The sequence below is a fragment of the Carlito syrichta genome, unplaced genomic scaffold (assembly GCF_000164805.1).
Source record: "Carlito syrichta isolate Samal-C Ts95f unplaced genomic scaffold, Tarsius_syrichta-2.0.1 Scaffold307254, whole genome shotgun sequence".
Lineage (NCBI taxonomy): Eukaryota > Metazoa > Chordata > Mammalia > Primates > Tarsiidae > Carlito > Carlito syrichta.
In genome coordinates this window covers 253,986-326,074 of record NW_007251350.1, presented here as the reverse complement: position 1 = coordinate 326,074, position 72,089 = coordinate 253,986, and the positions used below count along the sequence as shown (strand labels likewise).

General features: G+C 41.9%; 2 protein-coding genes across 5 annotated transcripts; both read right to left on the bottom strand.

Annotated features, from left to right (window-relative positions):
• Positions 1-12,939: 12,939 nt before the first annotated feature.
• On the bottom strand, positions 12,940-36,998 carry SAMD9 (sterile alpha motif domain containing 9). Its single transcript, XM_008064267.2, has 2 exons — positions 36,898-36,998; positions 12,940-17,832 (listed from the first exon to the last, which is right to left on the bottom strand). Exon 2 carries the CDS (start codon positions 17,545-17,547, stop codon positions 13,060-13,062), a length of 4,488 nt encoding a protein of 1,495 aa, XP_008062458.2. The 5' UTR covers positions 17,548-17,832; positions 36,898-36,998; the 3' UTR covers positions 12,940-13,059.
• A 19,589-nt stretch (positions 36,999-56,587) lies between these two features.
• Positions 56,588-68,677, bottom strand: SAMD9L (sterile alpha motif domain containing 9 like). Of its 4 annotated transcripts, XM_021715657.1 has the most exons (4): positions 68,588-68,677; positions 63,205-63,325; positions 62,687-62,791; positions 56,588-61,666 (listed from the first exon to the last, which is right to left on the bottom strand). In XM_021715657.1, exon 4 carries the CDS (start codon positions 61,643-61,645, stop codon positions 56,888-56,890), a length of 4,758 nt encoding a protein of 1,585 aa, XP_021571332.1. In that variant the 5' UTR covers positions 61,646-61,666; positions 62,687-62,791; positions 63,205-63,325; positions 68,588-68,677; the 3' UTR covers positions 56,588-56,887. The 4 variants fall into 4 exon arrangements, with proteins under 4 accessions (XP_021571332.1, XP_008062456.1, XP_008062457.1 ...); XM_008064265.2 differs by lacking the exon at positions 62,687-62,791; XM_008064266.2 differs by lacking the exon at positions 63,205-63,325.
• Between the last annotated feature and the right edge of the window lie 3,412 nt (positions 68,678-72,089).

The following is a 72,089-nucleotide window of genomic DNA, read 5'->3' as shown; positions in this document are numbered from 1 at the left end:
AGCAATTTTCTCTAGTAGTATGTTTTGATTTCTTGCTTTTTATTTTGTGTGTGTGTATCTAAATAGGTTTTTGCTTTGTTACCATAAGGCCTGCAAATAACATCTTAAAACCAATTGTTTAAAATGAGTGGCAACACACAAACCCACAAAGAAACTCTACTCTTTAACTCCATCCCTTTCACTTTTTGATTTTATGTTGTCTCTATCTTTTTTATGTTGTGTGTTTCTTTCTTTTTTTTTTTTTTTTTGAGTTGGAGTCTCACTCTGTCGCCCAGACTGGAGTGCAGTGGCCACTCCCGGCCACCGCAGCCTCGCCTGCTGGTCTCCGGCGATCCTTCCGCCTCAGTCTTCCGAGTAGCCAGAATTACAGGCATGTGCTACCACGCCCGGCTGATTTTTTGATTTATTGTAGAAATGAGGTCTTGCTGCCCAGGCGGGTCTCAAACCCGCGGGCTCAGGCAATCCACTCACCTCAGCCTCCCAAAGGCACGGGATTACAGGCTGAGCCACCGAGCCCGGCTTGTTGTGTGTTTCTTAATAAATTGTTATAGTTATTATTTTTGATGAGTTTATTCTTTAGTGCTCCTACTAAAATATGAGTGGTTTACCTATTGAAATTGCAGTATTCTGTATTTGTCTGTGCACAATAACTTTATTAGATGCGACACTGTAGATTAGAAGTTTTTTTCTTTCAGCTCTTTGATTGGTTCATCCTCTTCCCTCCTGACCTGTAAGATTTCCACTGAGAAATATAGATATATCAGAGCTCTTTGCATGCTATTTGCTCCTTTCTTCTAGCTGTTTTTTTTTTGTGAGAGTTTGATTACAAGGGGGGACCTCCAAAAACCTGGAATTTATTTCTAAAAAATTGAATATTTATTCTTGCCTGTTTAAACTTCAGTTACCTTCAAAGTACTCACCATTTGATATGATATACGTGTCAAGATGCTTTTTCCACTGCTCAAAACAATTTTTGAACTCATCCATTTTGATGCCTTTTAGTGCTTCTGCCATCTTTTGTTTCATCTCTTCCACACTGGTAAAACTTTTTCCTTTGAAGACTTTTTTCATCCCGGAAAACAACAATAACAAAAACAGTTGCTCAGGGAAAGATCGGTGAATAGTGAGGGTGGGACATAGAGGTCATATGCCATTTTTGGTCAAAAACTGCTAAATACTCATCACAGTGTTGACAGGTTGTTTGTGTAAACCATCCATCACGAAATGGGCAAACACACTGAAATAATCTTAAACAAAAACAAAAACAAAAACTGAAACCCAACGCAGTCTCTCACAATGCTAGTTGGTCCACTGATGCTGATGGGTTCCTAGAACTGAGTCCAGTGCAGCCCTAGGACTTGTCCAAGGATGCAGTCACTGAGGCCTGACTGCCACTCACCTTTAGTTGGCAACCCAGGCACTTTAGTTGGCTGGTGGTGACGCCAGCCAGGACTCACGTTCCTCCCGCTAGGGTGGAAGATTCCTTCCTGGCCCTGGGCGACTCCAAGTGTTCCCTTGACGGGCACTGGCAGAATTCTGCCTTTCACTGTGTCCTTCACTGTGACAGGGTGGCACTGATTCCAACGCAAACTTTAACAATCACTTTACTCTGCCTCCCCCAAGCACAGAGACTATATTTCTGTACTGTGCTGCCTGGGCCAGGGCCCACTTTTCTTCTTATGCTGAAGCCAAGTACTGCAGTTGCTCACCTGTTTCTTTTGTTTCTTATGAAGGTGATTTCTGTGTGATGATTGTTCATCCCCTGCAGGTGGATGATTGCTGGAGGGTTCTATTCAGCCATCTTGCTCCACCTCCTCAAAATTATAAAGTTTTACAATTCTATAACTAAGTCTGTGATTCTTTTTGAATTATGTTTCATACATGATGCCAGATTTAGGATGAGATTCATTGTTTTGCTTGTGGATGAACAATTGCTTTGCACCATTTGTTGAAAAGCCTATCCTTCCCCCATTTAATTGATTTTGCATGAATGTCAAAAATCAGTTGGGCATGTTGTGTGGGCTTATTTATGAGTTCTCCATTCTGTCTCATTGTGTTTGTCCCTCTGTCAATACCACACAGCCTTGATGACTGTAGCTGTATAATAAGTGTTGAAATCAGGTAGACTGAATTTGCTTACTTTGTTTTAATTTTATTTTACTTCTTATAGGGACAGGGTATCTCTCTATTGCCCAGGTTGGAGTGCAGTGGTATAGTCATCGATCACTGCAACCTTGAACTACTGGGCTCAAGCAATTCTCCCACCTCAGCCTCTTGAGTAGCTAGGACAACAGTCATGCACCCCATGCCCAGTTGATTTTGGTATCACTTGTAGAGATGGGGTCTTGCTATGTTGCTCAGGTTGGTCCCAAGCTCCTGGCCTCATGTGATTCTCCTGCCTTGTCTTTCCAAAGTGCTAGAATTATAAGCATGACCCACCATGTCTAGCTAGGACATATCTGGTATATATATAACAGAGAACCTGTTATAGCTCTCTAATAGCAGGAGGGGGGGGGAGAGACAGAGAGAGAGACTAGAGGAGAGCACAGGACTGGATTCTGTTAAGGCTGAGAAAGTCATCTGACTATGATGCAAGTCTGACCCCAATGAAGAAGGGTAGAAACATCCTGATTTATTAGATCCAAGTTTCACTCTCAGGCTTTCCCACTAATAAAATATTTGTGCATTTAATCCTTCCTTGGCATAGACTTCTTGGAGGACCTGGACTAACAGAGTTTTTTCCTTTCTTTTTCTTTAAACCTAGTGAAAAGAGGAGATAAAGTGTTGATTTTAGAATACTTTTATGGCATCTCCAAGGGAATGAGAAGCATAATCTGTAAGTATAAAGCAATAACAACTAATAATAATAATAATAATAAAATCATGAGTGCAAGAAAAGGCAGTTGAGATACGTGGGACAGAGCTATCTCTTTCTCACTCTCCACCTTGGTCGGTTTGCATACCATGTTCATATATGTCTGAAAACCTGTCCTGTGGTAGAAGACATGGTTGAAAGTATAGCTTCTTTTTGCAGAGCTTGATTTTCTTCTGAAACATACACAAAACTTCCATAAATTGGAAATAGATAGGTATTAGGAATAATAGTTAAAAACAAAGATAAAATTAAATCAGTTCTCAAGTATGCGAACATTTAGTCATTCCATGTAAGGCCTGTTAATTACTTTATTAAAAAATAGGGAGAGGATTCGGTGAAAGGGTGAAGACGGGGACCAGGTTAAGACATCACTGTTATCACCCTGGACCAGTGAAAGGAATTTGCTTGTTAAGCTTGTGTGTCAATGTCACTTAAGTGTCAAACTTAAACTGGTATTGAAGACAACAAGGGTTTTAGGGATGTGGTGTTGAATGACTCGCTTGTCCCTCCAGATATCCTCCTCTTTTCTGTACCTGCTAGCCTGTGCAGACTACATCCGTGGGCACCCTTGCTCTCTAGCTCCAGCTGGATTGGAGCCAATGGGAGGCACAGGCAGGAGACCAGTGGGAGGAGGAAGAGAGAGCCACAATTCACTTCCTCTTTGAGTGTAATCGCTGGCCGGCTGTGCCCTGCTGCTGAAGATCACAGCTCCTGTAAGCAGTTTTCTCCAGAAAGCACCCCGCCCTGCACACTGGCCCCCTCTCTTGCCCCTTGAAGCTTAAACACAGCAGGTCCTCCTCGTGATACTGGCTACCCCAGGTCACTGCTTTATCCCTTGAGATTTCTCAACACCATATCTACACTTCTGCAGACAGTTCCTTTATTAGATGCTCCTCAAATGACTCCTTTGGAATGCACCATTTGTTTCCTGCCAGGAGATCCCCATGCAGGTCATCATCTTAAGTGAATCCCTAAATACAAGATTATGCATACTGCAACTCGGAAGTGATGACGATAGCATCTTACTAAAGAGTCAATTTCAAAAGAACAGTTTTCTCCTTCCACTAATGAAGGGGAATTTTGACTTAACTGGGTTAAATAATTTTCTTATTTTTAGAGAACTCTAACAGATTAATTTTAATTTAACATTACCTGGAATGTTCTCAGAGGCAATGTATGACTCTCAGTCTGTAATAGCTGCCATAACATTGGAAACTTGGTTATGATATGATAATGACGGTGTACATAATTGGCTATGATATGATAATGACGGTGTACATAAATAATTAACTTTTTTAAGAAGAGGAAAGTAACGCCATATTTATTGGCAACCAGCTGATCGACTTGGGTCACACTGGAAGAAGCAACAGAGTAAAAGATCAGGTAACTCCTGCAAGAAAAACTCAGAGGCCAAAAGAGGATGAAAACATGGCTAGTGTAATTCACAAATCTGTGTTTGAACATCACTGACCAGGAGGTGCTGGGGCTGATGATGCGGGCCTGGAGTGTGCTGGAGAGGCAGGTGGTGCAGATGGAGAGGTCCCTCATCACCTTGCATGTGTGGAAAAACGCCTTACACCTGAAGTCATTCTGAAAATCCAATGACTCATAGAGCTCTGCTAACACAAACAGTCCCATGAAGAGCATCATGACAGGCCCGTGGCTGAGGCCTGTGGCCTGGCAGGAGGCAGAGGAGAAAGAGGGGTTATCGACTGGGAGTGAAATGCCAGCTTGAAAAAAAAGGTGTTTTGAAACATGATAATCTAAGTCAACACTGATGTTCTCGATGGCATCGCGGAAACATATTTTGCATATCTGGGGAAAAAATAGACCTCACATGTTTTTATTTTTTTCAGTCTTCAAAATCATCACCACCACCACCATCGTTAATATTTTACTCAATTGCTTTTTAATAATAACCCTGAGCATGAAAAATTGTTGTTTTTTAATAACCCTGAGCATCTGGCACGGATTATTGAAAATACAACACTAGCATGATTTTCTACACCAAATAATGTATGTGTAACATACAACACAACCATGGTTGTGTCTGCTTAGGGTGCCTGTCGTCTACACTTCTGCTATACCTGGGTCTCACTCTTTGGAAAACTTTTTCTTACTGTTCCTCAGTCCCTCATTTAATATTTATCACCCAGAATAATAATGGACAACAAGGTCACTCAAAGGTATTTGTACAATCAAACAAGATAAAGTGTTTTGCTAGTGAGTAAAACTTTACAACAAACAATTGTAGGAAAAAAATGCAGTCCATGCCTTTTCAAATTGGGTCACTTTGACACTTTTTGGTAATTTAATGAAAGTTTTTATTTTGAAAGCAAAGTCAGAGAATGGGTCATGAAGTGGGGAAAGCTTTTTCTATAAATGCCTATTTGAGTAATTTTGCTCACAAATTTTTTTTACTGTGACTCATAATCAGAGGTAAACACATTTGTACATCATGTGCCAGTACATATGCAACAAACTTAGGATTTAAAAATATAGAAAACAACAGAGAACAATGCTATGCATATTTTAATTAGGGGTGGGCTTCTTGACAATAGAGAAGATGAAAAATCTATAAATATTTTCATACATATGAACTTTTTTTTAAAGCACATTTTAAGCTGAGCAGCAGGGAGACATTTGGAGCAAGGGGTTTTTTAAAATGAGGGATTATGACAATTGTATTATTTTTAGAGAAGTAAATTAGTCTGTTTAAAAGTGATCTTCTTTTTGGTATTATTTTCTGATAGTTTTTTTTTTTTCTTTTTCCCTAATCCACACTCTAAATAACCAAAAACAAAATTTGGTATACTACAGTTTTTATACCTCCTTTGTCTGAGCTATATTTGTCTTGAGAGTATTGACAAATATTTTATTTTTTATTACTGATTTGGGAAACTCCTGTATCACAATGACCTAATTAGTGATTTTCCATGGGACAATTAAAAAAAAACGGAAGCCTTTCCACCCTAGGCTGTATCTGAATTGAGAGATAGAATACCTTTTGAAAGGTATTTTTTCAATTTTGAAAGACCTTCAGGAGTTTTCTGTTCAGTTAAGAACTGCTGGCTTGTAAGAGAGTAAAGGAGAGTATTTTAATCTCACCTTCTGTTATGTTTCTCTTAAAATTTACAAAATTCTAATTTAATTTTAAAAATTTCTTATGTGTTAAAACTTAAACAGTCATGTGATAATATTAAGAGGAGGAGCCTCCAGGAGGTGATTATATCATGAACGCTCACAAAGAGGATTAGTGACCTTATAAAAAAGGTTCAAGGGAGCTGTTCATCCTTTGTGCCCTTCTATCTTTCTACCATGTGAGGACACAGCAAAGCCTTTAGCAGACACTGAATATGCTGGTGTCTTGATCTTGAGCTTACTAGGCTCCAGAACTGTGAAAAATACATTTCTGTTCTCCATAAATTTCCCAGTACAAGGTATTCTGTTATGGCAGCTGGATTAAACTAAGGAATTGGAACCAGAGGTGAGATGTACTGGAACAAATACCTAAAAATGTGGAAGTGGCTTTGGAACAGGGTAATGGGTAGAGGTTGGAAGAGTTTGAAGGAACAGGCTAGAAAAGGCCTATATTGTTGTAAATGGAGCATTAAGGATGATTCTGGTGAGAGCTCAGAATAAGAGGTGAACTGTAGAGAAAACCAGAATCTTCTTAAAGATTACTTAAGTGGTCATGGTCAGAATGTTCATAGAAATATGGAGAGTAAAGACAATACTAATGATATCTTACACAGAAATAAAGAATAAGGTATTGGAAACTGTAGGAAAGGCCATCTTTGTTATAAGGTGGCTAAGAACTTGGCTGAATTGTGTTCATGTCCTAGTGCTTTGTGGAAGGTGGAATTTAAGAGTAATGAACTAGGATATTTGGTGGAAGAAATCTCTAAACAAAGTGTTCAGGATGAAGCATGAATTTTCTTGACTGCTTATAGTAAAATACCAAAAAAGATTAATACATTAAAGTCAAAATTCAGAATCAAGAGGGAAACAGAACTTAAAATCTGAAAAAATATCAGCCTAGCTAGGTTGTAAATCATAAAAAGACTTGTTCGGGAGAGTGTGGCCAAGAGTGTGACCAAGAGAAAGTTTGAGAAAGAGATTAGTATGAATGAAAAGAAACCAGATGCTACTCATCAAAACAGTGGAAGAATGACTCCAGAGGCACTTTGGAGATCTTTGAGGCTGCCACTCCCATCACAGGGCCGGAGTACCAAGGCCCAAGGAAAAAGCTTCAAAGGAGGGGCCAAAGGCACCCATGAGGCCTTGGGGTTCATTGGCCAGAACCACCTCACATCTCTGCTCCCATTCTGGGGCAATTCTCCTCCTTCGTCATCCCAGCTGCAGCTCAAGCAGGCCCAGGTGTGGCTGGGGCCTCCCCTCCAGAAAGCTCAGCCGAAAGTCACGGTAGCCTCACATGGGGCTGGGTCTGCAGCTACAGAGTGCAAGAGCTGTGTGGGTGTGGTACCTCCACCGACATTTTAAAGAATGCCGCAGAAAACCTTGAGGTTCAGGCAGAGCCAGCCACAGGGATGGGCCGTTGCAGAGGACACCCACTAGGGACATTTCTGGTGGAGGAATGGGATGGGGCTGTAAGGCAAGTGTGGAGAAAATGAGGATAAGCCGAGAAAAGGCAAAGGGAATTTATTAGAGCGAAAGGAAAGGATGACTGGCCCTAAAGAAGAACCAACAGCCTGTTCTTTTGGCACGTCCTTCTTATATCCCCTAGCTGGTATCTGGTGGTCATGTAGCACACGTAGTCCTGAGGAGGTAGGTGTTGGTGGTCACATAGTTCCAAGACGTGGCCTTGAGGAAACAAGCTTGTGCTGGTGGTCTTGTAACCTTGAGGACGCAGGTGTTGGCAGCAAAAACAAGACGTCGCTTAAGCAAGCGGGGCAGGAAGCGGGAAGGGGTGAGTGGGGGTTGTAGCTCCCTTACAGGGGCCACCACAGGAAAGCCCCACCAGGACAATACTTTAGTGGAGCTGTGGAGACCTGAAGAGCTACCAGTGTGCAGGGTCAGCATGGGAGAGCCTCAGGTACCTGACTCTAACCCTAAGAGCTGCTACGTGGGCCGTGCCCAGAAAAGACATAGAGGCAGTGTTCCCTGGGGCCCTGGGATCCAACCTCCACTTTAAAGTGTTTGAAGCCAGGACGCGGAGTCAAAGAAGCCTCAATGTTTAACATTGTTTGCTTTGGATTTGAACTTGCTTGGGACTTATCATCTCTTTCTTCCTTCCTACTTTCCCTTTTGAATTAGGAACTTGTTTGATTTTTAAAGGCTCAGAGCTAGAAGGGAATTTGCTTCTGGAAGAATAGAACCTTAAATCTCACCCATAACTAATTTAGATTATACTTTAGACTTTTGAGTTGGTGCTGGAACAAGTTAACACTGCTGGAACCATTGGGATAGAATGAATGTATTTTGCAAATGAGAAGAACATGAATTTTTAAAGAGTGGAATGCTATTGTCTAAATGTGTCACCCTCAAATTCATACTAAAACCAGCCCAATTTCCCCATAGGACTGATAATTACTTTAAAAAAAAGAAAGAAAGAAATTGACGCTCCCAGTTGATGACTAAACTCTGACTTTTCTTTTCCTTGCCAAATTCCTAACTTTTAAAGTGAGTTACTCTCCAATCTGACTTTGGCAAATAAAGAAAGAAAATTTAAGTATCATATAACTCTATAAGCTAGTCTTTTGGGGACTCTGGCATCTTTAAAAACAATTCCCTGCTCTGTTTGAAGTCTGTCACCACTACCTGGAAAACTTCATCTATGCATCAAGAAAGCTGGTTCTCTTATCGTCCTCAGAATGCCCGTTTCCTTTACTGCTTTTAGATTTGCTTAGAAAACTATGTCGGCTAGTTGTAAGAAAATCTTTGAATCTACCTATGACCTGTGGTCTCCTGCTTGGGAATGTCTTGCCTTCCTGAACCTCAGTAGTGTAAATCTCACATGTTGATTTACGGTTTCTTTATAACTTCTGTCCTCCTAAACTGTATATAAACAAGCTACCATTCAACCAGGTGGCATGTTCTCAGGAGCTCCTGAGGACATTGCCATGGGCCTAAGATCACTCATATTTGGCCATAAAAAAGTCATCTTAAAATATTTTTACAGAGTTTGGCATCTTTTCATCAGCATGGCCTTGAAACTTACATTTACTTTGTCTGAGTTCCCTCCAAAGAGACCAACCCTCAGGCAAGTGGCTGAAACTCACCAGAACATTGCATCTAGACAATGAGATTCAAGACCTTTCATTTAACATGGTTGCTTCCTTATGCTTCCCTAATTTCTGTTTTGCATTCCTTCTTCCTTATAAAAACCTCCAATTTCAATCAGTGGGAGAGACAGGTTTGAGACTGATCTGTCCTCCTTGGCTGATATAACCTAACGAAAAGCCTTCTTCCCTGGCAATACTCATCTCTGTGATTGGCTTTCTGTATGGAGACCAACAAGACTCCACCAAACCCGGTATTCTGGTAACAATGTTGAAACTTAATTGTCAATGTGTTAGCATGAAGAGGCAAGGCCGTTAAGAAGTGATTGCATCATTGTCTAGATGCAATGTTCTGGTGAGTTTCAGCCACTTGCCTGAGGGTTGGTCTCTTTGGAGGGAATTCAGACAAGGTAAATGTAAGTTTCAAGGCCATGCTGATGAAAAGATGCCAAACTCTATAAAAATATTTTAAGTGACATTTTTATGGCCAAATATGAGTGATCTTAGGCCCATGGCAGAGCACTCATAAATAGAATTAATGACCTTATAAAAGAGATGTGAGGCAGATGTTCATCCCTTTTCCCCATGTGCCCTTCTGCCATGTGAGGACACAGCAAGAAAGTCCTCACCAGACACTGAATCTGCTGGTGTCTTGATCTTGAAGTTCCAGCCTCCAAAAATGTGAGAAATAAATTTTTGTTCTTAACAAATTATCCTGTCTAAAGTACTTTGTTGTAACAGCAGGGACAGACTAAAATACTTTCCAATTACAATGTTTCAAGACCAAATTTTATTGTCCTAAAGGAAATATAAAACTATATAGGTAAAGAGAATCATTACCCAAGTGTGCATGTTAAATTTATCTAGCATAATTTAGGATTTAGGTTTTGTTTGTCTGTTGCAAAAAAGGAAAACTCACACACATTTATTACTCTGCTATTCCTTGGAAAAGCGTTTCTGGATTATTATAACGTGAATATAGATTTTGTCTGTTAAAAATGTTAAAATGTAACTGGCCCTAAATGATAAAATTCAATACCAAAATTAGGTGATAAACCAAAGTGCATATTTTTAAAGTAGATGTCTGAGAATCTATTAGACAATTGACCTACAATAAGGATTTAAAAGGGATAACTGCATACAGCAGGGAGCAACAAACATTTTCTGTAAAAAGCCGGACAGCAAATACTTTAAGCCTTATGGGTCATTTGGTCTCTGCTACAACTACTCAGCTCTGTTGTTCTAGTGCAAAAGTAGCTGCAGACAACACTTCAACACATGAATGTGACTATGTTTCAATAAAACTTTATTTATAAGGACAAGCAGTAGGATTGATTTGTCCTACAGACTGTAGTTTGCCCACTGCTGGCACTGAGGAAATGAGGGCTTAGTCAGAGATTCTTTTGGAGAAAGTTCTCCCAAGCCCCCATGAGAACCTCATCTTAAGCCTAAGGAGGGGACCCTTCAAACAGTTCACTTGGAGAGCTTGACCTTGTCCCTCTGACTTTACAAGGCATGCTGTTCCCAAGACAGGAAGTTGGCTTTCCTCCCTACCGATGGATAGTAGAATAAACACCCAGGATGGGTCGTGGGAGAGAGAACATTTGCCTAAACTGGCTTAATTTGAGTTCAGAAGAATCACCCTAGAAGGCAAAACTCCAAAAGAGACAATTCTGTGCAGAGTGGATTGAGGCTGGGGCACAGTGGGAAGTGGCTCTGAGGACAATGTGTCTGGACATTCTGATTTTAAATGGGTGGGACTGTGCTTGAGCAGAGGATTCATTTAGTTTTCTAAATAAAGATCGAATGAAATAAGCCAGGTACAGAAAGACAAATACTGCACGATCTTACATGTGGAGTCTAAACAGGTTGAACTCAAATAGAAGCAGAGTAGAATGATGGATTCCAAGTTCAGGCATGTGGGTGGGGAGTTGTGGAAATTGGGGAGATGTTGATCAAAGGACACAAAGTTTCCTTTGAACAGGAGGAATAAATTCTGGAGCTCTCTTATACAACACAGTTAACTATAGTTAAGCATATTGTATTGTAGACTTGAACATTGCTAAGAGAATAAATTTTAATGATCTCACCACACACACACAAAATAAGTTTGAGAGGTGATATACTAATTAGCTCAGTTTAATCATTTCACAATATACATGCTAAAACCTTGAGTTGTATACCGTAAATATACACATTTTTACTTGTCAATTAAAAAACAATAAAGAGTAAGCTGGTAAGATATGATGAGCTGAAATTTCATGCAGAAGCAAGGGGAAAACTTCCTTCAGTGAAAAAACTGTAGTAAGATTTTGAAGACAAAAGCAAATTGGATTTTTTGTCTATTTTTGTTTTCCAAATGTCTTAAGACAGAAAAATCTCAAAAGTACAGTCCAAAGGCACAAGAACCAGTATAGTGAACTCCATGTGCCAAGCAGCCATTGTCAACTTAGGCCCAAGGTGTTTGGTTCTACCTCCTTTCACCACCGCATACTCCACATGCAACATCACTTTGAAACAAATTTCAGATTATATCATTATTTACAAATACTTTAGCATGTATCTCTAAAAGACAAAAACTCTTAAGAAACATAATCATAGTATCATTATGTCACCTAATCCATCAATAATAATATTTTAATATTCTCAGATATCCAGTCTGTGTTCAAATTTTTCTGATGACCTGATATTCCATTTTAGAATGGGTTTGTTCAAATCAGGATCCAAAGTCTACATGTTGCATTTAGTTGTTAAGTCTCTTATAATCTATAGGTTCCAATCTCTTTTTGGTCCTGTGCTACCTCCCTCCCTCCCTCCCCCCACCTCCTCCCCTCCCTTCCCCCCCTTCTTTCTTTCTTTCTTTCTTTCATTTCTTTTCTTTTTTGTATTTCTTGAAATTGGAAGTAAGATCCAAAGGCCTGATCAAGTTCAGGTTTAGTTATTTGGCAACAATAGCTTGGACATTCTTGGAGGATGTGTGCACTCCTGTAGTGCTTCCAGCCCCATGATGTCTTGTTGTCTTTCTCTGTGATGGTGATATTGATGAGAAATTAAGACAGTTTGATTCGTTTGTTAGATTTTTTTAAAAAGTCAGCTTTCCATTTAGTGGTTTTAGCAGCCATTGATGATTGCCCATAGTCATAATTAGGGGAAATTTATCTGCCAGTACATTGGCATCTTCTGAATGGAGAACTCATTTGTCTTTTCATGAGTCCCTTTTGTTCATTAGCCTTTGGAGTTTGAGTGTATTTTTTGGTTTGTTTGGAGGAGGTTTATAAGCTCATTAGCTGTAGAGACAAATTTCACTTTCACCCAACTGCCTTCTACTGCATGAAAAGGTGTCTAATTCTCCAGTCCACTTTGATAAGATGACCTTCAGAGAACTGGTTGGACCTCTACTTTAGAAGATCCCTGAGTACCAAGCACATGATACATTTATGATCTTCTTCATAAGAATACATGTTGCCCTTCAATTTGAGGTTTTAGCTTCTTTTGGGAAATGTTTTTCCAGACATTCTAACGTCTTGGAACCATAACTATTTTTTTCCTATTCTAAAAAAAATTCACATTTGAGAAGCAGACAGTATTTCTCAATCCATGCCTTGGTAGAGTAATTGAGGGAAGTAGTGGGGTCCTGTGTGACTGACTTGCTGTATTCACCTCTCCTAATTCCAGTCATAGATCTTTATCACTTTGACACCAATGGTGTTATCCAAGCCAAAGAAGAGATTTGCTACTTTCTATATCTCTCACTCTTTTCTTCCTTCTTCAACATAGTCTTCATAGGACTCCTAACATGCTCAGGAGGAAATTAAATATTGTATGTACAGGTCTGAAAACCTAGGGACAATAAAATCTGCTAGTTTAAAGTATAGGCCTTGAATCTAAAACAAAAATTAGGCAATAATGAAACCACATTCTTGGAGGAAGAAGATTGGGCTCTTAAACAATTGTAATGTCATAAGCAAGTGGGCCTCCAATGGAAAATCCCAGGTAAAAAGACACTTTTTCTATGCTTCTGCCACTTCTAAGTTGACCCAAGAAAGTGGGTTTGATAGGTATTGTGATTTTTTCATTGATTCCATATTCAATATATAAACAATTATATTCAGCCCGTCCTTGTAAACGAAGCAAAAGTTCTTGGACTTTTACCTCCTTCCACACATCTCCACTCTGCCACAAAGAGTTAATATCAACTGTCGTTTTAAAACATTGATCAATTTTTCCTTTGTGAACAAGTTTGTTCATATTTTTACCTTTTCCAAGAAAGAAATATGCAATTGGTTGCTTTGTGTGATGCATATGTTTGTATCGACCCTTGAAAGAATTTTCCAGTGATTGGGCATATGCTTCCATTTTTTTAGAATGTTGATCTAGTTGCTGGTTTTCTGGCCAGAATAAGAGAGAAGCTAGGAAATAAGGTTCTGGAAATTGACAATTCATTCCTCTTTCTTGTAAGACTTCTCGAAGCTGATCTTTCAGTTTTTCAACTGACTTGACTAAGTTGGAAGTAGGTTTGATACAGGAGAGAATGATGTTGGCCAAGATGAAATTTTGTTTTACCTGTGAGTGGATTCTGACAGCATCATGTTCTAAGAGAAAAGTGTATTTGTTCACTATAACTTCCATGGTGCTTACAGCATCTTTTTGATTTTTGGTGAGATACTCCAAGAGCCCAGAAAACTTGTCTGCTTTTAAAGCTACTAGGCTTTTCCAGTATTGCTCTACTTGAAGTTGCTCACTGAGCTTTGATTCAAGAGCTCTATTTTGTGATTCCTCAAAGGAACAAAATATGCTTACATACTTCTTAAAATGTGCAACTACCTTATTCCGAATTTTGCTCTCTTCTTTTTGCTTGATATTGTTCCTGGGTTTTAAAAGGACAAAATAGTCATCAAAGAAATCAAAGGATTTTTTCAAAGAGAATTGCAAATTAGTTAGATAAGGAATAAACTTCTTAAGAGCTAATTTATATGCATTATTTGAATCTCCTGGAATATCACACTTTCCTGTTATAAAATTAACCATATCTCTTTTAGATAGTTCATTTTTATTGTCAAAAAATGGAGTGAGCTGGAGAATCTGAATTGTGTAAAGTCCAACTTCTATCTCCCCTAGATAACCAGCTGTATTATAAGTATCATACCTCCTTTTTGACTTCTGACACAAACTTTCCTTCACTTCATATTGTCTGTCTTCACTTTGCCATTGAGATTCTTTGAATGCATTTGAGGCATGCTCTGCTAAATCCAAAAGTTCAGTCAGATCATCAACTGAAATGTTCCTGCTTGTTCCATTAGCCTCTAACCACCATCTTATTTTATTTTTGTAGACTTGACCCAGTGTATCTGAAATATAAGAATTGTCAGGTTCTATCTTTTTTGCTTGTTCTGCCCAACTTAGAGCATTGCTAAAGTCTTTCTCTTTAATATAGAAATGTCTTGACAAGGCTTGGCAAATGAATGCATTTGGCTTGAACCGATCGATACCTTCAAGCAATACTGCTTTAACTGCTTCATTTCCTTCATCTTTATGTAATGCTTCAATAAATGGGGAAAACCAATTTCCTTTTTCACTTTCATTGCGTTGTCTTGTGACAAGGAGTGTTTGCATGTCTTGGAGAAATTTGCTTCTCCCCATACCAAGATCATAGAACACATTTTCTCTGAGCATATTCAGCATAATTTGACTTTTATCCAGCTGATAACTTTTCTTCAATTCTTCCAGCGAGAGATTTGCAATCAAAGGGTGAATGATACGCACTCCACAGTATGTCCCATATTCTATTACCTTTGTTTTTATCAGAAGTGTAGAGTAGGTGCCCATCTTGTCTTCAAATTTTTCTGGTCCCCAGAAAGTCTTCTTGTTTCCAATTCCTAAGTAATTTTCACAGTGTTCTAGTGAAATGATGGTGTCAGGCACATATGAATTAAGAAGAGCCAGAAACGAAAAGAGCTTTGCTTGGTTGGTGGAAATACTCTGTCCTTTCAGTATGTTCCTGACCACATTTTCTATGTACTCTTTATTAAAATTGGTTTTCAAGATCATGAAGGAATAAAAATCTTCAAAGTTTTTGTGTTGTTCTTTGATTTCTTTCAATTTATGCTCAAAAGCTCTCTGTTCTTTGCCAGATAATTGGTGTATTATGGCAATACTGTCTGAGTTCATTGCACTTTTTTTAGGATTTTGTGATCTCATGCAATTTAGGATAATCACTAGAGGTTTCTCATATTGAATGTGCTTTTTGGGTATAGCTCTTTGAATAGAGGCCTGCAGAAGATAAACGTTGTCCTGCTCTTCAAAATCATCAACAAGGAGCAACACAGGTAAGTATTCCTGACGGTCTGTTTCCCCCATGGTGATTAAGTGGGCTACCTGTTCCCCAATTTCCAAAAAATCCACTGTTTTGTTTTTCAGAACAGCACATCTGAATTTGTCCCTTAGTTCCCAGAGAATATGCATAGCCAAAGTAGTTCCCCCACAACCTGGATGATGATACAGATGAATAATTTTGGTACACATGGGTTTAGAAAAATCTGCACAGTTTTCAATCATTGTTTTAAGTCTCTCATATTTATCCCTTTTGACAAAAGGGGAAGAATAGTTTTCAGAAGAAAAGTAGAAATTCCACCATGATACTTTGCCACCTCGATAGAAGTCTTCCTCTTTTGATGCTTTGAATTCACGGAATTTATCTTTGTCCTTCTCTATGTGTGTGCCTTCACATTCATTTTCGCAGAGAATTTCTAGAGCTGTCATGATATCTTCCTCTTTTTTCAGAAGGACAACAGATGAACCAATGGATGGCAAAAGTCTCTTTAAAGTCCGAGTCACAGATTTTACTTTAAGGATAGTGCCATTTATCTCTTCAAGGCTCAATGCAGAAATACATTGGCTTGAAAATTTATCTTCCTGTCTTATTAATATTGCTTCAAGTAGATCTTTCCATTTCTGAAATATAAGTGGGTGGACACAAATGCACAGTATGTTTTCCATTCCTTTGAGATCTTGATAGAAAGTACAAAAAGTCGTAATGAGGGGGTCTCTTGGGTCATCCACGGAGGAAAGTAACAGAAATACCACCAAAAACTTCCCTCTTGGCATTATGTCTTCGCGTGTGAGAAATGAAATCAGTTTCCTGACATCAGAAGCTCTTTCTCTTTGCCAGGAACTTGAGTCTAAGGGTTTATATTTTTCAGCGTCAAGGTCTAACCTGCCATTGCAGAAAATCCAGCTGGGTTGCTGGTAAAGATTCAGAGTAGAGATCTTCTCATTTGTGGTTTTCTCTTCTACATAGAGATCTGGAAAGTGAAGATTTACTATTCGGCTTTCTTTGTAAGTTTTGACTACTCCGTTGCTCCCAGATTCAGGATCGAACTCCAACACAGCAAACCATTTAATTTCCTTTAGGAAATCCAAGTGCTTGGTTTGATCTGGATGACACTTATTTGTTACAAGAATGTACCACTCATAGTATGAATTATCCAGAAGATCCTGATTTCCTGTTAACAGTTTAACAAGCTTTGGTCCCTCTCTCTCTTTCTCTTTTTTATTTGTTTTTGCTCTGTGTTTTCCTTCTTCTTCTCTCCTGGTCTCTGCCAGTGTTTTTAAATCTAATCTGAATGCTTTGAAATCAACTTTATTTTTTATGATGTTCTTAGAGCTGCTCCCATCTCTCACAAAGACTGAGAATTCTGGACTTTGTTTCCATATTCTGTTCTTGTAAATCTGCATTTTAATCTGGAAGTAATGATCTTCACATTCAGCGTATTGTGGAATGACATCCACTTCAATAACAAACCTGTCAGATAGGGTACTGTCCGGTAGTAAAACCTTCACAAATCTTGGCGCTCGGATGCACTTCTTTGCTTGTTGGACCTGATGAACTTCAAAATACTGGTGTGTCATCTGATTGAAGTGGTCAATGAGGGCTTCCTTGGTAACTCTGGTGAGTGTCACGCCAACAATTTTTCCATGGGGTTTGTCTATGACTCCCAAATGAATGGTGCCATTGGTACGTGAATTCATACAAGCTGAAGCGAATCGAAAAATCTCATTGCTAAATTTCATCTTAATATCCTCCTCTGTGGCTGTTTCTGTATTTGTGAAGCTTTTGAATTCACGTACTGGATCAATGAGATTGCCTGGTCCTGTTTCAGGAGGAAGACTAAAACCCAGTTTGTAACAATATTGATTATTGGATTCATCAAAAGGGTATGGTGCGCATGTTATTTCCATGAATGGGGGCTTTTCCTTTGTGTCTTTTATTTCATCATCTGTGAGCTCCTTGTTTAGTGAATCAGGACCTTTGGCAACTGTACTCATTGCAGAGGCAGTAGCCATACCTGGGTTCCCTTTATCCTTTTGTTTTTGCTTTGAAAGTTCACTACTTTCCTTCTGCATCAAAGTTGGTTCTTCAGGAGAATTCATTGTACCGCCTTGTTTCCTTCTAGGTTTCTGAACAGAATCTTTAAAGGAAGTTTTCTGCAATTCTTTGGATAGTTCTTCTGTTCGGATAGCTGGTCCGTGTGTTATTCCCGTATCCACAAGATAGTTTTTCTTTAATCACTTCAGGGTTTCTCCATCCATATCTTGCGCAGTCAAAATTTCCCTGTGTTTTTAATTAAACTTATGACTTTCTAGCCACTGATTTACATTCTCTTTTGTCCAGTCATCTGTATTTTCTGCGAAGTCCAGCTGCTTTGCCATTGATACCTGTATATAGAAAAAGAAAAACTATTTAGTATCTTTAAAAGCATCCATTTAAAACAATCCATTTCAATAGGTAATATACTTGTGTGTTACAAAAGTTCAAAGGATATGACAACTAATGATCTCCTCAGAGAAAATGACTATTACCAGTTTCTTGTGTATCTCTCTGAATAAACACCACCAAAGACAAATACATAAGTTCTCTTTTCACATAAATGGTAGCATACTATACATAACTATCGTCATCTTGCTTTATTCCGTGAGTATATTTTGGAGATGCCTCCGGCCAGTATATATGTTGATGGTTCATCCTTATTAATGATTTTTTTTTTGCTATAATATGTATTGGTTGTGTTATTTAAGAATATTCAACTCTGTTTTAGAAAATAAGAGAAGAAAAGGAGAATATTTGAAACTAAGTATAGAAGCAAGTAGTTTGTGAGACATATATATGATAGATGTAGATAAAGTAAATCAAGCATAAGACTGTGAGCATAGTTAGGAAGGGATATAAGGGCTAAATAGACGGTAAGTATTCATAAGACACACGGGAAGCACTTTATATTTTTGCGGTCTTAATAGAGTCACCAGAATGGTGACACTCATTCTGATCATTTGTGTCCTTTACTCAAGAAACATAAATTAAATCCATAGTAGCCAATCAGGTTAATTAATAACCTATAGCTGTGGCCAGGCAGACTTACCCCTCTATATCTCTCTGATTACAGCAATTGTATGTCATTGATCCGGGGCCTCTTCTCTCTTGGAGCCCTTTGGGATAGACCTCAATTTTGGTTCTCAAAATTATACACTCAGTGACGAATGCTGACACCGTAGAGAAGAAGGCAGAGGATTTATTAACTTGCATAACTCAGGTAATGAGACCCTTCTACTCTCTTGTAACCTCTCTAAGGTGTGGTGCCTGTTTCTCTCTTTTTTATTGTGCATTTGAGTGGATTTAATAAAGCATATACTTCAAGATCTTAATTTGAACCTTGACATCCAGGGTAACTTTCTGAGTAGTGAACTTGGAGGCTACTTTTATATCCAAGTAATTTTTCACATAATAATTGTTAACAGCTAATTTACATGAGGTAACCAAAGTAGAAACAGAAAGTAAAATGATGGCTACTAGGGCTAAAGTGGGAGAGGGAACGGGGAGTTGTTGCTTCCTGGGAATAGACTTAGTTTTGCAACATAAAACAGTACTGGAGATCTGTTATACCACATTATGAATATACTTAGTATTGACAAATGGGACACTTACAAATGGTTAATATGGTAGATTTTATGTTATGTGTTTTGAATCACAATTTAAAAGACAAAAATGATAAATACAAGCAGGCTGCTTACTTTTTAAAAAAAGGAATAATGACAATGACTGACTAGCTATATTAGGAACAAAGACAGGGAAAAAATGACATTTTACCTAAGTGCAACTGAAAATCCTGGAATATACATATATATATGCAAAGTGCATAATGTATATATTATGAAAGGCAAAGTATAACAACCATCATAAAAAATTCAGGGAATGGTCTCAGCAGCAGAGTAAGGGGGCAAGGCAGTCAATTAGTAAATCTGAAGATAGAACAATACAAATTATGCAACCAGAACAACAGAGAGAAAAATAGATTAATAGAAAATGAACAGAGTCGGACTGTGGGACTATAAAAAAGGATTTAGTATCTCTGAAATCGAAATCCTTAAAGAAGAGTTAAGATAGCGGGGCTGAAAAAATACTTGAAAAATTAATGCCTGAAAATGCCTCACCTTTTGCAAAAAATTAGGAATCTGAATAAACTATAAATAGGATAAACTAAAAGAAATCTAACAAGGACACATCATAGTCAAACTTCTGGAAACTGAAAGCAGAAAAGAATCTTTCCCCACATAGGAAAGACAAGTTGAACAGAAATGGATTTCTCATTAGAAGACATGGAGGTTGGAAGAAAGTAGCAAATATTATTCAGATGGTGAAAGAAAAAAGAACTGTCAATCCAGGATGTTATACTTAGCAAAAAAATTCTTAAAGAATATTTAAATAAATAAATATATTCAAGGATGAATAAAAATTAAGAGAATTTGTTGCCAGCAGACCTACTCTAATATAATGGTTAAAGGATGTTCTTTAAACAAAAAGGAAATGACAATAGAAGGAACTCTGGAACATTAGTAAGGAAAAAAAGTACACAGTAAGTAAAAATATTGGTAAATACATTAGTCTGTATATCTTCAGCTTTCTAAGTTACGTTTGATGTTGATATGGTTCTAAAAGTATGTTATGGAAATATTTAAGAAATTATAAGAAATAAAGTAAGGTGATATTAAGGGAATTAAGGTTTCTATACTTCACTCAAACTGGTGAAATAACACCAGTTACAAGGCCTGTATATATAGTGCAACATCTAAGCAACTACTAAAAAAGCTACACAAACCAATACACTCAAAGACACTGTAGAAAAAAATGAAATTGTAAAACATTTTCAAGTAACTCACAGGAAGGCAAAACAATAAGACAGATAAATAAAAAATAGAGAGAACAAACAGAAAACAAAACAAAAAAGACATGAACTATGAATGCCCTAAATACAGAAATTAAAAGACAAAGTTCATAGAAGATTTAAAAACATGTCCCAACTATATCCTGTTTACAAGACACTCACTTGAAATATAGTGATACAGATAGGCTGAAAGTAAATGTATAGGTTAAGCTATACCATGCAAATATAAATCAGTAAACACAGGAGTAGCTATATTAATGTCAGATAAAGTAAACATCAGAGTAAAGAAAATTGTCAGAGACAGAGAGACATTATATATTATATAATGATAAAATGGTGAATTCAGTAAGATGATACAGTAATCCTAAAAGTGTATGCACCAGACAAAGAACTTGCTAAATGTGTGAAGCAACTACTGACTGAACTTTTCAATTTAAAAAAATCAAGAATTATAGTTGGAGACTTCAAAAATCTTTATCTCAACAATTGATACAACAACTAGACAGAATAATATATAGAAGAATTCAATAAAACCATTAACCAACATATTCTGAACCACACTTATGGAGCACTTCACCCAGCAATATCAGAATACCATTGATTTTTTTTTTTTTTTTTTTTTTTAGTCAGGGTCTCACTCTATCTCATTCTGGTGGGCAGTGGCATGATCACAGCTCACTGAAGCCTCAACCTTCTGGGCTCAGCCAATTCTTCTGCCTCAGTCTTCTGAGTAGCTGGAAATAGAGGAACACACCACCGTGCCCAGTTAAGTTTTTTTGTAGAGATGAGGTTTTGCTATGTCACCTAGGCTCATCTTAAACTCCTGGGCTCAAGCACCTCAGTCTCCCAAAGTGCTAGGATTATAGGCATGAGCCACCACACCTGGCCCAGAATAATACCATTCTTTTGAAATGCCTAAGATGTATCACATTCTAAATGATAAAGTAAACCTCAACACATTTAAAAGAAGTGAAACATACAGAATATGTTTGCCAACTACAATGAAACCTTTATAAAGAATGTTAACAGAAAGATAAGAGGAAAATCACTAAATGTGAAACTACACACTTCTAACTAATTCATGGGCCAATGAGTAAGTCTTAAGTGAGATTTAAGAAAATATGCTGCAATGAATAAAAATATAACATATTAAAAATTTGTGAGATACTAGTAAAGCAGGGTTGAAAGAAAAATTTACAGCAATAAATGCACTTATTAGAAAACAGGAAAGTCTCAGAACAAGAATCTAAGCTTTTACTTTAAAAACCTAGAAAAAAGGAGGAAAATAAATCCAAAGCAAGCAGAAGGAAGGAAACAAGAAAGATAAAAGCAGAAATCAGCTAAATTAAAAACAGGAAAATAAGAGAAAAATCAGTGAAACAAAAATCTACTTCCTTTAAAAGAACAATAAAGTTAACTTTTGCAAGACCAACAATAAAAAAGAGAAGACACAATTTACCAATTTCAGAAATGAAACAGTGAATACCTTTCAAACCCTGCAGAAATAAAATGGGCAATAAGAAGACACTATTAACAACTTGACATATATATAGTTGACAACTGAAATAAAATAAATTAATTCCTTAAAATACACAAACTTCCACAACTCACTCAATATAAAATAATTTGGATAGTTCTATAATTTCTAAGAAAGTCAGATTTGCAATTTTAGAAATTGCCCTAAAAGGAAAATCACTAGATCCAGACAGTTTCACTGGAGAATTCTACCAGTGAAAAAAATTTAAATCTTTTAAAAGTCTTTTTAAAAATTTTATTTTTATCTATTTTTATTTTAGATTCAGGGGTACACATGAGTATTCATTACATGGATGTATTGTGTTGTGGTAGGGATTGGGTCTCAGGTGACCCACCCCCCAGATAGTGAACACTGTGCCCTGTAGGGAGTTTCTGAACTCTAAGCCCCTCCTCATTCCCCCCTTATTGGTGCTCCCAGTGTCTATTATTTTCATCTTTGTGGTCATTTAGCTCCCACAAATCAAGGAGAACATGCAGTGCTTGGTTTTCTGTTTCTGTATCAGTTTACTTAGGATGATGATCTTCAGCTCCATCCATGTTGTTGCAAAGGACATGATTTCATTCTTTTTTATATAATGACCTCTGCTCCTTAGGGTAGATCTCTAATAATGAGATTGCTGGATCAAATGGCAGATCTTCTTTTAGTTCTTTGAGAAATCTCCATACTGCTTCCTATAGAGATTGTATAATTTGCACTCCCAACAGTGTATAAATGTTCCCTTTTCTCAGCTTCCATGCCAGCATCTATTGTTTTTTGATATTATAATAATGGCCATTCTGATTGGGTAAGGTGAAATCTCATTGTGAGATTTGTGGTTTTAATTTGCATTTTCCTGATGATAAGCAATGTTGAATGTTTTTTCATATGCTTGTTGTCCATTTGTATATCTTCTTTTGAGAGATGTCTGTTCATGTCGTTTGCCTACTTTTTAGTGGGGTTATTTGCTTTTTCTTGCTGATTTGTTTGAATTCTTTGTAGATTCTGGATATTAGTCCTTTGCCAGGTATATAGTTTGCAAATGTCTTCTCTCATTCTGTAGGTTGCCTGTTTGCTCTGTTGATTATTTCTTTTGATGTACAAAAGTTTTTTAGTTTAATTAACTCTCACTTATTTATTTTGGTTTCAGTTGCATTTGCTTTTGGGATATTAGCCATACATTTTTTGCTTAGGCCAATGTCCATAAGAGCTTTTCCTAGGTTTTCTTCTAGGATTTTTATGGTTTCAGGTCTGATACGCAAGTGTTTAATCCATCTTGAGTTAATTTTTTGTATATGGGGAGAGTAGGGATTGAGTTTCATTTTTCTGCATGTAGCTATCCAACTTTTCCAGCACCATTTATTAAATAAGGTATCCTTTTCCAGTGAATGTTTTTGTCTTCCCTGTCAAAGATCAGTTGGTTGTATATATTTGTATTTATTTCTGAATTTTCTATTCTGTTCCATTAGACCATGTGTCTGCTCTTGTAGCAATGCCATGCTGCTTTGGATATCACAGCCCTGTAGTATAATTTGAAGTCAGGTAATGTGATGCCTCCAGCTTTGTCCTTTTTGCTTAGAATTGCTTTGGCTATTCTGGTCCTTTTTTGGTTCCATATGAATTTTAGGATTGTTTTTTCTAATTCTGTGAAAAATGATGTTGGTAGTTTGATAGAGATTGCATTGAATCTGTAGATTTGGGTACATATTTTAATAATGCTGATTCTTCCAATCCATGAGCATTGAATTTTTCTCCATTTGTTAGTGTCTTCTGCGATTTGTTAGTCTTTCATCAGAGTTTTGTAGTTCTCCTTATAGAGATCTTTCTCCTACTTGGTTAAATATATTCCTAGCCTATTGGCTGCTATCATGAATGGAAATGATTTCTTGATTTGATTATCAGTGTGGTTGCTATTGGTGTATAGAAGTGCTACTGATTTGTGTGTGTTGATTTTGTATCCTAGAAGTTTACCAAATTCATTTATCAAATCTAGGAGTCTTTTGGAAGAGTCTTTCGGGTTCTCTAGGTATAAGATTATATAATCGGCATACGGAGATAGTTTGATTTCTTCTTCTCCAATTTGGATATCCTTTATTTATTTTTCTGGCCTGATTGCTCTGGCTAGAACTTCAAGTACTATGTTGAGTAGTAGTGGTGAAAGTGGGCAACCTTGTCTTGTTCCACATCTGAGGGAGAATGTGTTTGACTTTTCTCCATTCAGGATGACATTGACTGTGGGTTTGTCATATACAGCTTTTATTATTTTGAGGAATATTCCCTGTTTGTTTTGCTAAGGATTTTTATTATTAAGAGATACTGGATTCTACCAAATGTTTTTTCTGGGTCTATTGAAATGGTCCTATAATTTCTTTTTAAAATTCTTTTATGTAGTGGTTCACATTTATTGACTTGTATTTGTTGAACCAGTCTATGCTTCACTGGAATAAAACCCACTTGGTCATGGTGTATTTTTTTTATGTGTTGTTGAATTCGATTTGCTAACATTTTGTTGAAGATTTTAGCATCTAGGTTTATAAGGGATATTGGTCTGTAGTCTTCTGTTTTCATTGTGACTTTTCCTGGCTTTGGTGTCAGAGTGATAGTAACCTCATAGAGTTAGTTAGGGAGGATTCCCTCCACTTCAATCTTGTGAAATAGCTTCAGTAAAATTGGTACCAGTTCTTCTTTGAAGGTCTGATAGAATTCATCTGTGAGTCTATCAGGTCCTGGACTTTTATTGTTGTTGTTGTTCAAGGACTTCTAATTACTGTTTCAAACTTGCTATTGATCTGTTCAAGGTTTCTATTTTTTCCTGATTCAAGGTTGGGAGTTGTATGTTTCCAAGAATTTATCCATTTCCTCTAGATTGTATAGTTTATTTGCATAGAGGTGCCCATAATAGTCTCAGGTGAGTTTTGAATTTCCATTGTATCAGTCATAATATCTCCTTTTACACTTCTGATTGAGCTGATTTGAATCTTCTGTCTTCATTCTTAATCTAGCTAATGGTTTAACAATTTTGTTTATCTTTTCAAAGAACCAACTTTTTCTTTCATTGATCCTTTGTATTTTTTAAAATTTAAATTTCATTTAGTTCTGCTCTGATTTTGTTATTTCTGCTACTCTTGGGTTTGATTTGTGTTTTTCTAGTTCTTTGCAGTATGATTTTAGGAATTGATATGACCTTAAGCACTATAAGATTTCCTCTGAGCAGTTTTGGCTGTTTCCTGGAGGTTTTGATAACATATTTCATTGCTGTCACTCATTTCAAGGAATTTTTAAGTTTTCATCTTGATTTCATTGTTGACCCAAGGCTCATTCAGGAGAAAATTATTTAACTTCCATATCTTTACAAGTTCTTCTCAGAGTTAATTTCTAGTTTTATTCCACAGCAGTCTGAGATGGTGCTTGATATAATTTCAATTTTTTTTTTTTTTGAGTTGGAGTTTCACTCTGTCTCCCGGACTGGAGTGCAGTGGCCACTCCCGGTCACTGCAGCCTCGACCTGATGGGCTCCGGCGATCCTTCCGCCTCAGCCGTCCAAGTAACTGGAACTACAGGTGCATGCTACCATGCCCGGCTAACTTTTTGATTTATTGTAGAGATGAGGTCTCGCTAAGTTGCCCAGGTGAGTCTCGAACCCGCAGGCTCAGGCAATCCACTCACCTCAGCCTCCCAAAGCGCTGGGATTACAGGCTGAGCCACCAAGCCCGGCTTGATTTCAATTTTTAAAAAATTCATCGAGACTTGATTTGTGGCCTATCAGTCTATCTTGGAGAATGTTCCATGTGCTGATGAGAAAAATGTATATTCTGCTGTTTTAGGATGAAATGTTCTGTAGATGTCTGTTAGTTCCATTTCCTCTAGAGTCCTGTTTAACTTCAATGTTTCTTTGGTGACTTTCTGCTTTGATGATCTGTCTATTGCTGTCAGTGAACAGTCTCCCACTATTATTGTTTTGCTCTCTCTCTCTCTCTTTTTCAGGTCTAGTAGAATTTGTTTTATAGAACTGGAGATTCTGGCATTAAGTGTATATATATTTAAAATTGTTATGTCTTCTCATTGGATTGATTCCTTTACTATTATAGAATAGCCATCTTCATCTTTTGTTTTACTGTTGTTAATTTAAAGTCTGTTTTGTCTGATATGAGAATGGCTATTCCTGCTCATTTTTGGTTTCCATTAACATGGAATGTTTTCCCCCACCCTTTTACCTTGAGTCTGTAGGAGTCTTTGTGTGTTAAATGGGTCTCTTGAAGGCAGCAGATATTTTAATGCAAAAGATTATATTAAGATAATGAAAAAACAAGCAAAAAACAGGGAGAAATGTTTTGAAAGTCACAAAAGACTATTATCTAGATAAAAATACTCAAAACTCAAAAGCAAAAACTGGAAAACTTGCAAAATAAATATATGTTACTGAAGAGAATATATGAATGGCAAATAAACAAATTAAAAGATGTATCAAAATCAGATGTGGGGAAGCTGGATCATTTATATCTATATTGCTGGTGTGAATGTAAAATGGTGTAGCCACTCTGGAAAACAACTGAGTATGTTTTCAAAAAATTGTAAGTTCAGAGAGGGGAGCCAAGATGGCCAATGGGGTATGGCTGACCAGCACCTCTCTCACAGAGCAGAACAGGGAGGACAATCCCAGTCATTGAAAAACTCAGGCAGCTCCAGCAGACTGGACAGAGGTAGCACCCTGCATCCTGTGGAGAAATCTTGGAATGCATAGGGAGCAGGGAGGAGAGAAACCAGGCAGCCTGCATTGGAGCAGGGAGGCCCCATTGGAGCAGGGTGCCTGGCTCATATAGAATTTGCAGTCCTGTCTTGTACACGAGATGGGGTGAGTGCTCCTGACATGGTCTGTAACAGTTCACCTCCCCCTAGTCACCTGTGGATCTTTAGACCCATGCAGGAGGAGGCCTAATTAGGGCACAGAAGCATACTGCTGGAGCCCACATTGAACTTGGAACACATCAAAACATCTACTGTTAGTCAATCCCCAAGAACACATTCCCTGCTAGTGATGCCGGATAGCTGGCTCCCAGACTGGAAAAGCTCACCTGCTGGTGCACATACTCAGTGCTCACCACCAACTCTAGGTGGCCAGTCCCTCCCCTGGCCCAAAGGGCGAGTCCTGCCATGACAGGGACCCTGATGCTTCTAACTTCTGAATGTGGCCATTGGCTGAGGTGGGAGTTCTATGAAAGGCACCTGGAGGCCCTGTTTCCTGGCAGGAGCTCTTCTGGGCTGCGAATGGCACTAAAAGCCAAGAGTGCTCCCAGTGGCCAGGAGGTCAATTTCCCTATCCCAATCCCTACAAAGAACTCACAACTGGTGGTCAGAAAACAGTCTGGCTGGCCTGACAAGAAAAACTTTGAGTTCTGAGCTCTTCCCAGCAAGAGTGGCAAAGTGGGAGTAGCTGCCACTTCTCACTCACTTTGTGACCTATTTTGAACAGCAGAAAAGGTCCTAGGACAGCTAGACTGTATCCACTACAAAACAGCAAAATTTAAAAATAGTAAAAAGAGAGGAGCTAGTCTTCTGAAAGTTGAGGAAGTACTAGTGGAAAAACACCAGCAATTCTCAAAGTCTTAAAGAAGCAACACCTGCAAAAGCACCTCCCAGTCCTCAAACAATGGAACCAATCCAGAGCAGCCATACTTGATACCAGACACAGAATCAGATGATGGATGGCAGAAACAGTTAAGGAAAACCACAAGATTTTGGAAGCCAAGGTTACCCAGGCAATGAAGGCGGTGCAGGAAATAACAGTTAAGCAGGTCAATATAAGAAAGGTCCAATTTAAAATCCTGGAAATAAAGAATTCCTTTATGGAATTTCAAAGAATAATGACAGGCCTAGGGAGTAGAATCAGCCAGAAGAGGAAATAATCTCAGAACCTGGAGATCAAAATATTGAACTAACCCAGTCTGACAAAGATAGGGAGAAAAGCCTCAAAAAGAATGAAAAAAGTCTAAAGAGGTGTTGGGTTGTGTAAGAAACCAAACCATTTGATTAGCACCCCTGAAATGGAAGGGAAAACTGAGAACTCCCTGGACCAAGACTTCCAAGAGGTCGTCTATCCAAACACAAGAAATTCAGAGAACTCCTGCAAGATATTGCAAGACTATCCACAAGACACATAGTAAACTGTCTCCACAAGGTAAGCATGAAAGAAAATATCCTAAAGGCAGCAAGAGAGAAGGGTCAGATCATCTACCAGGGAAGACCCATAAGAATTGCAGCAGACTTCTCAGCAGAAACCCTGCAAGCCAGAAGGGACTGATGTCCCATCTTTAATGTTCTTAAAGATAAACAATTCTTACTAAAAATTTCCTGTCCCACCAAGCTAAGCTTCATCAGTGATGGAGAATTATAATCTTTCCCAAACATCCAATTTCTAAGAGAATATGCCACCTCCATACCAGTCCTTCAGGAGATGCTTAAGAAAGCTTTGAGCACAGACACAAAAACAGCTCCACCCATCACAAAAGAACAGGCAAATACAGAGATAGCAGAGCATATAGATCATCTACAAATTTAAAAAGGAGGAGGGGAGCAAAGTAATCTTGTAAAGGCATGAAGATAGAGATAAACCCTCACATATCAATGATTTACTTGAATGTGAACAGACTGAATGCACCACTAAAAAGTTGTAGAGTAGCAAACTGGATAAAGAAACATTATCCAACATTCTACTGACTCCAGGAAAACCATCTCACTGCAAAGGACACCCACAGGTTCAAAGTAAGAGAATGGAAAAATATCTTCCAGTTAGATAGAAAACAAAAAAGAGCAGGGGTAGCTACTCTTGTGTCAGACAAAACAGACTAAATCAATAAAAGTTTAAAAGGACATGGAAAGACACACATAATGATAAAAGGCTCAATTCACCAGTAAGAAATATCCATCTTAAATATGTATACACCCAACACTGGAGCACCTGGATTTATAAAACAATTGCCATGTAAACTAAGAGAGGTTATAGACACCCATAAAATCATACTTTAATACCCTGCTAACAGTCCTAGACAGATCATTGAGGCAAAAAAACCAACAAGGAGAATCTTAACTCAACACTTGACCAATTGGATCTATCAGACATCTACAGAACATTCCACCCAACAACTACAGAGTATACATTCTGCTCGTCAGCACATAGAATACACTCTAAAATTTACCACATTCTCAGGCATAAATCAATCGTGAACAAATTTCAAAAGGTTGAAATAATACCAAGCATTTTCTCAAATCTCAGTGGAATAAAAATAAGTATCACCACCAACAAGAGACCCCCTAAACTCACAAACATTTGGAAACTAAACAACATACCACTGAATAACTTTTGAGTCAACATAGAAATCAACACAGAAATAAAAAGATTCCTGGAAACAAATGAAAACAAAGACAAAACATATCAAAAACTCTGGAATACCATGGAAACAGGATTGAGAGGGAAGTTCATAATATTACATGCACATATCAACAAAATAGAGGGATCACAAGTAAAGAGCCTAATGTCACACCTAAGGGAGTTGGAAAGGCAAGAACAATTAAATCCAAATTTCAGTAGAAAAATCCTGATTACTAAGATGAAGTCACAATTGCAAGAAATAGAAGACAAAAATATAGAAAGGATCAACAAGGCAAAAAGCTGGTTCTTTGAAAGGATATATAAGAATAACTGACCACTGACCAGATTGACTAAATAAAAGAGAGAATAAACACAATTAGAATTGAAAAAGGTGAAGGCACAACTTACCCTGAAGAAATTGAAAAGATGATCAGAGATTGCTATGACCATCTGTATTCAAATAAATAAGAAAAGGTAGAGGAAATGGAGGATATCCTGCCATCACACAAACTCCCAACATTGAAACAAGAATAAAGCAAAGCCCTAAACAGACCAATGACAACATAGGAAGTTGATTCAGTTATAAGAAAACTCCCTACCAAAAAAAGCCCTGGACCAGATGGTTTCTCAGCTAAATTCTACAAGACACACAAGGTAGAACTGATATCAATCTTACTGAAAGTACCCCCAACCAATTGAGAAGGAAGGAATTCTCCATAGCTCATTCTATGAAGCTAATATATCCTGATACTGAAAACTGGCAAAGATCCAACAAGGAAAGAATTGCAGATCAATTTCCCTGATGAACATAGATGTAAAAATTCTCAACAAGCTTCTAGCAAATCAGATTTAACAACATATTTCAAGAATCATCCATCATGATCAGGCAAGCTTCATTCCTGGGATGCAGGGCTGGTTCAACATTTGCATGCCTATAAACATAATTCAGCACATTAACAAGTGTGAAACCAAGAACCGTATGACTTTACCTTAGATACAGAAAAAGTATTTGATAAAACCTAGGATCCCTTCTCAATAAAAACCCTCAAACACCTAGGCATTGAAGGACCATTCCTCAAAACATTAAGAGCCATCTATAACAAATCTGCAGCCAACATCATGTATAATGGGCTAAAGGTAGAAGCATTTCCTCTAAGAACTGGAACAAGACAAAGATGCCCACTCTCACTCCTCCTGGTCAACATAGTATTGGAAGTCCTAGCCAGAGCAACCAGGCAGAAGGAAATTGGGGGATCCAAATAGGAAAAGAGGAAGTTAAGTTATCCCTTTCTGTGGATGTTATGATATGATTCTATAACTAGAAAACCCTAGAAAGTCTGTCAAAAACCTCCTCACCCTGATAAATGAATTTGGCAGTTTCAAGAGGTAAAATCAACGTGCAAAAGACAGTTGCATTTCTATACACCAACAAGAAGCAGGCTGAGAACCAAATAAAAAACACAATTCCATTCACAATACCTACAAAAAAGAGAAATACCTTGGCATTCATCTAACCAAAGAAGTGAAAGACCTTTACAATGAGAACTACAGAACACTGCTCAAAGTAATAAAGGATGATACAAACAAATGGAAAAACATACCATGATCATGGATTAGAAGAACCAATATTATCAAGATGTCCATCCTACCCAAGGCAATCTACAGATTCTATGCAGTCCCTATCAAGTTGCCAAGATCATTTTTCACAGACCTGGAAAAAACAATATAGAATTCATATGGAAACAAAAAAGAGCTTGAATAGCTAAAGCAACCTTCAGCAAAAGGAGAAAAGCTGGAGGTATCACACTTCCAGACTTTATTACAAGGCTACAGCAACCAAGATGGCATGGTATTGGTACAGGAATAGACAGACCAGTGGAACAGGACAAAGAGTCAGGAAATAAAAACATGATCTTTCAGCCAACTCATCTTTAACAAAGCCACTCAATAACACACATTGGGGAAAGGAATGATATTTAGCAAATAGTGCTGGGAAAACTGGCTAGCAACATGCAGAAGAAAGAAACTGGATCCCTACCTATCACTATATACAAAAATCAACTTAAAAAGGATCAAGTACTTAAATGTAGAACTTCAAACTATAAGAATTTTAGAAGAAACCATAGGGAAGACCCTCTTGGACATCAGAATAGGCAATGAACTCATGGCCAAATCCTCAAAAGCAAATGCAGCAAAAGCTAAGATAGATACGAGGGACCTTATCAAAAGGAAACATTTTTGCACAGTGAAAGATACCACCAAGAGAATAAAGAGACAACCCACAAAATGGGAAAAAATATTTGCAACTAGTCAACAGAGAAATGCAAACCAAAAGTACAATGATATACCGCCTAATACCAGTAAGGATGGCCTTCATTAATAAGTCAAAAAACAACAGATGCTGGTGAGGATGTGGTGAGGATGTGGTGAAAAGGGAATGATTCTACACTGTTGGTGGAAGAGCAAGCTAGTTCCACCTCTGTGGAAGGCAGCATGGTAATTTCTCAAAGAACTGGAAGTTGAACTTCCATGTGATCCAGCAATCCCTCTCTTGAAAATATACCCAGACGAACATAAATTGCTCTACCAAAAAGACACATTTATTGAAGCCTTATTCACAATAGCAGAAATGTAGAATCACTCTACTGCCCATTGAAAGTGAACTGAATAAAGAAAATGTGGTGCATATGCAGGATGGGATATTATGCAGCCATAAAGAAGTGCAAAATAATGACATTTGCAGCAACTTGGATACAGCTGGAGACCACCATGCTAAGTGAACTACCACAAAACAAAGAACTGAATATCGCAAGTTCTCATAAGCGGGCCCTGATCACTGGTCACATGAGCACAAGGGTGGAATTGGCAAACGTGGAACACTGCCAGGGAAAGGAGAGGCAAAGGAGGGAGGGAGATACTTGGGAGTACACAGGATATCAGGTCCTCTGTCAGGAGTGAGAAGGCCAGCTAGAAACCCAGACTTCACCGGCAGGTAGCCTACTTATGTAGTAAGTGCCCACTTATACCCTACAGCACAAATAAGATAAGATAAGATAAAATAAAATAAAATGTATGTCTAATATTTAAATGTTCAAAAATGTTCAATATATAAGAAATATTTTAAATTACAACAAAGAAATTGAAAGTTCAATTATAATATACCTCAGCAATTGTACTGCTGAGCATTTATCTCAGAGAAAAGAAAACTTACAATCACTCAAAATTCTTTCCACAAATGTTTACAGCAGCTTTATTCATAATAGCCCCAAACTGGAAACAACTTACATGTCCTTCAAAAGGTGAATATTGAAACCAACTATTTTACATCCACACCATGGAATACTACTCAGCAGTACAAAGGAATAGACTATCAATACACACACCAACCTGCATAAATCTTCAGATAATTATGCTGAGTGGAAAAGGTCAGTTCCCAAATGTTACAACCTGTACAATTTCATTTACATAACCTTCTTGGAATGGCAAAATTATAAACATAGAAAACAAATTCGTAACCTAGGTTTGAGGAGCAAAGGTGGCCTGAGGGTGCTGGGTGGAGCTGTGGAGAAGCCGTGTGAGGGGTGCTTGTGGTGATGAAATTGTTTTGTTTCGAATACATACATGGCAATATCTGAGTTGTGGTTTGGTACTGTAATCTTGTGAAATTTTACCAAAGAGGAACCTGGGTAAGGCGTACACAGAATATCTTATTACTTCGTGTACCTGATGTGAATCTACAATGAGTTCAAGTGAAAAGTTTAATTAAAAATAAAGAACTGTGGCCAGGTGCAGAGGCTTACACCTGTAATCCCAGCACTTTGGGTGGCTGAAGTAGGAGGATTGCTTGAGGCCATGAGTTTGAGACAAGCCTAGGTAACATAGTAAGATCTTGTCTCTACAAAAATAAAATCATAAAAAATAAGCCGGGCATAGAGTCATGCTCCTGTGGTTCCAGTTACTCAGGAGGCTGAAGTGGGAGGACCGCTTGAGCCCAGGAGTCTGAGGCTGTGATGAACTGTGAGCATGCCATTTCACTGTAGCCTGGGCAACAGAGTGAGACCTCAACTGAAAAATAAATATATCCAGTCCAGCTTCAATGGACAACAGGGTTGGTTCCATGTTTTTGCTATTGTGAATAGAACTGCAGCAAACATATGTGTGTAGGTATCTTTTTTGTAGAAATATTTGAGTTCCTCCGAGTATATTCCCAACAGGGGAATTGCTGGGCCATATGGAAGGCCAATTTCTAGTTCTTTCAGAAATTGCCAATATTTAAAACCAAACAGTGATAAAAAGGCTACATATAAAACTTGCAAGAAACAGTGTCAACAATACTTGAAGAAATACTTATAGCCTTAAATGCTCTTATAAAAATAGACTGACGACTTAAAAACATCAACTAAATGTCAACTTAGTAAGTTTAAAGAACAACAGAATCAATCAGAAATAAGAAGGCAGGCAAAAATAAAGATAAGTGCAGAAATCTATAAATGGAAAACAAAGTTACAAGACAGAGATTCAGCAAAGTCCAAAAGTTCTTCTTGATAAAGAGTGTGATCAAACTGACACACCCATGAAAAGATTAACCAGGAAGAAAGAGAGAGGTGGCACAAACAAACAGTATTAGACACTGTCAAAATTAAAGGAAGCAGATGCTATTGCAACCAACTTTGCATGAATAAATTGGAGACTACGGTTAATGGAACAAATTCCTTGAAAAATTTAACTTACCAAAACGGACTCTAGAAGAAATGAAAGAAGTTCCACTTCCTGGGTGACATGGGAGACCACAGAAGCCACCGACTTTCACACTGCAATGATGAGGAAAATCACGTCTTGTAAAATGTGTATTCTTGAAGTCATCACAGGGTCACAGATGGACTAGATGACCAGGGCTGGATGAACTGATGTTCTAAGGAGTAAGGTCCCTGCCTCAGAAACTTTGGGGATCTGCTGATTCTGGGCTGGGTGAAGGACCAGACTTGCCTTACTGGCAGGAAGAAACACATGGGGATTTCATAGTCACAGAGGTGAATGTGATGACAGGATTAGAAGGACTCCACAATCCTTAACCATAATGGGGATGCTAAGTAAAACTGCATGGGGAGACTCCACAGCCACCAGAGTACCTGAGGTTAAAGACAGACAATGCCAAATCTGGTGGAGATGTGGAATCAGTGGATCTCTCACTGGGAGGAATGCAAGTTATTTCAGCCACTTGGAGAAACTGCTTAACAGTTTTTTGTGGATATATAACTGCTCTGTGGCTCAGGGATGCACATGAAAAATAAATATCAAAGTACGGACACAGGGAACAACATGGATGAATCACATTGAATGAAAGAAGCTCAGCATATTGTAGGATTCCAGTTATATGCCGTTTAAGCACAAAATTAATCTCTCATAATAGAAATCAGAACAGTGATTACTTCTTGGTGGAGAAACATTTTCTGGAAAAGGGAAAAAGAAAACTTCCAGTGTGATGGAAACGTGGAAACATTTTCTGTTGTTGTCGAGTTGGAGTTTCACTCTGTTGCCCAGGCTGAAGTACAGGACACTGTTACTATGACTTCAACCTGCTGGGCTAGGTGATCCTTCCACCTCAGCCTTCCATGTAGCTGGAACTACAGGTGTGTGCCACCACGCCCAGCTAATTTTTTGATTCACTGTGGAGATGGAATCTTGCTGACTTGCCCGGGCTGGTCTTGAACCCCTGGGCTCAGGAAATTCTCTTGTCTCCACCTCCCAAAGAGCTGGGATTATAGGGGTGAGACACCATGCTGGACTAGAAACATTTTCTATCTTGACCTGGCTAGTGGTTACACAGGGGAATACAATGTAAAAATTTCATCAAGCTGTACTCTAAGATTTGTTCATTTTATGTAAATCAAACTTCATTTAAACAGTCAAAGATGCCTCCAGAATACATGATAAAGTAAATAAACAAATGAATAACATAAAGGAGTTACTTGCACAGAAAAACATGGCGGCCTGGTATAAGCCAAAGACAATGACTTATTCATTTTGGGGATCTGAGGTTCTAGTGTTTTACTAGACACTTGCTGTCACAGCTTCACATCACAAGTTCTCGACTTTTTCGTTTCATCCACTGTGGATTCCTGCTGGGTTCAGAGTTGTCTAAAATCTGACACTGCCCTCCACCAGTGCCCTTCTGTCTAGGCCATCTTCTTGCATCTGTTTGCCAAGTCCCGTCCTCTCTGCCCTTTGGAAGATCATGTCTGGGGTGCCCACACTGCTGTAGCAGGCAGGCCAGAGGCCTCGCACCCGGCCCCCTTGCTCACCTCTTGCTGTCTCACCAACACACATGTCCTGGGGTCCCCTGCCTTCCTCTTCCTCTGTGAGAGCTCCCACCTCTCCTAGTTTTGCAGCCTACTCTTTCCCTAGGTGATACGTCTAAACCCATGAGGAGGCCAAATGGTGAGTTTCATGAAGCAGGTGATTTATGCGGAGCAACACGCCATTACATGTGAAACACGATGCCAGGCTCTCCTATAAGATGGGGACAGCAGGCTGGCCCTGGACATGTGTTGGGGAGAGTGAGCAAGTTCAACAGAAGTGACTCTTGGCTGCTCTCTCTACCAGATGGTGGGCACTTCAGCTGTCACTGAACGGGTTTCACTTCCACACACTGCATCCCTGAAGCCTTGGCTGGAGTCTGGATAGCTGTACCTTTTAATAATTTGTTTAAAACAATTGTTGAAGAAGGTATGCCACCATCTGGAAACATTTATGCCACCATTCATAGGTACTTTACGTATTAATGATTTATTTATACCCTCTCTTGTTCCAAAATGGTTTTTAGATAACGTCAAAAGTTATACAGGATTGCACAAATATTAAAACCCTCAGGCAGATTGGGCACGGTGACTCATGCCTGTAATCCTAGCACTTTGGGAGGCTGAGGCAGGAGGACAGCTTGGGCTGAGGAGTTCAAGGCCAGCCTAGGCAACATAGCGAGAACTCAAGACTATAAAAAACTTTTAAAAATTGCTGGGTGTGGTGGCACATGCCTGTCTTCCCAGCTACTCGTGAGGCTGAGGCTGGAGGATTGCTTGGGCAACAGTAAGACAAAAAACAAAACAAAAAAATCACATACACCTTTAGATGAAGAAATCAAAGGGAAGGCTTAGGAAGTAAAATTGCGTTGCCCTGTTATTTATTTGGGGGAGAAGTCAGACAGAAATCTGGTACTTTTGCCAGGAACTTAAAGCTACTATAATTCCAAGGACTTCCTGTAGCGACCTGTCTGTCTGTCTCTCTCTCTCTATGTATGTCATGTGAAAATATCTGAAAAGTTGACAGAGTTTTGATCCCCAGGAGCTGCTGTTCCTCAGAGCAGGTGGGGGGAGGTAACTAAAATAAGCACAGTATTTTAAGTTTTCACTGTTTGTTCTTTCTGAAGATGCTCTTAAGTCCTGGGGGAATTCATAAATAAAAGTGTCTCTAGTTTTCAACAACATCTTTTATGAAATGTCATGACTCGTTTTTCAATACATATAAAGCAGACCCTTGACACAGCAACACATAGTGTAGAATTTCTAGGCTTAGTGTATTATTGTTTGGGAATATCTTCAATTTTCTAATTATAAAGCAGATTTCTTCCTATTCAATACAATGTTTCTGTAAATAATAATAACAATATTAATAATAGATATTGTGCTTACCCAGGTTGTCTTGCAAATTTCTTCTTCATAAATGAAGGGGAAACCAGCTCTTTTCCCACAGAAAACACCTGATCTCTGTGTTTTCTTCTTCATACGATGCTAGAGAAAAGTATTTTCCGGTTTGAATGAGTGTCTGCTCCTCCTCTGTGTCAGCCTCAACTCAAGCTCTGGCTGACTCAGAAATGACATGATGTGCCTTGAAAGTGGGAGGCCAGGACAGAAGAGCACAGACTTGGTTTCAGTTTCACTTCCCGGAACTGAACTTACAGCCCAGCCCTTTCCGTCTGAGATGCTTTTTTTATAAGTCATGACTATATGCCTCTTCTGGTCTTTTGGTTAAAATCTGAAGGTTTCACATCTTTTCTTTATTTAAGAGTTTCGAGGGCTACAGAGAGCCCCGTTGTTTGTTTACAAACAGGATTGGCTGTCTAAACTGGCCCCCAGGTTTGCTGGTTTTCATTTCCAATCTAGCCTTGTGGACCTCTGGGTGGGGAGTGTTGATGCTGATATTCCACTGGCCTTTGAGAGTGGACATGCTGCCTACTCTGTCTTCTTAATGCGCAAAGGAAGGGCTGGCAGGGACTTCCCTGAGCCCCCCTGTAAATGCTAAAGACCTCTGTGCTAGTTCTGGGCAGCAGACCAGGCTGCTGACCTGAGGGTCACACTGCAGAGATAGCTCTTTTCTAAGGTTAGTGTCAGAGTCAGGTCGAGCAAGAGTGACAAATGTAACTGACATGTTAAAAGCCCTAGCAAGGATTAACATTTATTATGAGTGCTCAATTGGCGTTTGGCTTCCACATCCCACAATTTACTCACACGAGTTTTAGGTGTTTTTTATTTTGAAACAGGGTCTTACTCTGTTGCCCAGGCAGGAGTGCAGTGGCATGATCCCAGCTTCCTGCAGCCTTGAACTCTAGGGCTCAGGCAATCCTCCCACCTCAGCCTCCTGAGTTGCTGGGACTACAGGAATGCACCACTATGCTCGGCTAATTTTTTTATTTTTAGTAGAGATGAGGTCTCACTGTGTTGCCCAGGCTGGTCTCAAACTCCTGGGCTCAAACAATTCTCCCGCCTAGGCCTCCCAAAGTGCTGGGATTACAAGCGTGAGCCACCGTGCTGGCCTTAGGTGGTTTTAAAACATTTATTAGGCACTGACTATGTACCAGACATTGTTCTAAGTGCGTTATGTTAACTCGTTTACTCTTCCACCAGTCCCCTGAGGTACACATATGGACACACATAGCATGTCAGCATCGAGTCTGAGGCTGACAGCTGTGCACAATCTTACCCCCCATGTCTGAGGGAAACAGGTGTTTCAGTTTAATTGATACCCATAATACCTGATCTAATGTTAAAACCATCTGGTATGTTTTCTCACCATCTTAGAAATGGTCGGATGTGGCACTCATTAGAGAATGTACATATTTTTGCCTTATATGAAGCAAACAGTGTTTCAAACTACCGGCATTAGCCAGCAAGGGAGTCTGCTTTGCACACATCAAATGGGCAGTTAGAAATGGAGTACAAGTGGTTTAGTGAACAAGGCAGAGGGCCATCCTGAGAGGCACACAGGACTGTTGTGTCCTCCCCAACAGATCTGCTTTTCTGCACACGGAGGATGCCCTTTAAATATAGCAGGCTACTGTGCACTGCCTGGTAACTCTCTGGGTGTTACGTTCTTTATGGCTGGATCTGTGAATCATACACCATGACTCGTTTTGAATGCCATGTTCCACATTCCTAAGACTGTAAAAACATGCTGTATCTTCCTGTGGCCATTTATAACCAGCTTTTAAAAAAAGCTGAGATGAGGTCTTGTCATGTAGCCTGGGCTGGTCCTGAACCCCTGAGCTCAAGCAACCCTCCCGTCTCAGCTTCCCAAAGTGCTGGGATTACAGGCATGAGCCACTGCCCTTGCCCCAGTCTTTTGGACAAACCTTACTCCCCATGTCTGAGGGAAACCTTAAAGAGCCGCCTCCCTTTGGGAACTGGCTTGTGCCCTACAAGCAGCAGGAACAGCTTTGCCAACCATCCACCCTTCAGGCCCAACTTTTTCACAAGGACTAGGCATGTTGGAACAACAGAGTCTCTGTTGCACAGAATGCAAAGAAATTGGACAGATTCAGAGTGTATATGAGTGTGCTTTATTTACTCAAGGGTTATGTAGCTTAAGGCAGAGAACTTTGACCCTTAGTTTGTCTTCAGAAATTTCTTCCTTTTTGTTACATTTCTCTTTCTTGAGTTGTTTGTAACTTTAAGTACTATTCACATGATTATAAATCCTACATTGGGTGTGCATTTTGTATCATAGGTATTTCCAAACCAAAATGTTAATTATTTCTTCAGAATGATACCAAGCTTCATGTAAGTTTAATTTTTTCCAAATTTAGTGTCTTTGTCCCCCTGGTCATGTGTTTTAAGGCAATACTGAGAGTACTGTTGATATTGAAGAACAGAATGACTGTCCCCAAGGGCTTTGCTGACCTGAAGGGTCCCTGGTTAGCCATCATTCCCGAGATGTAGTCCTGGGCTCTAGGGTCCTCAGCAGAAGCCAGCCTGGCTCTCAGATCACTCATGCACATCAGATAATCCAGAATAATACTGTCCTTTCTCAAATAAAAATGAAAAAATAAAACATTTCAAGTTGTCGGAAGAGACATCCCAGAGTGTCATTTTTTTTTCCCGTTCCTACTTAACTTCAGTAATAAACTGAATAAATAAATAAATAAATAAGTCTACAGGTCTGTTTTTTGTTTCCTGTTTCCAATGTGATAGTTGGTTTTCCAACCAAAGGAGAAATAATGTTCTTATGCAAAACTATATCAACTGATATCCTGCAATATCCCTACTGTGAAGAAGTATTGGAAGAGGAGTAAGCAACACTGAATGCATGGACAGAGAACTCACAGCGATGGAGGGCTGACTGTGCTGAAATGAAACCCCCACTAAAGTGTGCAGCTTGAATGGAAGGATTTGACTGCTTGAGCCTAGGAATTGGAGACCAGCCTGGGCAACACAGTGAGACCTCAACTCTACAGAAAGATCAAAAACCTAGCCAGGAGTGGTGGCACGTGCCTGTAGTCCAGCTACTAGAGAGGCTGAGGAGGAAGAATTGCCTGAGCCCAGGAGCTCGAGGCTGCCATGAGCCATGGTCCTACCACTGCACTCCAACCTGGGTGACAGAGTGAGACCCTGACTCAATAAATAAGTAGGTAAGTAAATAAATAAATGTATTTTATGCTACATGAGTTATCTCAATAAAGACGTTTAAATTTGCTTCCTAGTAAGAGCCTACTGTGTGCCAGACAGTTGATTTATGCTATCCAATTTCATCCTCTTCAGACCCTTGCAAACAAAGTTTCTTTTTCTATCTTGCAAATGAGGAAATCACCTGATATCCTAATTTCACTTTTGCAAATTTCACCATCTTGCAAGTGAGGAAATCACCTGATTTCCTAATTTCACTAATCTACCAGTGAAAGCAGACTCGGAGTATGCCTGGCAGTGAGACTGTGGTATAGGCTGTATTTTCAAAGTACGGGCTTTGTTCGTGGCTGTTTTGGTTTGTTCTGTTTCCCAGTTACGAGACCCACTGGCAGGACCGTTGGTTGTGCTGCTGTTGTCTGCATCAATTCACCTGTGTGAGTGGTGCTGGCTTGAGGTCGCACAAGGCATTGAGTCCTCTTGAGAAGGGAGCAGAGGAGAGAGGCAGCAGATTAACCTGTAGTCCCACAAACTAATACTCAATCCAAGAATTTTTTACTCTCACATTTCCCTAATGGCAACTCTGGGAAAGAGAAAAGGAAGGTAGGTTTAAGAAAAGAATCAGTTAAAAAAAATTTTTTTTTTACCTGCTTCCCCTCCTCCCTCCTGGCAGTTTTCCCACTACTGCCAACTCTTTTCTAATAATTTTATGATAATTGTTCAAGGTCCACTTGCAAGTGAGAACATGTGTTACTCAGTTCTTTGTTTCTGTGGAAGATCACTCAGTATTAAGACTCTAAGCCCATCCAGGTTACTGTGAAGTTTATGATTTTGTTCTTTATGGCTGCGTGATATTCCATCATGTATATGTTTTTATCCAGTCCTCTTTTCATGGGCAGCATGGTTGGTTCCATGTTCTTGCTGCTGTGAAAAATGCTGCGATAAACATCTGTGTGCAGGTATCTTTTTTATAGAGTGATTTGTTTTCTTCCGGGTATATTCCCAGTAGGGGGATTGCAGGGTCATGTGAAAAGTCGATTTTTAGATGTCTTAGGAATCGCCACACTGTTTTCCACAGAGGCTGTACTAGTTTACACTTCCACCAACAGTGTAGAAGTATTCCCTTTTCACCAAATCTTCTCCAGTGTCTGTTGTTTTTTGTTATTGATGATAGCTATTCTGACTGGAGTTAGGTGGTATCTCAGTGTTTTAATTTGCATTTCTTTGATGACCAGTGAGGCTAAGAATTCATTCATGTATCTGTTGGCTGCTCATATGCCTTCTTTTGAGAACTGTCTGTTCATGTCTTTTGCTCACTTTGTAGTGGGACTGTTTGTTTTTTTCTTTTCAGCGCATTTGAGTTCCTTGTAGATCCAAATGTTAGGCCTTTGTCAGACATACAGTTGGAAAATATTTTTTCCCAGTCTGTGGACTGTCTCCCCACTCTCTTGATGGTTTCTTTGACTTGGCAGAAACTTGTCAGTTTGATGAGGTCCCACTTGTCTATTTTATCTCTTATGGTGCTTGGGGTTTTGATCAGGAATTGGTTGCCAGTTCCAATTTCCATAAGGGTGTCTCCTGTATTTTCTAAGGTTCTTGTATTTTGAGGTTTTATATTTAGGCCTGTGATCCATTTTGAATTGATTTTTGTGTATGGTGATAAGTAGGGATCTTGTTTTAATATCCTGCATGTGGTCAGCTAGTTTTCCCAACACCATTTACTGAATAGGTTCTCCTCTCCCTAGTCGTTGGTGGTGGAGGCTTTGTAAAATATGAGTTGGTTGAGAAATTGAGGTTTTGCTTCTGGAATCTCTATGCTGTTTCACTAGTCTATATGCCTATTCTTGTACCAATACCAGGCTGTTTTGATTATTGCAGTTTTATAATAGAGTTTAAAGTCTGGGAGTGTGATACCTCCTGCTGTTTTTTTTTTTTTTTCTTTTTCTTTCTTTTTTTTTTTTCTGAGGATTATTTTGGCTATTCATGGTTGTTTATGTTTCCATATGAATTCCTGTATTGTCATTTCCTGGTCTGAGAAGAATGCCATTGGCAATTTAATGGGTATTGTGTAGATTGCCTTGGGTAGGATGGACATCTTAAGAATGTTGATTCTTCCAATCCATGAGCATGGAATATTTTTCCATTTATTTGTGTCATCTTTGATTTCTTTGAGCAGTGTTTTGTAGTTTTCACTGTAAAGGTCTTTCATGTCTCTGGTTAGGAAGATGCCAAGGTATTTGATTTTTTTTTCTGGCTATTGTGAATGGGATTGTGCTTTTTATTTGGGTTTCTGTTTTCTTATTGTTGTTGTATAGAAATGTGACTGTCTTTTGCACATTGATTTTGTACCCTGAGACTTTGCCAAAGTACTTTATCAATGCAAGGAGGTTTTTTGACAGATTGTCTTGGGTTTTCAAGATATAGAATTATGTCGTATGCAAAGAGGGATAACTTGATTTCCTCTTTTCCTATTTGGATAACACTTATCTACTTCTGTTGTCTGATTGCTCTAGCTAGGACTTCCAAAACTATGTTGAAAAGGAGGGGTGAGATTGGGCATTCTTGTCTTGTTTCGTTTTTCAGGGGAAATGGTTTCTATTTCTGTCTGTTTAGCAATATGCTGACTGTGGGTTTCTCTGTGGATGGCTCTTACTCTTTTGTGGTATGCTCCATCTACTAGATGTTCGAGGATTTTTATCAAGAAGGGGTGCTGGATGTTATCAAAAGCTTTCTCCACATCTAATGATATAATCATGTGATTTTTATTTTTAGATCTGTTGATGTATTTAACTACATTTATGGTCTTACAAATGTTGAACCAGTCCTGCATCCCAGGATGAAGACTACTTGATCATGGGGGATGATTTTTGAGATGTGTTGTTAAATCCAATTTTGTAGGATCATGTTGAGAATTTTAGCATCTATGTTCATCAAGATGCCTGTAGTTCTCTTTCTTTGTTGGATTTTTACCTGATTTGGGTATCAACATGATGTTAGCTTCATAAAATGATTTGGTGAGAGTCCATCTTTCTCAATTGCCTGGAATACTTTCAGTAGGATTGGTATCAGTTCCTCCTTGGATGTTTTGTAGGATTCTACAGGAAAGCAATCTGGTCCAGGGCTTTTTTTTTGTAGGTAGTTTTCTTATGACATAGTCAATTTCCTGGATTGTTGTTGGTCTAGTTTGAATCTCGATTTCTTCTTGTTTCAACTTGGGGAAGTTGTGTGATGTCATAAAATCCTCCATTTCCTTTAGGTTTTAAAGTTTATTTCCATAGAAGTAGTAGTCTCTGATGATCTTTTGTATTTCTTCAAGGTCAATTGTGACTTGACCTTTTGCATTTCTGATCGTGTTTATTTGTGCTTTTTTTCTCTTTTTCTTGGTGAGTATACATAGGGGACCATCAATCTTGTATATCCTTTCAAAGAACCAGCTTTTTGTTTCATTGATTTTTTTTGTATTATCTTTTTGTCTTCTATGTTCCTAATTTGGGCTTTTATTTTGGTGATCTGGATTCTTCTGCTGAAGTTAGGGTTTTGGTGGTCTTGCTTTTGCAGCTCCCTTAGGTGATTTGTTAGGCTGTTAACTTGTGATCTTTCCATTTTCTTCATGTGTGTTTGTAGAGATATGAATTCCCCTGTTAGTACTGTTTTCATGGGATCCCAGAGGTTTTGGTAAGATGTTTCTTCATTTTCCCTTGTTTTCAGGTATCTTTTAATCTCTGTTTTGATTTCTATGTTGACCCAGGAGTTGCTTAGCATCATGCTGTTTAGTGTCCATGTTTTTGTGGGGTTTTGGAGAACTTTGTTGGTGTTGATATTTACTTTTATTCCACTGTGGTCTGAGAAGGTGCATGGCAGGATTGCAGTCTTGTGAAATTTGTTTATGCTTGTTTATGGCAGAGGATATGGTCAATCTCAGAGTATGTTCCATGTGGTGATGAGTAGAATGCATATTCTGTGCTTGTTGGGTAGAGTGTTCTGTAGGTATCAATTAAGTCCATTTGTTCAAGTGTCACATTGAGGTTCTGGATCTCCTTGTTGATTTTTTTTGTCTTGATCATCTGTCTAGGGTCATGAGTGGGGTATTTAAGTCCCCAGCTATGATAGTGTTAGAGTCAATATTTTTTTAAAGTTCACCTAGAAGTTTCTTTATGAAAGTTGGTGCTCCTATGTTGGGTGCATATATGTTTAGGATGTATATTTCTTGTTGACAGATTGAACTTTTTATCATTATGTAGCAACTTTCCATATCCTTATACATTTTTGATAGCTTAAAGTGTATTTTGTCTGGTATTAAGGTTGTGACTTCTGTTTCTTTTGTGTTCCATTTGCCTGAAATTTTATTTCCTATCTTCTTATTTCGAGTCTGTGAGTGTCCTTTCTGGTGAGATAAGTTTCTTGGAGACAATATATTACTGCCTCATGATATTTTTATCCATCTTGCCATTCTATGTCTTTTCAGTGGTGCATTTAGTCAATTCACATTCAGGCTAATTATGGAAATGTGAGAGTTTTACCCTGTCATGAGGTTCTTATAGTTTGTTGTTGTTGTTGCTGTTTATTTTCTTTCTTTTGATTTTTGGGTTTATTTGTGTGTGTTTTCAGTCTTTTTCCTGCATTCTTGTGAAAGGTGTTGGTGTTCTTTTTTTTTTCCCCTTTCTTCTGTGTTTAATACTTTCTTAAGTGTTTCTTGTAGAGCTGGTCTGGAGGCAGCATAAGCTCTTAGGTATTGAACATCTAGGAAAAATTTTGATTCTCCATTGCAGATGAAGCTTAGCTTAGCTGGGCAGGTAATTCTTGGTTGAAATTGTTTATCTTTGAGAACTTTGAAGATTGGGCTCCAAGCTCTCCTCATTTGAAATGTTTCTATGGATAAGTCTGCTACTATCCAAATTGGTCTTCCCCTGTAGGTAGTCTGACCTTTTATTCTTGCTGTCTTTAGGATTTTTTCTTTTATACCTACTTTGTGTAGGCAAATCACTATGTGTCTAGGAGTTGGTCTACTCATTTGTTGTCTGGCAGGGGTTCTCTGAATCTCTTATGTTTGAATGGTCATGTCACTGATGAGATGAGGGAAGTTTTCTTGGAAAATTTAACAGAATGTTTGTTCCAGGGTAGTCTCTTTCTCTCTTTCTGCCTCAGGAAGTTCAATTACTCTTAGGTTCAGTCTCTTGAAATAATTGCTCATCTCTTGAGGTCTTGCTCTATCTTTTTAAGTTTCTTTTCTATGTTTTTGACAGTTTGAGTTAGTTCTATATTTTGGTCCTCAAGCTCTGAGATTCTTTCTTCTGCTTGGCTAATCTGCTTTCCATGCTTATCAGTTTGTTATTTATTTCATTTACTGTATTCTTTATTGCTGTCATCTCAGTTATCAACTCCTTCATTCTTTCCTCTTGTCTCTCCTCAATTCTATTTATTCTCTCTATTAATGTCTTGATATCTGGGTTTGTGGTTTGAGACCAGTCATTCTGGGGACTCTTCATTGTTTGTTTTCCAAAGTCTGTATTCTCAGTGTCTGAGCTCCCAGGGGTCTGTGTGAAACCCATATTCTTCTTTTGGTTTTTCTTCATTTGTATAGATTTTCCTCCCTCCTTTTTATTTTCCTCTTTAATTCTATTGTTCAGGAATGGGGGGGTAGCTTTTATTTCTGTTTGCTCAATGTTCTATTCTTCCTTCTGCAGTTCTTCTGAATTTGTTCAATTCTGAAACAGGACTGTGGTGGGGGGTTGTACTCTTTACAGTTTTCAGATTTAATTGAGGGGGGAGCTGTGATTCAGAATCTCTCTGCAGATCCCAGTATCCACTGACAGGTATGTGGGCTCCCTGGAACCTACTCCCCATTGCCTTGCAATCTATCCATGCAGTAGGTTTGCTCCCTGAAAGTAATTTGACGTAAGAAAAAGCATGGAAAAAGGAAGGAGCGGGTGAGAGGAAGGTGGAGAGAGAGGAGTAAGTGAGAAAACAGACAGACATACCAACTAACAAATGAAAAGAGACACAAAGACAGAAAAGGGTAAAAAAACTAAAACATACAGACAATAATACAAACACACAAGCCAACAACCCCTCGCCCCTGTTGATGTACTCTTCCTCAAAAATATCCATACACAGATAGGAAGTCTAAAAAAATGCAATAAAATAACAGAAAAAAAGCAAATATGAAACTTTATCAAAAACAGAAAGAAAGAGATAAAAAACTAAAACAAAAAACAAACAAACAAAAATGAGCAAAACAAACAGACAAAAAAAAAACTCACTCTGAGGTCATTCCTGTGAGTCCAACTTCCTTTCAGCTCTATCTCCAGCCCTTACCCTCTGCTCTCAGAGTAGGGTGATAGGGTTGCTCAGTGTGGGTCAGATGCCCTAGGTTACTGTGGGAGGAGGGTGGATCAGATCTGGACTCACCCAACTTGCTGCCTGTCAAATCTCCCACTCAGATCTGATGTGTCTGTGTCTGATTCAGCATGGGGGAGAGGTATCTCCAGTTAAAATTTTTTACCTGATTTTAATGAACTTCCCTGAGCGGAAATTATATCCCAGTATTTTTGAAGCCTGGATAGTATGAAATGGAAGAAACTGGAATTTAGCCCAACTATACATTTTTGTTTTTCTGTAGGTGCCATGTGAACTCATCTTTGAAGGAAATCTTTGTATTTGCTCAGGATAAAGCATTTTAATGGGCTCTTTGATTTTATAAGAGTAAAGCAAAGACTGAATTCTGAAATGAGGTGTTGCACTTCTCTGCACAATAATGTAAAACCTTGTCCTCTTTGTGAGTGTGGTGACATCTCTCCTACTACATTTTTTTTTTTGAGTTGGAGTCTCACTCTGTTGCCCAGACTGGAGTGCAGTGGCCGCTCCTGGCCACCGCAGCCTCGACCTGCTGGGCTCCGGCGATCCTTCCGCCTCAGCCTGCCGAGGAGCCGGAATTACCGGGGCGCGCTACCACGCCCGGCTGATTTTTTGATTTTATTGTAGAGATGAGGTCTTGCCTGCCCTGGCGGGTCTTGAACCCGTGGGCTCAGGCAATCCACTCATCTCAGCCTCCCAAATGTGCGGGATTACAGGTTGAGCCATGGAGCCTGGCTTCCTGCAACATATTTTTTCAGGGAAAATGTAATTCTTTCTGGGGGCCTCAGAGTGTTCGCAGCCTAATCTCTGAGCTAAGGGTTTGTGTTCAGAGGTTGTTTCATCTGGGACAATTGAGCAAAGACCACTTGATAGCATGGTTGTTGAAGCAGTGGGGGAGAGAGGTCACTCAAGAAACCTGGTGGTGGGACCAGGCCTGTGAATGCTGAGGATAGTGATAGCTAACAGGAATACTTAAGTTTTTCCACCTTTTATTACAACTTTTTTCTCTGTGCTGAGCCATTGGTTATGTCTTGCTAAATGCTGTCGCTCAGTCTTAGCTGAGCCGTGAAGAATTAAGGAGCCTCTGGCAGCTGGGGAAGAAGCCTCGCAGGAGAGTCTGCTGCCATGTGGACAAGTGACTCACAGAGGAGCTGTCTCCCATGGACTCAGTAGCAGGTGTGCCCTTCCGAAACAAGGGTGTGCTCTGGACCACATGAGCATTCCTCTGCTTCACAGAAATACAGGTAAAAGGACTCTGATAGAGCACAGACTTCCTGATGGCAAGAGAATTGAACTTGAAGTCTGCAACATCTAAGTTATTATAAGTGTTAGGCTCAGGGGTAAGCAGTACTCACCTTCCTCCATCTGCCCCTCCACCCACCAATCCCCTATGCACCCCTCCACCCCAAACCCACAACTGCATACCTTGCTTGAAGCTTCCTGGAACCTGCCACCAGCTGCCGAGAAGGGCCAGACACGACGCCTCCAGCCCACGCCAGATGCAATGCTTTGTCTCCCCGCTTCACTGCCACCCCCACCACCCTCCCAAATACAGGACCCTTAAAAACCCAAGCCTGCCCCTCCTTGGGCGTGACTCCCCTGGCCCATCTTTCCGGACCACAGGATCTCGCCCTGGGAGTTTCTCCTCCAATAAATGCTTGGTTTATACTGGCCCTTTGTCCTGTGCCTCTTTCGGTATCTCCAAACATTACGTCTTGGTGCCAAAACCCGGGAGGTGACTGAGCCACACAGGCCTCACCTCCCAGCCCAGGAACCTCCCGCTCAGATGCCTCCGGCCCGAACTGCAAATCTTCAACTCACTCCTCCACTCAAACTTTAGTGAGGTGAGTGCCCGCCATGTTGGTCTCTCTTTCCCCCTCCGGGCCTCCCTATCAGAAGTCACAGCTGTGCTAGGGAAAGCCCTCCATTCCAGTCAGCGATAAATCCTGGGGACACCCTGTTTATCCTGACCTTCACTCTGTCTGGCCGGTCTTTGCCTGAATTGGGACGTCTTTTCAGACTCAGACAGGTCCCGGAAATTTGGATTGACACGGGCAACCAACCCTCCAAATCTAATTCTAAGACACCTCTGGGCTGTCTTCTCAGTAATCTCGACAACTGGGATTAACCCTGGACATTCAACGCAAACGCCTAGTCCATGTCTGTACTGTGGCCTGGCCTCAGTATAAACTGGATAATGGGTCTGAATGGCCCTCTGAGGGAACTTTTTATTTTAACATCCTCACTGATCTGGATAATTTCTGCAAATGCAGTGGAAAATGGTCAGAGATTCCCTATGTTCAGGCCTTCTGGCTCCTGCGCTTCCACCCCTCCCTATGTCAGTATTGTTCCACAACCCAAAACTTGCTGCCAATGGGAGGCCCTCCTTCCCTGTCCTCTGTCCCTGACCTCTCCCTTGCTCCTCCACCCAAATACGACAAGCCCCAACCACCTGATCCAGAGCCTTCCCCCCTCATAGATCTTCTGGAAGACTTAGCTGCACCAATCCCTCGTCCTCCAAATCCTCCTCCTCCTTCTTCCAACCCACCTCCATACAACCCGCCCTCTCTCTATCCTCATCTTCCTCCTTCATCTTCTGACCCTCCCCTTCCGCCACTCTCTCTCCCCTCTCCAGTCAGTGCACATACCCGCTCCAATTACATGGACCATCCTCCCCACCCCCTTACTCCTGCGCCCATTTGTCCTCTCCGAGAGGTCACGGACCCAGGTGGCATTGTGCGAGTACATGTTCCTTTTTCCTTGGCCGACTTATCTGCCATTGAAAAACGATTGGAGTCGTTTTCTGTCAACCCTACTGCCTTTGCCAAAGAGTTCCGTTACCTTACTCAGGCTTATGATCTGACATGGCATGATATTCATGTTATCTCTACTTCCACCCTCACTCCCGATGAACGGGATCATGTCATGCCCACTGCTTGGGAGTATGCAGATAAAGTCCATCTAACAGATAACACGTAGCCAGTGGGGGCCAAGGCCATCCCGGCAATGGACCCCAATTGGGACTACCAAGCCAGCCATATAGGACGTAGACGTAGAGATCACATGATACGATGCATTCAGGCAGGACTTGCGCTGGCATCTCAAAAGGTAGTAAATTATGATAAACTTAGGGAAGTAACCCAAGGCCCAAATAAAAACCCGGCTGTTTTTCTAAACCGCCTCACTGAGGCTATGACTCTCCACACCCGCCTCAGTCTGGACGATCCTGCTGGGGCCACTGTTCTTGCTACTCATTTCATCACCCAGTCTGCTCTTGATATCCGCAGGAAGCTGAAGAAGGCAGAGGATGGCCCTCAACCCCTGTCCATGACCTGGTAAACATGGCCTTTAAGGTTTTTAATCTTCGAGGAAGATGCAGAAACTGCTAGGCAGCAGTGCCTCCAGCAGGCCACTAAAGCGCAAGCCTGCACCCTGGTTGCAGCCCTGAGGTCAATTGCAACAGGGTGCAGGGATCTCAGCGTCCAGAGATGGGTAGCAAAGCTCCCCCGGGACCTGTTTCAAGTGTGGCCAGGAGGGCCACTGGGCCAAGCAGTGCCCTAACCTGTGTCCGCCAAGTAAGCCATACCCTATCTGCAAGCAAAAGGGCCAGTGGAAATCGGATTGCACTTGGCCTGGCCAAGCCCCGGTGCCTCCACACAGGGGTGTGGCTGAGCCACCTGCCCCACTCCATGAGCTGCTTGGACTGGTGGAAAGCTGAGGATGCCCAGACTCGAAGACCCGAATTGCCCTCACCGTGCCCAGGGTCTTGCTCCAGGTAGCGGGTAAGTTAATCTCGTTCCTCGTGGACACGGGGGCTACCGATTCGGTTCTGCCTTCCTTTTCAGGGCCTCTATCTCCTTCCCAGGTCTCAGTCGTTGGTATCAATGGCCAGCCTTCTGCCCCCCTTCAAACTTCGCCTTTACCTTTTTCTCTCAGCGATTGGCTGTTTAGTCACTCCTTCCTTATTGTCCCGTCCTGCCCCATTCCATTGCTCAGCAGGGATATCCTCTCAAAACTGGGGGCCACTTTGACGCTGCCAGTTCAATCGGCAGCCCCACTCCTTGCCAATATTGCTCTAGTCTCTGTTTTTCCCAGCTCAGACCTGCTGCCTCCCCTTCCGCCCCACCTAGTCAACCCCAATGTGTGGAACATTTCCACCCCAGTCATAGCCCAACACCACACCCTGGTATGCAGTTTTGAAAAACCCCTCTAACTTCCCTTCTAGATCCCGGTTCCCCATTTCAGCCACACATCGTAAGGTTTAAACCCATCATCACTCACTTGATTTCTCAGGGCCTCCTCATACCTGTTAACTCTCCATATAACAACCCCATCCTTCCAGTCTGTAAGCCTTCTGGAGACTACCGCTTGGTCCAGGACCTCCGTCTCATTAATGAGGCGGTGGTCACTCTCCACCCAGTGGTTCCTAATCCCCACACTCTTTTGTCTCGGATACCACCTCAGACAACACATTTCACTGTCATCGACCTCAAGGACACTTTATTTACTATCCCCCTACACCCAGACTCTTACCCCCTTTTTGCTTTCACCTGGGAGGACCCGGACATGGAACAGGCACAACTTACATGCATGGTCTTGCCACAGGACTTTCGGGACAGCCCCCACCTCTTTGGCCAGGCTCTCATGGCTAACCTAGCTGATTGCCCTCTCCAACCTAGCCACCTCATCCAGTATGTGGATGATCTCTTACTTTGCAGCCCATCTGAGGAGCTGTCGCACACACACACAGCCACCCTTCTCAATTTCCTGGCCTCTAGGGGATAGCGGGTGTCCCCCCAGAAAGCCCAGCTCACACAACCTGAAGTCGTCTACCTTGGTGTCCACCTTACTCCCACCACTAAGACCCTGACAATGGACCACCTTCACGCTATATGGCAGCTGACACCCCCAGAAAATGGTGACCAAATCCTGTCCTTTTTGGGCTTTGTGGAGTATTTCAGGCAATGGATCCCTAACTTCACCCTGTTAGCCAAACCTCTGTATGTAGCTGCCAAATAAACGCCTATGGGGCCCCTCACCTCCCCCGCTGAGGTTCGCAAGGTGTTTGTTGCGCTCCATGACACCCTCCTGTCTTCACCACCACTGTCTCCCTGACCCCTCTCAGCCCTTCTGTTTGTTCACAGATGAGCGCTGTGGAATAACTGTGGGGGTCCTACACACCTGGTGGGTCCCGCCCACCGCCCAGTAGCCTACCTCTCCAAACAGCTTGATACCACTGTTCAGGGTGGCAACCCTGCCTACAGGCACTAGCGGCAGCCACTGTTCTAACCAAGGAGGCTTTAAAACTTTCCTTACATCACCATATCACTGTCTTCTCCCCTCACAGAGTCCATGAACTGCTGGGACATCGGGTGCTCTCCCTCCTAGGCCCCTCCAGGATACAGGAGTTCCATTTGTTGTTCCTTGACAACCCGGGGGTAACTCTGAAGCCTTTACCACCCCTTAACCCGGCATCCCTGCTCCCTCTCCCCTCCTCTGAGGCAAGGCCTACCCACTCTTGCCTGGAGGTGGTGGAGGCCCTAACTCCGCCTAGGCACGGACTCTCAGATCAGCCACTTCAGTCCCTAGACCTTACTTTGTTCATGGATGGTAGTTCTGTCTGCACCCCACAAGGCCACTGATGGGCAGCCTATGCTGTAGTCTCTGCTGAGTCTGTTCTCGAGGCCTAGCCCCTTCCCCTGGGCACCACTTCACAAAAAGCAGAGCTTGTTGCTCTTACATGGGCTCTCGAACTTTCTAAAGGGCAGCGGTAACCATCTACATCGACTCCCGTTATGCCTTCCTCATTGCTCATTCCCATGCCGCCATTTGGAAGGAAAGAGGATATCTCACCACTAAGGGCACACCCATTACCAATGCCAAACTAATTTCTAAACTACTCCAGGCCCTGCACAGCCCACGGGAAGTCGCCATTGTCCACTGTCGAGGCCATCAAGCCTCACAAGATCCGGTGGCCAAGGGCAATGCCTGGGCAGACTCTGTCACTAGGGGACTAACCCAGGTCACGCCTCCATCCCCCCTCCTCTTCCTTTCTCCCTCCCTACAACCCCAGTACCTCCCCGAGGCGTGGCAGTCCCTATTAGATAAGGGGGGCCATGTCACACAGCAAGACTGGATCACGCTGGGGGATCGTGTTGCGCTACCACAAAACCAGGCCTCCCATATTTTAACAGAAGTCCACCGCTCTCTGCACATTGGACCTGAGGCCATGTATAGGTTTCTCTCTCCTATATTCCATCTGATGGGTTTAAAAAGGCTTATCTCTCAGGTCCATGCTGCGTGTTCAGTCTGCTCTGCCATCACTCCACAGGGAGGATTGTGCCCCAGTATTCTCACTTACCAGATGAGGGGACACCTCCCAGCCGAGGACTGGCAAATGGACTTTACCCATATGCCTGTCCACAAAAAATTTTGGTATTTGCTCACTCTAGTGGATACCTTTTCAGGCTGGATCGAGGCCTTCCCCACTGCCAAGGAAACAGCTGACGTCATGGCCACCGTCCTTCTGGAACACATCATCTCCAGGTTCGGCCTCCCAGCCAACATCCAGACGGACAACGGACCTGCCTTCACCGCCAAAGTTGTCCAGCAGGTGGCTGCTAGCCTGGGAGTAACCTGGAAACTCCACACCCCTTACCACCCACAGTCTTCTGGTAAGGTAGAAAGGGCAAATGGCGTTTTAAAAACATACCTCACCAAGCTCACCCTAGAGGTAAAACTCGGCTGGCCTGCCCTCCTCCCACTCGCCCTCTCCGGAATAAGGGCGGCTCCGAGGGCTCCGTTGGGTCTCAGCCCTTTTGAGTTGCTGTGTGGCAGGCCCTTTTTAATCAATCACAACCTACTCTCCTCACCACCTCTGCTTGCTTCCTACTTGCCTTACTTGTCTCTGCTTAGGCAGTTGCTACGGGAGCACGCGGAGCGAACCCTTCCCACAGTCACTCCTGACAACCCATCAAATCCGGTTTGTACGACCCTCCAGCTGGGGGATTCAGTCCTCAAACAACTTTCCCCTCAAGCTCTAACCCCCTAGTGGGTTGGCCCATTCACGGTGGTCCTCACCACCCCCACAGCTGCCAAATTACTGGGACACTCCCCCTGGTATCATGTCTCCTGTCTCAAATTGGCCCCGGCCACGGAGGCCCCTTGGCAATGTCAACAGGTGGGATCTACCCATCTTTGCCTCACCCAGGGTCCTGCTACTCACTCTAGTCCTGCTGCCTCTCTCACACACAACACCACCAGATGATGGCTACCACTGGCAGTTTTACATTGAAGAAACAGCCCAGTCTTACGGTAAAGTCATTACTGAGGTTGTGGGCACTGGACTGTGCCAGCCCCGGGGGTGCCAGGCACCAGTCACCATCGACATCTCAGTAGGCAGCATGAACTCCATCAGCCTGGGTGCAACCCCAACCCCGGTCTTCTGTTTCCAATATGACCAAGCTAATGCCAAATGTAACCGGAGGCCTCAGGCATATTGAGGTTGTGCATATAATTGGTGCAAAATGCACAAGGTCTACCCTCTCATCCACCTGGGAAAACTTACCCATTTCACCGTCTCTGATCCCTGGCACCCCAGGTGGGCGCAGGGGGTCGAGGGAGTTGTTTACAATTTCTGGCTAAACTCCAAACCATCAGGAAAACTCCGCATTTTCCGAACATACCGCCTTGCTTTTCCTCCCCCTAACAAACTTCCCAGCCTTATTGCAGAAGCAGAAACTTCTTTGGCTAACCAACTCCCCCCACCCAAGTGCTGACCGCCCTTCTCTGTTCTCTTGGCTCCATTTAATACAAGAAGGTATCTCATTACTCAACCACTCTTCGGTTGGGAATGTAAGTAACTGCTTCCTTTGCGCCACTCTAAACCAATCCCCTTTAACAGCAGCTCCTGTCACACAATTGTTCCATGCCTCTAGTGGGCCAGTTAACCAGCCTCCTCCTATCCCTGGAGTTGCTTTGTTCTGGCCCCTCAGTAGCCTCTCTAATACCTGTTATACCAGCTCCTGCACATGCAACATCTCCAGACCCATGCCATCTACTCTATCTGCTCCAAGGGGTGGGTTCTTTTGGTGTAACGGCACCCTCTTCAAATCTATCAGTAATTCTTACCCTTGTTGCTATCCATTAATGCTTGTGCCACAGCTTATGTTCTATTCTGAAGAAGAACTCTTACTCAAAGCCTTTCCACTCTCTGCCGCGCCCGCCGTGAGGTATTTCTTCCCCTCATGCTCGGTCTCACGTTTGCCACGTCCTTGGCGGCTGGAGGACTGGGCAGGGGAGCACTGGGACACAGCCTCCTTTCTTCCCAAAATCTGGAAGAAAGGCTCCAAGCCGCTCTGGAAGCATCCACAAGTTCCCTGGCATCCCTGCAGCGGCAAATGACCTCTCTAGCCCGGGTTACTTTACAGAACCACAGGGCTCTTGATCTCCTTATAGCCGGCCAGGGTGGAACCTGCGTGTTTCTCCAGCTGTTTCTATATTAATGAAACAGGGCTGGTAGAGGAGAATGTCATCGTCCTCCGAAGGCTGGGAGACGAACTTCACCAAAAAAGCACTGCAGAATTGCCCTTTTCTGCTTGGTGGAATTCGGGCATCGCCCAATGGGTCATGGCATTCTTGGGACCTGTTCTACTTATCTGTCTTTTACTTATGGTTACACCCAGTCTGTTTAATTTTTTGCAGTCTCGCATGAAAGAAATTTCTCGTGTCGCAGTCAATCAGCTACTCCTGCACCCGTACCCATATGCCCCACTTCCCTCCGAGCCACCCCATCCCGGTCTCCCCTAAAACTGCACCCCCTTTCAGCTTGAAGCAGTCAGATTGAGTCAGCACCCCTTATACCAAAGAGGTCGGTATGTTAGGCTCAGGGAGAAGCAGTACTCACCTTCCCCCATCTGCCCCTTCACCCACCCATCCCCTATGCGCCCCTCCACCCCAAACCCACAACCACATACCTCGCTTGAAGCTTCCTGGAACCTGCCACCAGCTGCCGAGAAGGGCCAGATGCAACGCCTCCAACCCACACCAGATGCAATGCTTTGTCTCGCCACTTCACTGCTGCCCCCACCACCCTCCCAAAAACAACACCCTTAAAAACCCAAGCCTGCCCCTCCTTGGGAGCGACTCCCCTGGCCCGTCTGTCCAGACCACAGGACCTCGCCCTGGGAGTTTCTTCCCCAATACACGCTTGGTTTATACTGGCCCTTTGTCCTGTGCCTCTTTCGGTATCTCCAAGCGTTACAATCAGGGGATATGAAGATGTGGATGAGTAAACATATATGTTATTTCAATATTCAACTTAATCTATGTCTGCGTGCTTCACTTCATGGAGATTGTGGGCTCACGGGTCAGCTCTGGAGTGTCCTGGCTGGGATAAGTCTGAGAATGAGCTTCTGGGAGGGTTCCTGGCTCCGGAAATTAAGAGCATGTATTGCCACGAGGAAGCTATCTTGTCAGGTAGAGAGGATGAGTCAGGGAAGACTTCCTGGCAGAAGTGACTCTTGAACTGAGTTGTGAAGGACGTATCGGGATTTCCACAGGGAGAAGGTGGATGAGAAGGTAATCTCAATGAGGATGCGCATGCACACAGCACAAGCTGAGGATTAGAGAGAACAGTCAGGGTGGCAAGTGGAAAAAGAGAGCCAGGGAGTCAGGATCTGAGGAGTGGGTGGAGATGGGCAAGAGTTGGGAATGACCCAAGGAGCAGGCTCACCCATGCAGGCAAGATGGGAGTTGGTAAGTTTGTGACTGCTGTTCCTTGCTCTCTCTGGACCTGAGGCAATGAGTTGGAAGGGCAAGGAGTACAAGGAATTGTGTGTGTGTGCATGTATATGTGTATATGTGCATGCATGTGTGGATATGTGTTCGTGTGTGTGCATGCGTGGATGTATATGTGTGTGTGTTGAGGGCTACATGGAGGATGATGAACAGACTATTTACCTTTCACATAAGATGTTACCTATGCCAGGGTGAGGCGAGTAGAACTCTGGTGTGGATCTGTGGCTTTGAGTTGAATAAGCTAAGGAGGTGCTTTCTGGTTCACACTTATTATATTCAAATCTCTGCTTCTTCAGTGAAAAAATAATTCAGAAAATTCATAAAGAGTATTGAATTTAAAACAGATTTTATTGCCCTGCCAGCTATGGGGTGACCAGTGAATACCAATGGAAACTTCTTAATTAAATACATGTATTTAAAACATTCAATGATTGATTGTACTGTGTGCCAAGCTCGGTGTGTCACATGTTTCGTGTCCTAAAAAGGTTCACAATTCATTCAGAGAGGCATTGTTGGCCAAGATTAGAGGCCAACAATGTCATCGAAAGACCATGGGGTTGGAGATAGGGAATAAAATCATAAAATCATGGAGAGACACAAGCCTACATATTTGAACCACGGGTAATGCATCTCCTTAAAGCACTTCTATATCATATGCCAGAGGGCCTTCGATGGAAAATCCCAGGTAGAAAGACACCCTCTCTATGTTCCTGCCGCTCCTGAGTGGGCCTGAGTAAACAGATGTCACTGGTATTTTTATCTTCTCCTCTGTTCCGTATTCTACGGAGATAATTTTGCCTTCCGCCTGGCCAACCAGACGACGCAGGAGGTCCTTGACTTCCTTTTTTTTCCATACATCTCCACTCTGCCAGAGGGAGTTTGTGTTGTGGACTTTACTGAAATACCGCTCTATCTCAGCCTTGTGAACAATCCCATGGAGACCCTTCCTCGCGCTCAGGTAAAAAAGCGTGCTCGCCTGCTTGGACCGGCACATACGCTTGTACTGTCCCCGGAAGGACCGATTCAAGGAGGAGACATACCTTTCCATTAGCTTGGAGTCTTGATCCAGCTCTTGATTTTCTGGCCAGAACAGGAGGCAGGCCAAGAAATAAGGGTCTGAGTATTGATGACTTGATTCTATGAGCTGCAGGACTTCTCGGAGCTGTTTTTTTAACATGTTGAGTGGTTGAATGAACTTGGAGTTGGGCTTTAGACAACTGAGAATAATGTTGGCCAAGATGAAGTTTTGCTTCTCCTTGGTCAGGCGTTTTTTTGGGTTTTGCCGCAGGAGGAAGCTGTATTCATTCACTATGCTTTCCATGGTGGTCGCAGCATCTATGTAGTTTGGGTTAAGATATTCTAGGAGTCCAGAAAACCTATCTGCTCTCAGAGCTTCTAGCTTTTTCCTGCAGTTCTCCTCCTGGAGTAGTTGACTCCCTTTACTTTGTAATAGACCCAGATCCAAATGGCAGAAAAGTTCTGTATACTTCCTGAAATAACGACTGACTTTCTTGCTTAACGTGACTTCCACAATTTCTTTTTGGGCATTCCTCGTTTTCAGAAGAACCAAATAATCCACAAAAAAGTCAAAGCACCTTTTCAAATCTGACTGTAAATTTTTTAGATGGGATGTGAACTTGCTGAGAGCCAAGTAATACTCATTTTTTGGATCGGGAGGAATCGTGCCCTTTCCTGACAAAAACTGTACCATCAGTTTTTTGGATGATTCATTTTCTTTGTGGAAGAAGGGAGTGAGCTGCAGAATCTGGATAGCGTAAAAAGTGACTTCTATCTCACCCAAGAAGCAAGATGTGTTGTACATGTCATATCTCCTCTGGGACTTCTGTGGTGACCAGGCCTCGGTCTCATAGTCTTTACTGTCCGTTTGCTTTTGGGATTCCTTGAATGCTCTGGAGGCCTTTTCGGCAACCTCTAGGAAATGTGTTAGATCGTTCACAGTGATGCTCCTGCAGTTTCTGTTTTCATCCAGCCACCATTTGATTTCACTTTTGTAGACTTGCCCGAGTGTGTCTGAGATATACGAATTTTGGGGGGCTCTCTTTTTGGCCTGGTGTGCCCAGTCCAGTGCAGTGTTAAAATCCTTCTCTTTAATGTAGAAATGTCTTGCTAAGGCTTGGCAGATGAATGCATTTTGTGGGAATCGAGTACTTCCTGCAGTCAAGACCTTTTCAATGTCTTTATTTGGTAAAGATTCCATCAATGGGGAAAACAAGGTGTCCATCTCATCTCCGTGCTCCTTGCGCTGTCTTGTAAGCAGAAGAGTTTGAACGTCATGTTGAAATTTGTCTTTTCCTATTCCATAATCATAGAACAAATTCTCCTCCAGTATCCTCAGTGCGATCTGACATTTGTCCAGGTGGTAGCTCGTCTCCAGTTCTTTCAGGCAGCACATGGCAATCAGGGGGTGGATGATGCGCACACCAGTGTACCTCCCATACTCCGCAACTTCCGTGTTTATCAGAAGTGTAGAATAGGTTCCCATCTTATCTTCCAGGCTTTCCAGTTCCCAGGCTGTACTAGCGCAGATGATGCCCAAAAACTGTTCACACTGCGACATGGAAATTGTAGAGTCAGTCACGTAGGAGTTGAGCAAAGCCAGGAAGGAGATGAGCTGAGCTTCCTTGCTGTCAGCATCCTGTCCCTTGAGGATGTTCCTGACTACGTTTTCTATATATGTTTCATCAAAATTGCTCTTCATGATCATGAAGGAATAAAAGTTTTCGCAGTTCTTGTGCTGCTTTTCAATCTCCTCCAGTTTGGCCTCAAAGGCTCTTTGTTCCTTGGCAGAAAGTTGATATTTCAGTGCAATACTGTCTGCTAATTTTGCACTTTCATCTGGATTCCGGGATCTCATGCAGTTTAAGATGATTACCAGTGTCTTTTCATATCTCAAGTCCTTATCTGTTAAAATGGAGTGAATCGCATTTTGCAGGACGTAGATGTTTTCTTGTTCTTCAAAATCATCCACAAGCAGAAGCACAGGAATGTAATCCTGAGGGCTGTTTGCCTTGTATGTGATCAGTCTGGTCACTTGTTCTCCAATTTCTGCAAAATCAGTTGCCTTGTTTTTTAACACGGCACATCTGAAATTCCTCTTTAGGTCCCAGAGAACATGCATAGCCAGCGTGGTACCCCCGCAGCCCGGATGGTGATAAAGATTGATAATTTTTGCAAATATCGGTTTGGGAGACTCTGCCCAGCAGTGTATTAACTCTCTGAGCTTTTCATAGCTGTCCCTTTTCACAAAAGCTGAAGAATAGTTCTCAGAGGAAAAATAGAAGTTCCACCAGGAGACTTTGCCGCCTCGATAGAAGTGCTCTTCTTTTGACTTCTTAAATTCCAAGAACTTGGATCTATCTTTCTCTATGTCTGTGTCTCTACACTCGTTTTCACAGAGAATTTCTAATGCAGTCAAGATGTCCTCTTTCTTTTTCTCTAGAATAACTGAAGAAGATCCCTGGGAGGGCAAAAACCTTCTTGATGACTGAGTTACCGATTTTAGCTTAAGGATGGTGCTGTTCACCTGTTCTATATTTAAAGTGGAAATACTGTGGTTTACTAATTCATCTTCCATCCTCAGTCTTGTTTGTAGCAGATCTTTCCAGCGCTGATGAATCTGTGAACTTACACAGATGCACAACATATTTTCCATCCCGTTGAGAGCTTGATAGAAAGCCCAGAAAGTTTCAATGAGTGGATCTCCTGGGCTTTCCACTGAAGAGAGTAATAGAAACACAACCAGAAATTTCCCTCTTGTCATTATGTTTTCATCTGTGAGGAATGAGATCAGCTTCCTGACTTCAGCAGCTCTTTCTCTCTGCCATAAGTGTGGGTCCAGAGGTCTATATGTGTCGCTTTTCAAGTCTGACCTGCCATTGCAGAACACCCAGCTGGGCTGCTCATAGAGATTCAGAGCAGAGATCTTCTCGCTCAGGTTGGCTGTCTTCTCTACATACTGACTTGGAAAGTGAAGGTTTGCCACTCGGCTCTCTCTGTAAACTTTGACCACTCCATTGACCCTTGATTCAGGATCAAACTCCAACACCGCAAACCATTTAATTTCCTTTAGGAAATCTAACTGTTTGATTTGGTTTGAATGGCATTTATTTGTGACAAGAATGTACCAGTCATAGTATGAATTATCCAGGGAGTCTCGGTTTCCGATGAGAAGTTTAACCAGCTTTAGGCCTTCACTCTCCTTCCTCGTTGCCTTCATTCCATATTCTTCCTCAGCCTCTTTTCTAGATGCTGTCAATGACTTCAAGCTTCGTAAAAATTCTTTAAAATCCACATCCCGTCGCTTGACATTGGCCAAGATATCCTTAGAGCTAGCCCCTTCTCTTACAAACAGTGAATTATCTTGGTTTTGTTTCCATACTTTATTTGTGCAGCTTTGCATCTGAATGTAGAAATACTTATCTTTACACACAGAGTGTTTGGGGACAGTATCTACTTCAATGACAAATCTGTCGGATGGTGTGCTGTTCTGCAGTAGGACTTCCACAAACCTTGGTTCCCGGATACACTTCTTGGCTTGGTTGATCTCAGATTCTTCAAAATACTTTTTGATCATGTGATTGAAGTGGTCGATGAAGGCATCCTTACTGGTGACTTTCACACCAACAATCTCTCCGTGTGGTTTGTCCTTGACCCCAAAATGGATGGTACCATTGGTGCGTGAATTCATACATGCTGATGCAAATCGGAAGACCTCATTGCTGAATTTCATCATAATGTCCTCTTTGGTGGCTGTGTCTGTATTTGTGAGTGCTTTGAACTCATGTATTGGGTCAATGAGATTGAGTGGCCCTGTTTCAGGTTGCAGAATACAATGTTCTATGTAACGATGGCTGTTGTGGAACTCATCAAAAGGATATGGCATACAAGTTGGCTGTCCCATGTTTGGCTTGTTCTTTTTCTTGTCTTTAGGGTTCGCTGTTTCGGCTATTGCATTTTCTTTCATAAGAGTTGGCACTTGTTCTTTGGCATCTCTGATCCCTCTGAGATCGTCATCAATATTGGATGACACTGAATTTTCCTCTTCCTTTTGTGTCTGTTTTGGCTTTTTGGGGTGTTTCTTTTGGGAGGGTTTTTTATGATCTAATTGTCCAGAATCCTGACTGTCACTTTCAGGGAAATTATTATTTAATTTGTTATACATACGTTTTATCAAAAGTGCTGGACCCCGTGGTAACCCCATCTCTATAAGGTCCTTCTCAGTTAATTCCTGCAGGACAAATCCTGTCACTTCTTCCTTGAGCAGAATCTGTCCATATTTCTCATCAATCTTAAGGTCTTCGATTACCCATTTTTTCACATGCTCCTTGGTCCAGTCTTTGGTCATTTCAGGCCGAGTTACTTGTTCACTCATATCCAAGCTTCAGCTTTCTTCCTTGGAAAGGTAATACAATAAGAATTTCAGCATTATCATTCATCACTGAAATCACAGTCAATTATGCATATAAATCTCATACAAAAGATATATATATAAAGCATGGTCCAAGACTGACTCTCAAAACTGCTTGATACTTATTTTAAGTATTTTACAGCCCCAAACAAAGTCTTTCTTCCTTCCTTCCTTCCTTTCCTTCCTTCTTTCCTTCCTTCCTTCCTTCGCAGGATTTATCAAGAGGACAGAAAAACTCCCATAGCAGGAGAGGACCTGAGGAGGTTGCCCTATTTCTTGGGTGATTGTAACTGTGATTATGAAATAAAGAGTAGCTGCTAACTAGGTGACACATTCTTTTATTCTTGCTGTAATTATCCCTCTGAGGTTTAAGTTGGTGAAAGTTGAGTTTTTATAACCAGAATCGTAAGTAACATGGAAACTGGTTCCCATAGCAGAATATCATCGTAAATCAACTTTAAAATAATGAAACTGGGTAAGAAGTGAAGGTGGTTTGGGGAAGGAAGCCCTGTAAACAGCTGGCTATCTTTGTTGCATAGCAACAGAGTAATTGGTTAAATCACCACCTATTGTCTTTTGGAACTCAAGTTGTCAGGCCACAAGACTAGAGTTTGGGGGACTTGGTAGCAAAATGCCAGGATAATTGATTTGGTTGACTAATTCTTGTGGCTTTCAGAAGGTTCCAAAAGAGGTGAGCTCTAGTTCCAGCTGGCCTGCCTAAAACTAGACAGGGAAAACAGCATGAGTTTTTCACTTTGTTGGAGCTACTTTCACCCAAATTACTCATACTTGGCTAATGTAGACCATACAGTTAAGAACGTTGCTGTATCACAAGCGCCGCCAGCAATGGACCCCTAGAGCAAAGGGCTCAGCCTTGGCTTTGCCTCAGAATCACCCAGCGCCACACCCAGCCCTGTGTGAACTGGCTGAGGGAATGTGCATGGTGTTTTCAGGCATTTGTACATTCTAAAATGTGGCTGGGCCAATCTGTTGTGCAGCCAATACCTAGTGCAGTGCTGTCAAAATGTGACTCCAGGCCAGCAGCGTCACCTTCCCGGAAGCTGGTTGGAAATGCAAGTTCTCAGGCTCCCCAGACCTACTTAGTCAGAACTGAAAAGATAGACCAATGAGCAGTTTTGAGTAGGGGGACATACAAGAAAGTTAGAATATTTTAAAGATAAATAGATGAAAAACATTCAGGATCAAATAAAGCAAAAATATTAAAATAAACTCTAAGAGAGACAATACCAAGCAGTTTTAAAAGTTGGTAATTTTTGAAATGAAAGATTTAAAAAACCAGTTTTGTTTGTTTGTTTATGAATGCACAACCACTCTCTATGTTGAGCCAAGCCACAGATTGGAACCATCTGTGTTTGGGGTTTCTGGTGAGAATTCCCCTGAAAAGTCCCTTGCAGTTAAGCTAGGAGTGCAGGCTCTTGGGGCTTCAGCCACAGCCCCGTGGTGGGAGAGGACTCGTGTGAGCCATCTGAGGTGTGAGACCTTGTTCTCATCAAGTGACTTACCATCAGGGGTAGGCAGCTACTGGGCATAGTGGCCTCCTCTTGCCATGATAAAAGGTTTCCTGGTCATTTTAGTGTCTGAACTCTTAGTCACGCTGGTTTCAGCAGTGGGTCACAACCAGTCCTGGGCAAGTGAGCAGAACCAAGAACACTGTAGAAATACTTCAGGTGAGCAACTCTGTCCATTTGTAGCAAAGAAAGAATTCACTTGTGAATCATGCAGGTGTCACATCAAAAGAAAAGTTCATGCTAACAAATGGTGGTAAGTGCTTTGTGTAAGACACAGAATGGGTATCGGACATCCTTAGGAGGAGAAGGAGGCATCACTAGGAGGAGGGGGAAGGATCACTAGGAGGGGGAGGATGGATCACTAGGAAGAAGAGGACATCATTAAAAAGAGGAGGAGGGGATCACTATGGGGGGAGGGATCACCGGAAAGAGAAGGAGGGATCACTATGAGGAGGAGGAGAGATCACAAGGAAGAGAAGGAGGGATCACTAGGAGGAGGAAGGATCACTAGGAGGAGCAGGAGGGATCACTAGGTGGAAGAGGACATCACTAAGGAGAAGGAGGGGCTCACTAGGAGTGGGAGGAGGGATCACAAGGAGGAGGATCATAAGAAAGAGGAGGATGTCACTAAGAGGAAGAGGAAGGAATCACCGGGGGGGAGGCATCACTAGGAGGGCGAGAACATCACTAGGAGGAGGAGGGATCATGAGTAGGAGGAGGAAGGATCACTAGGAGGAGGAGGAGAGAATAACTCAGAGGGGGAAGAGGAATCACTGGACAGAAAAGAGGAATCACTAGGAAAAGGAAGACATCACTAGGAGGAGATGGGATCACAAGGAAGGGGAAAAGGATCACTACGGGGGAAGAAAAGATCACTTTGAGGTGAAGGAGGCGTTGCTGGGAGGGGGAGGAGGACATTGCTAGAAGGAGGAGGAAGGATCACTGGGAGGATTAGGATGAATCACTAGGAGGAAGAGAAGGGATCACGAGGAGGAAAAGGAGGGATCACTATGAGGTGGAAGAGGCATCACTGGGAGGAAGAGGAGGGATCACTAGGAGGAGGAAGGCAACACTGGGAGGAGGAGGAGGGATCAATAGGAAGAGGAGGACATGACTGGAAGGGGAGGAGGGATCACTTGGGTAGGAGGGATCACTGGGGGGAGGAGGAGGGCATTGCTAGAAAGAGGAGAAGAGATCACTGGGAGGAGAAAGAGCGATCACTGGAGGAGGAGGGGGATCACTAGGTGTGGAGGAGGGAACACTAGGAGGTAGAGGAGGAATCACTAGGAATAAGAGGGTACACCAGGAGGAGGAGGATCACAGGGAGGAGGAGGGATCGCTGGGAGGAGGGGGGATTACTAGGAGGAAAAGGAGGGATCACTAGGAGGTGGAGGGATACCAGGAGGAGGGCTTTGCTGAGAGGAAGAAGAGGGATCACTAGGGGGAGGAGGGGCATCACTAGGAGAAGGAGGAGGGGTCGTGAGAAGGAGAGGAGGACATCACTAGGAATTAGGCAGGACTAGTTGTTCTTAGGATAAACATGGCTAACTCTTCAAGACCAATAGCTGCGGCAGTTTTCTCTAGACAGATGAAGAGCTTGGTTTTCTGAACCCCACAGAGAAAAATAGGATGTGGTTAAGAACCTGTCAGAGCCACCTAAAACCAAGATGGCAACTCACTTGCCCACGACAGGTGTCAGCTCTCGTCATGAGTTCACTATTGTCCATTAGCAGACTAGATGACGTGCCTTCCCAAGCCATGGCAGTGCAAATGCTGTCCATTTGTAGCTTCAAGCTGGGTGGACCCAGTTCTTAGAAGTCCCCACTGCTTCCCAAGAAGCCCACGAATATTCCACCCCTTGCTTAACGTAAAATCGAGATGTAATCATGAAAGTAACATCTCAGCGATGCTGTTCTTCCCCAAGGGCAGCCCAGGCTGCTCTACCTACATAGTAGCCTGCTGTCTGTCATTTTCTCTTAATAAACTTAACTTTCACTTTACTTAGTGGCTGGCAAAATTCTTTCCTGAACAAAGCTAAGAATCACTTGTCCTCTCAGGCTGGACCCCAATCTTGAAGTCCCCTGTTTTATGTCAGCTGGACACTCACCCTACTCCCACACCTTGAATGGAGCACGGCTGGATGCTGGCCCCAAACATTGACTGGTCTCACCCAATGCCCCCAAGCACCCTGCTGCATTTTCCTGCTTTATCCACTCTCCTGTTCTCCCAAATGACCATTTCAGCCTCTCCTCTCATCAGACCTCCAGCTCCTCCTCCTCGTGTCTCTCTCCACGATGACCTTGCTTCTTGTGGAAACTGGCACAGTGAAATAATCCAGGAGCGTTTCCCAACCCCAACCACATCTACCCCAGGCTCGTCCTGGCCTTGTCACTGCATCCTATGTTCTACCTTAGTCTGCCCTCTGAGTGGTCTGCCGCCCTAGCCTCTCCATGAGGTTCACCTCTCCATGGCACCTGCCCCCCAACTACTCCAGGAAGCTGCCCCAGCAGGCCTCCACTCTCTGGCTGGCTTCTTCAACCTGTCCTTGTCTCCTGGAAGTTATGTGCAATTGTTTTCTTGTGAAGCAAGACACTTTAGAAACTGCTCATGACCCATCTTTCTGCTTTCTTCACAGCAGAACTATCTCCCGTTCCGTTTCTGGTTTCTCTTCTCCCATCCTTACAGAGCGCCCTCCACACAGGCTTGGCCCTCACTTCCTAAAACTCACTTGGCATTGCTGCAGACATGGCTTAGAGAAGTCTCCATCCAGCAGTGCCCTGGAGATGTCTTTCTCCTGAGACACTCTTCCTGCAGGCTTGTGGGATACCTTGCTCTCCTAAGCCTCTTCTACTAGCTGGTCCTCCCCACCTTCCTCTGCTACTCCTGGCCTCTGGATGCAGATGTGCCTCCTGGGACCAGCCTCTCTTCCTATGGATGGCGTCCATCTCACTTAAACACAATCCATAGGTCTGTGAATTCCACATTCAGCCGTCAGTCCTGGCTTCCCCCAGGGTGTCCATGCACCTGCCTTCTCCATGTCCATCTGGAGAGCTAAGGGTCCTCATGAAACAAGCATGGCCAAAATTGACCCCCTGATATAAAGCTCCCCAGCTGCTACTCCCACGGTTTATCAGTGATGGATCATGACAATTGTTCAAAGCACAAACCCTGGCGACATCTTTGACCACGTACCTTTCACTCACTGCCTTAGCAAATACCTCTCACCATCCCCCGCTTTCCCTGCTGCTGCCACCTGGTCCAAGCCATCCTCTCTCACCAGGATTATCTTAGTAGTAACCTGGCCCCCCTGACTTTGGCTCTGTCCTCCCCCACCCTGTTCCCTCTGTGTTCGACACAGCAGTCCACCCAATCCTGTTCAGAGGTAGATGTGATCATGTGATTCAGCTCAGATCCCTCTGGAACATCAAAGCGCTCTCACAGTAAAAGCCCAAGTCCCAGAACAAGGTCGACAGAACAAGACTGCCCTCTCCTTTCAACCTCATCACCTTCACTCGCTCACTCCAGCGGCCAGGTGGCTTTGCTATTCCCTGGACATGCCAGCTGGGCTGCTGCATCAGGTCTGTGTCCGAGCTGTTACCGCTGCTTGGGATGCTCTCCTTCCAGATCCCTGTGTAGCTCACACTCTCACCTCCTTCAGTTCTTTACTCAAATTCAGGACGGACTTTCTTAAATGTCAGTCCTTTTTCCAGCACTTTCCAGTCCCCTTTCCTGCTTTAATTTTTCACTTTAACATTTGCATACTAAATATTTTATTTAATTGTATTTCTCCTCCTGGGTCAGAATATAACCTCCATGGGAACAGGCGTTTTTGCCTGCTATTTGTGGGTGAGTCACCAGGGCCCAACATATAAGTACTCAGTAAATATGTGTTGATGAGAAAATAAAAATTTTAGATTGGTGAAACAACGGAGACATGATTTTGCAACCCATGGGCGAGCAAGTCTTTGGAACAGAGAATTTGGGAGATCTTTTCCTTCTGTTCCCCATCGGATCGGCACCAAGTCCAGCGTTTGTGTCAGCAGGTCGTCATGAGGAAGAGAGGCATTTACTTTTAAAAAGAAATGTTAGTGACAACCTTCACCTCACAGGCAAGTGGCTGGGACCTGAAGCCTCCTATAAGCCTGTGTCCTGACCCCCATTGTTGGTCCCAGTGTCTCACCCACAGTTCCTGAGCCAGTGCATTTCGGAACAGGGCTGACCCTGGGCAAGCCCACAGTTTTGCTGGAGCTGGGGGAACCCCCGCCGTGCCCACTCTTTTCTGCTCTGGGATAATTTTGAAACCCAGAGTTCTCTTTACTAGTACACTCGTCCCTCCCTATCCACAGGTTCCATGGATTCAACCAACTGTGGACTGAAAACATTTGGAAAAAAATTGCATCTGTATTGAGCATGTACAGATTTATTTTTCTTGTCTTCCTTCACTACTGTATGCTGTGCCATACAATACAGCAACTATTTCCACAGCATTTACACTGTATTAGGTATTGTAGGTGACCTAGAGACGGCCTGAATTACACGAGAGGGATTACACATCATTTTATCTCAGGGGTTTGAGCATCATGGATTTTGGTGTTTGAAGGGTCCTGGAAGAGTCCCTTGCAGACATGGAGGGAAGACTGTCCCTAATTTCAGGACCTTTTTCCTAAGGACTTTTATTTTCTCTCTTTGGAGGTTGAGCAGGAAGGGTCAAGCCAGCCTGCTTCTGGCAAACTCTGGTACCACTCCATATCCCTGAGACTGGGCGTTGCGGGAGCACTGGTGTCTGAGGCTCAAGCTCAGGCCCCGTGCTCTGAGGTTCTGAGGACTGCAACCACAGTGCCAATTAGTTTCATTTTTATGAAGAAAACATTAATTTTATATATTGTTTCCCGTGGTCTCTATATAAGCTAGTTATGAACAAAAAGTCTTACATAAAATGAAGATTAAACTTTGGAGGGTTTTACCACTAATAAGTATAAATTTGTGTACCATCTTAAGTGATACAGGACAGAGTTTTGCATGGCTGCACATTACTGTAACTTCCTACACAGCTTTGCATGCTTGGGTTCCTGGTCATCTGGCCTCCATTTTACCTAGGTCTAGCCTGCACAGAAACTTCTACCTCCAGAAATACTCTACAGTCTCCCCAAGTGTGCTGGAAGGTTTCTTCCTACGGAATTCTACAGTCAGTCCGAGTTACTGCAAGCGGCATGTCTATGAAAGCAGCAGTCTTTCTCATTTCTTTTACTATGAAGTCATTTATCCACACTTGCAAATATACTTATTTTCAAAATACACTGCTTTACTCTCTTGTATTAGTTTCTAAGGACAGCTTTTAAAGACAGTAGATTAAACATCTTAATGATTAGAAACTTACCAAGGCTTTTCTGAAAACTTCCACTTTTCTGTTAGAAACAAGTCTTCATGGGTAACCCCTCAGGTCCCCTCCTGCTCTAGAAGCTTTTCTGTCCTCTCAATAAATCCTGCTTAAAAAAAAAGAAAAGAAAATAAACAAGTCTTCATGAGGCTCTGTGACCTGACTCCTTAGATAAGTTTCCTTTTCTTGAGAATTTGCCAGGCACGTTCTGGAAGGCAGCTATGAGGAAGAAGAGGTGGGTGTAACAGACCTGGCTCTTGTTCAGTTTGCCTGAGGATATATTTGTTGAGAATCTATTACCTAGTAAAATGATATCACAGCCAAAAAATGCAATGGACTGGGCTGCTGCTTAGAAACTGTTTATGGAACAGATTTTCTTTCTACCTTTCTACTATGAAAATTTTCAAACATAAAGAAAATGTGAAAGCATAGTGAAAGGAATACTCCTTTCCCAGGCAGTGTCTCTTTCTATGCTTAAACACTTCAGTAATAAGAGAGATCAATATCCAGGAATATGTTGCAGCTTACACTTTCCCTCCTGCAGCATTCCTCATGCAAAGTGGAGCAAAGACCTTGGTCTGTGTCTTCAAAATATATCCCTCATTTGACCCTCTGTGGCCTCTACCACCTGGTCCATGCCTCATTTGACCATCTGTGATCACTACCACCTCATGTTCTCCTGGGTGACGGGAAGAGCTCTCTTACCAGTTTCTCTCTTGCTGTCACTGATCCCTTCAGGGACTTCTCAAAGGAGCCATCGAGGTGACCTTGTCAAACTGCGAGCAACATTCCACCGGTGTTCTGCCTAGCCTCCCCAGTGGCTTGCTGCCTGACTCAGAGTGAAAGCCACATCATCACGAGCCACAGTCCCACCTGACCTGTCCTAGTCAGCCCTGACGCCACATCAAACCATACTTTCCTCTCTAAGTCTGCCCCACCCCAACCTGCCCAGGGTCCAACCTTTGTGCCAGTTCTCTCCCCGGAATGGCCTTGAACCCCTACCAGGCTCACTCCCTCACTTCCCCAGACCCTCTGTCCCTGTCAGACTTCCAGGAGGCACTGCTGGGCCGCCCTACTGCAAGCCTCCTCCCACCTCCCACACTTCCTATTCCTCCTCTGGCTGTATTACTATTGTTGTTTTCTCTCAACTTAGGACTTTCAACAATCATATGCTCCATATGTTTTCACCTTTTTGCCTTGTTCACTTTCTGTCCCACCCATCATTCTGTGCATTCCACAAGGACAATTTTGTTTATACTTTGCTCACTTACAGTACCCAGCACTGATAGCTTCCTGATACACATTTGGTAAATGATTAACGAATGTTCTGAGAATGGTTAAAAGTAATGCATTTCTGAAAACCCTCAAACTAGCAACATTTGGGGGTCAAAGGACTTCCTCATCTTTGCAAAGTAATTATTTCACTTGGCTGGAATCCCAGACAGAAACCTGGGAAATGTTTTGTTCTGTGCTGCCCATTAGGCCAGAACTGATCCCAGCTTCTATCATCTGGTCATAAAGAGTGAAAAGAAAGCTCTGTTGAATGGAAGGGGAAATTATCAAGTACATTTCCTCCTGCAGTTCTTGCAAGGGCCCCAGTGTCATCACACACATTGTCACATTCTGTGTGTCACCCTCAGCCCTGAAGGAGGCCATTCCTCACAGGGTTTTCCCTGCAGGAGGTTCCTTGACTCCAGGGCCCTGGTCCAAGCCTCAGTACTCTGCTGGGTAGGTGATCCCCTGGCCAGGGACTGACCCCTGTCAAGATACACTCTGTTCTGGTCAGATGCAAGCCCCACTCTCAGCTGGGATCCCCTTTCCGTCATCAAGCCATCCTTCCTCCCTCTGGGTGTCCAAAAGCCTGGAATGACTGACCCAAGTGTTTCCTTGTGTTTTAGCCAGTGTCAGCGATCTCGTGTGACCCAGCATTCTGGAAATGAAGCAGCTGGTCAGGGATTCCCTCTGTCCTGGATCCCTTCTCTCTCTCTCTTTAAGATTGGAAAATAGCATTTATTTAGAAAGTAAATTAGAGAAAAGAGAGAGAGAAAGAGGTGGAGCCCTTCTCTTTATAGCTCTGTAGACTCGACCTGGTCATGGCACATGTGCGCTCCTGTCTAGTGCAGGAGATGCTGCACAGGGACTTTGCGCCACTAGCAGGTGACAGCTTTCTCTCACTTCCATGTGTCCAGACTCTGCCAATAGACACCAGGGAGATGCAAATATTTTTCTCAGTAGGAGCATTGACGTTTAGCCCCCAAACCTGGAGTCTTTTATTCTCTTAAATGGAAAAAGAGACTGTATGCCTGTTATTTTTTATACTATGAGGAGAAAGCTGTTTTTCAAAACTTTAATTGTAACTTTTTTATAAATTGTACTTGTTTACTCGTTAGGTTTGTCTCCACATGCTATACCAAATTATTTAATAGTATCCTTGGACCTAGTATAATGTTATAGTGTTAATAATTATTATGCGTTATGTTATAATGCTACAATTTCCCATCTCTGCTTCTCTAATATGATGGCAGCTTTGAGTATATAGTGATCTGAACCTATGATATTCAGCACTGCTTTGAAAATAGTTTGCCCTGTGTCAATTTTAAGCATCAGCATACTCAGTATGTTGTTGGAACTAAGTAAAGATCAAGGTTGTCATGATCAGTATGGACACGTATTGGGGGTTGCCTTGACATAACTTTCTGCTTCCTAGGGGCCTTCAGTCTCTTGTTTGAGGACCACTGTGGGCACAGATCTTTTTGCTAGTGGTGTTGATTATTGACAGAGGAATGCAGGTGCCCGTTTTCTCTGTGATGGCAAACAAGAAGTGCCAAGTCAGCAGAGCCTCTAGGGCTGAGTGCGGGTGCCCCATCCCCAGGAGTCCCCAGCAGCACCCAGTGGCCACACCCTGAGGAGTTCTGTTGCAAGACTCCTAGAACACTTCAGCACCCAGCACCAGCCCGGGAGGGCGGCACACTCTCTGAGAGGCTGACAGATCGAAACGATGAGCAAATCAGTTTCGTTTTCCTGAAGCATGCTTTGCATTTTTTTAGTTTTCAAGCAGATTGCTGTGTAAAATGGATGACCATGAAAGATTTAAGGGGAGCTAGCCTCCGGAGAGTATGATTTTTGATGGCTGTGAAACTTTAAATGATGTCTCACGTTGTGAGGACAATTTTGCATAATTACCCCTGACCCAGGTCCTTGTACAGTCTTCCACACTTACATCCCGCACCCTCTTGGCATCGTTTCTCTGTCCTCTTTCCCATCAGCTTGTGGAGACCAGAAACCCTTTTGCCATGCGATCTGGTTCTCAGCATCCTAATTACGCTTAATGGTGCATTTCTTTTTAGAAGAGCTCTTAAAAAATGTCTCTCAGTTAAATATAGTGATATGCATTTAGCATAATGAATTCTCTAATTACTTTAATATTTTTATATGTTTATGTACAAACATGTATTTATATAAAGAGTACAGCTCAATTTAAATAAAATAGCTGTCCTCTCCT

Excerpts from the sequence above, each read along its gene's own strand:
- SAMD9L (XM_021715657.1), bottom strand. The coding sequence starts at position 61,645 with ATGAGTGAACAAGTAACTCGGCCTGAAATGACCAAAGACTGGACCAAG.
- SAMD9 (XM_008064267.2), bottom strand. The coding sequence starts at position 17,547 with ATGAATTCTCCTGAAGAACCAACTTTGATGCAGAAGGAAAGTAGTGAA.